Source organism: Rhinatrema bivittatum, chromosome 9 (assembly GCF_901001135.1).
Source record: "Rhinatrema bivittatum chromosome 9, aRhiBiv1.1, whole genome shotgun sequence".
In the NCBI taxonomy this organism is placed as follows: Eukaryota; Metazoa; Chordata; class Amphibia; order Gymnophiona; family Rhinatrematidae; genus Rhinatrema; species Rhinatrema bivittatum.
In genome coordinates, this window is record NC_042623.1 from 124,078,592 (window position 1) to 124,150,680 (window position 72,089).

The 72,089-nt window shown below is 43.8% G+C and overlaps 1 pseudogene; it reads left to right on the forward strand.

Moving 5' to 3' along the window:
* Positions 1–2,030: 2,030 nt before the first annotated feature.
* On the forward strand, positions 2,031–32,507 carry LOC115099423 (annotated as a pseudogene).
* The last annotated feature ends 39,582 nt before the right edge of the window (positions 32,508–72,089 follow it).

Below are 72,089 nucleotides of genomic sequence, written 5' to 3' on the forward strand. Positions count from 1 at the left end.
GGGGCTGAGCGTGGATGGGGCGCCCAACACAAATTAACTGGCACAATGAAAGAAATATTTAGATCATCTAATAATATGTAATGTGATGTAAGATATTTATTTATTTATTTATTTATTTAACATTTTTTTATATACCGCAGTTCTGGTAACAATGTTACTAATCACTTCGGTTTACAAGTAACTTTGGGATGACATAACATATGTGTGTCTTACAGAGAACAGGAAGTATGAACTGGGATATAGTTAAGATACATAACACATTATGCGATATAACATTTTAAATAATGAATCTAACATAACTAGTGATTTTGATCAATCAAGTAACAGTCTAACATAACTAGCGATTTTGATCAATCAAGTAACAGTCATGTAATAGGTGAACAGTCGTTGGCGGGAGGCGGGAGGCGAAGTGTATATGAATTCTGGATTAATTAGGCAGTGGGACATATGATGAGATGATCATGTAATGATAGTGATATTACAGTTCCACTCAAACGAAGGCTTGGGAGAAAAGCCAGGTCTTGAGTCTTTTTTTGAAGTTTATTGGGCATTGTTCGAGCCTAAGGTTTGCAGGGAGAGAGTTCCATTGGTTAGGGCCTGCTGAGGAGAATGCTCTTTTGTTTGAAGATGTCTTTAATGGAGGTGCTTTTAGAGAGCCTTTTTGTGCAGATCTTCGTGGACGAGAGGATGAATGCAGCTAAAATGGGATCTTGAGATCTAGGTGTGAGGTTTTGTAGATAGATTTGTGGATGGTTGAGAGGGATTGTAGAGGATTCTATGTTTTATAGGGAGCCAATGGAGATTCTTTAAGATTGGAGTAATGTGGTCCCTTTTTTTTGCTTTAGTTAGAATCCTGGCAGTGGCATTTTGTAGCATTTGTAGAAGTTTTAGGGAAATAGCTGGGAGATCAAGTAAAAGAGAATTGCAGTAATCAATTTTTGAGAATATGATTGCTTGCAAAACTGATCTGAAGTCATGGGGGTGGAGTAATGGTCTAAGTCTTTTTAAGACTTGGAGTTTTTAGAAACATTCTTTCACGGTGTTGCTAATAAAGCTTTTGAAGTTCAGTTGGTTGTCCATGATAACTCCTAGGTTTTTGACCAGGGGAGATAGAGCAGGTGTTGCCACAGGATGAGAGTTAGAGAGTTGGTAGTTGCCATCTTGGGTGATGAGGAGGAATTCAGTTTTGTTGGCATTGAGAATTAGGCAGAGATCCGCAAGGAGATTGGATATGGAAGTGAAGCATGAATTCCAATAATGAAGGGTTTCTTGCAGTGACTTGGTTATTGGGATGAAAATTACCCAATATTCATGGAATTATCCATGTATGACTATGAACTGTGAAATAAAGCAAAACTGTTGGAAATGCCCCCATTTGCGGCTGACACAAGTAGGGATGATGCATAGGTTATTACCCTGTATAAATGTCAATAGAAAGGGAACCCATCCTAAACAGTATAATGAAACTAATGATACATTTGGAATCCAGAAGAAAATATCTTTGTTACTAATATCTCAATGGAATGTTCTTTTTAAGTCATTTAAAAAATATGTTATTTATATGTTTTTTTTATTTAAATTGTTATTTCAAATATTTGGCATCTAGCAATGAATTATTGTTCCATTAAAGCAAAATGCAGATGATTGTACTGTCAAAGATTTGTATGGGTGTTTTCTATTCTCAGAAGCTTTCATCCTAGCCTTTCTTCTTCAGCTGTATCCCTAAAGGATCAGGCAACTTTATGAGCACATTTATGAGATCAGATACAGAGCTACTACTTTAATTTATATTCTGCATAAAATATTTCTATATGACACAAACAACACATATCTGCTCTGTAAAGTTATCGCAAGGTGAAATCTTTTCCAGCTCATCCTTTATGAGAAATTACCTTGAAGGAGGTAATACTCTTCTTTCTCATAATAGTCTATATCAATTAATGACAGCTTTTTTTCAAAGGCAAATGTGAATACAGCAGGTTTTTAATTGGTATTTTTATTACTTGAACAGGTTCTACAATACTCACTCCAAGAAGCAATCATGAAAAAATGGATACAATTTTCACTTTTTCTCATTTTCATGTTCACTTGTTCTACTGTCTACTGGATGAAGAAGAAGTATTCATTGCCATTCTACAAATACATATACCACCAGTCACCAGTGGAAGTTGTTAATATTGAACCTAATCTTGGTATCTTTTTTGCTGAGACCACCGAGAAGTTGGAACCCTCCACCTTAGCAGTATGTGCTATAGAATCAGCATCTCATAACTATCCTGATCGATCTGTTTATTTGTTTATGAAAGGATTAACCAAAGACATGACAATCTCCAACAATCCCTCCTACAAGGGTATTTCACTGCTGTCATCTTTAAAAAATGTCCACATCCTTCCCTTAAATTTTGAAGAACTTTTTAAAGACACTCCTCTCCTTCCATGGTACCAAAAGGTAACTGAATTTTTTGTCATATTTAATTTAAAATAATAGAATAATGAAAATCTGAAGCATGTTTTTCTTATTTATTTGATGTTTATTTTATTTTAAATTCCTCTAAGGTTTTGTTTACTTTCTTTCCAGCCTTTTTATTTTTGTCTATTTATAATTTGCTTTAAAAATAAAGATGGTCACCTGTAATATCTCATAATTGTAATGCCATCTTTCCGTCAGTACATAATCCCTCACAGCTCTTAATTTATATTTAACTCCTAATTCATAGCACTTTTTGACTGGTCATTTAGCAAATTCTGGTATTTCTAGTGTGCAAATTTCCCATCCCAGCTGATACACAACTCAGATATTTAGTTTGAATCAGGCCTAATAAGTTTAGACAGATAAATACTAGTGTTTATTGAAAGATGTATACAATTCCTGTCCTAGATATGAGGATATTTCAGATGTTTTGGTATTTGGCATTATGTGCAATGAGAAGATTAACATATTATTAGAACAAATAGATGGAAAATGCATCATATAGGTTATTTTGTATCTTTGTCTATTCAATAACCAATGGCAATATTGTTAATGATGGCAGATAAAGACAAAAATGGTCCATCCAGTCTGACAGCAAATTTCTTAGGGTAATAACTGCTACTCTGCGCAGGTTAAGGGTAGTAACCGCTGTTCTGTGTAGATACACCGATGCTGAAACGTTAACTGTAGGTGTAACCGAGGTTACCCTATTTCTTCCATTCTTTAGCCACTACAGAACCTCAGTGATTGTTCCACACCCTTTTGAATTCCATTACTGTTCTTTTCCTTACCACCTCTTCCAGGAGGGCTTTTCATGCATCCACCACCCTTTCCATGAGCAAATATTTCCCAACATTTTTCCTTGGAGTTTCATATCATGACCCCTAGTTTTACAACTTACTTTCCATCATAAGAACATAAGAAATTGCCAAGCTGGGTCAGACCAAGGGTCCATCCAACAGAGGCCAAACCAGGCCACAAGAACCTGGCAATTACCAAATACTAAGAATATCCCATGCTACTGATGCAATTAATAGCAGTGGCTATTCCCTAAGTAAACTTGATTAATAGCCATTAATGGACTTCTCCTCCAAGAACTTATCCAAACCTTATTTGAACCCAGCTACACTAACTGCACTAACAACATCCTCTGGCAACAAATTCCAGAGCTTTATTGTGCGTTGAGTGAAAAAGAATTTTCTCCGATCAATCTGATTATCGAGAACTATTAATTCCTTCTCAGGTATTTGAAAATCTGTATCATAACACCCCTGTCCTTCCTTCATTCCAGGGTATATATATCATTTTCTTGTTCACTTCGATCTCTTGTTCCTCCGATCTCTTTTCATAAGTCTTCCAGTGCAGACCCCACACCATTTTGGTTGCATTTCTCTGGACTGCTTCCATTCTGTCCTTATCTTTTTTGAGATATGGCCTCCAGAACTGAACACAATACTCCAGGCAAGACCTCGCACCTCTTTTTTCCTATTGGTTATGCCTTTCTCTATGCAGCCTTTTAACCTTCTGGCCTTAGCCATCACCTGGTCACATTGCTTTGCTACCTTCAGATCCCTGGACACTATCAGCCTGAGCTGTCTTTCCCAGTCAGTACACATCAGTCTTTCATTCCTCATCACATACACTTCTTGGCATTGAATCCCAGCTACCTAATTTTCAAACACTCCTTAAGCTTTCTTAGATTACTTCTCATTTTCTCACCTCTTTCAGGTGTGTCTGCCTTGTTACAGATCATAGTGTCTTCAAGAAAAACAAATTTTACTTTTGAATCCTTTTGCAGTATCACTCACTTACAAAGATATTGAACAGAAGCAGGCCCAGAACCAATTCTTGAGGAACTTCACTTATCACTCTTCTCTCTTCAGTATAGGTTCCATTTATCACTAATGATTGGCAGTCAGCCAATTTGTAATCCATTCCACCACCTTGGAATCCACTCTACATTTTCTCATTTTATTCATGAGCCTCCTATATGGGACCATATCAAAATCCTTGATGAAATGCAAGTAAAACATATTGAGTGCTCTTCCTTGATCTAATTCTCTAGTCACCCAAAAAAAATCAATCAGATTTGTTTAACAGGATCTTCCTCTGGTATAACCATGTTGCCTCAGATCCAGCAACCCATTGGATTGTAGATTGTTCATTAAATTTCCTTCAGCAGAACCTCCATTAATTTTCATACCATCAAGGTAAGGCTAACTGGCCTTTAATTTCCAGCCTCCTCCCTGCTACCACTTTTGTGAAGTGAGACTACACCTGCCTTTCTCAAACTTGCAGTACCACTCCAGACTCCAAGGATCTATTAAACAGGTTCTTCAGTGGACTCACTAGAACTTCTCTGAGCTCCATTAGAATCTTGGGATGTATCTCATCTGGAACCACTGCCTTGTCAACTTTCAGTTTTGCAAGTTTCACTCAAACTCTCTCTTCTATAAATGGGGCCATATCTACCCCATTCCCATCTCTACTCTTGCCAACCAGCAGTGGTCCTTCTCCAAGGTCTTCTTTAGTGAACACAGAACTGTAGTATTTGTTTAATATTTCTGCTGTTTCCTCATCTTTCTGTACACCTTGCTCTTGTCTTCTTTCAGTTGTACAATGCCACCTCTGGCCTTCCTTTTTTCTCTAACAAATCTGAAAATGCTTTGTCATGTCACCTTTCCTCCTTGGTGATCTTTGCTTCCATTCAAATTTTCGCTAGTCTGATTTGTTTAATCTCCTTCAGCTTCACCAGAGGGAGTGCTGAAAGCTGATCCTTCTAGTGATGGGCATTCATTTGAAATGAATGGGTAAAATGCATCAAATGAGTCCATTTAGTTTCTTTTATGAACCATTTAAATACAAAAATGTTTGCTCATTCTTTTCTTTTTGCCATTCAAATCTATGGTCCGTTCAAGTCTAGAGCTCCTGCTGAGCAAACAGCAGGTACAGGAAGGGTCTAATTAGTAACTATAGCTGCTATTCTTCCTAGCTGCCATGCCTCAGATATACCACCTTGGGGGTCTGGCTGCCATTCTGCATACCTGCCATGCTTCAGATGTACCACCTTGGGGATCTTCCTTTACCCTCTCTAACTCTCAGGCATCTAGATGCCTGGACCTTTCCCAGCAACCCTTTTTAAACCTCCTGAGGACTAAACTGGATCTTTGGGGGCATGACCGTGTTCTATGCTAAAATATGGCCTCATCAGTAGGACACAAGCCCTTGAGAGATCTGATACTCAAGCAGACAATATACATATGCAGACTATAGCAAAACCCACAGTTAGAAGGAAGAAATGAAAGGGCAACAGAAAACTTGCACAGGAGAAAACTTTTGCATGTTCTGGATATGGGAAAGGTTTCAGTAGAGAGAGAGAATAAATGTAACACTCGAAAATCAACAAAAAGGAAGAAAATGTGTTCAGCTTCAGAACATGGGAAAAGCTTTTTAATTAAAGCAAACACTACAAATTACCAGGAAAGCCATGCTAATAAGACCATTGTCATGTTCTGACTGTGACAAAAGTTTCAATTGGAAACAAATTTCAATAGTAACCCAAATGTCAGCCTATAACAAGATCAATTTCAAGTAGGGAATGTTATTGATGACAGATCATACATAAAGTAATACATGATGAAAAAGCGGATTGGCTAAACACTGCACTACGGGTACACATACCACACAGGAACCTTTGTTCAGCAAACAAAGCTCTCTTAACCATTCCCTCAGTCAAGACAGCGAGACTAACCCAGGTAAGAGAAAGGGCATTGTCTTTAGCAGGACCCACACTCTGGAACACAATGCCTTTGGAGATCAGATTACAGAGAGACCCCAAAACATTCAAGAGAAGTCTAAAGACATGGCTTTTTAAACAAGCCTTTTATATAGAGACCAGAGAATAGAAAATACACTTGAATAAACAGAAGAGCACCGGCACACAGCACTATTCTCATAAATGTGCATTACAATATTCAATAAATGTAATAATATAACATAGTAAATGTGATTTTTTTAACCTGTAAAAGTACCTTCTAGGTACACCTAGCCAGAACCCACTTCACTAAACATTTGTATGTATTTTTATGATTTAATGTAACCGAAACTTAATGGCACCTGTTACAATGTACTTTAGTACGCTTACTCCAAACTTACTTATGTGCTTACATGTAAAACGTTGCAATGGTATATAAGTTAGCGATGGTATAGAAAAGGCTTTAAATAAATAAATAAATAAATACATAAATAAATAAATGTTTTGTTCTTAATCTGTCGATTGGCAAGTGCTTCAACAGGAAGACAGACAACTCCCGTGCCACTCTGCCTTGCTGCTATGCCTCTTATCCTACAACTTAGGGGGTATTTTTCCACTTAGCATTGCTGTCACCAGACTTTGCACCTTGAATGTCTTGCTGTCATTCTGATTTGCTGTCATATTCCAGACTCTACACCTTGCATTGTTCTTGCCACTGTGGGGGCTGATTGCACTTCTCATTTTGCCTTAATGTGTTGATTCCACTCTTCTTTCTGCTTTGCCCTTTATTGTTGCCTTCAGGTTTTTCCTGCCACCTTTACTGCTTCATTCCCCCTTTTTAGTGCCTTAGGATATTGATGACATTTTTGGTGGCATTTTGCCTCTCAGTCTGCCTTCCAGAGTTCATGCCAATGTTGTTGGTGCTCTCTTTGAAGCCAAAAGGCCTGATTTTCAAAAGCCTTCAAATACATAAACTGTATAAATACATTTTACTGGTGGTAAGTGGGCTTTTGAAAATTACTATTTTATTTATTTTATTTTATAAATAAAATAAAATAAATAAAATAGTAATTTTCAAAAGCCCACTTACCACCAGTAAAATGTATTTTTAAGTGGAAAACATTCATGCCAATGTTGTTGGTGCTCTCTTTTGAAGCCAAAAGGCCTGATTTTCAAAAGCCTTCAAATACATAAACTGTATAAATACATTTTACTGGTGGTAAGTGGGCTTTTGAAAATTACTACAATATATGCCATTGAATTGCCAATAGGTTTTACCCATAATAAGTACATTTAATGTGGGTAAATAGCTTTTGAAAAACGCTACACTATGTTACATTTACATGCAAAACTCCTTTGAAAATTCACCAGCAAGTGTGTTTTTTTATTCTTGCTCCTTATTTGCTCCTCTTATGGTGCTTTGGAGAACTCCTGCCACTAGAGATGTGAATCGGAACCGGAATCTGATCGGTTCCGGTTCCGATCCAAATCTTAAAATTTTTATCGCCCGGCCCAATTTGGGTTCTGATTATCGGCTGCGCCCGATCCGATAATCAAACCCCCAAACCCCCAAATAAACCAAACCCCCTCCCAAACCCCCAAAAAAGGTTTTAAAATTACCTGGTGGTCCAGCGGGAGCGCGGAGAGCGATCTCCCGCTCTCAGGCCATTGGCTGCGTTAATAAAAATGGCGCCGATGGCCCTTTGCCCTTACCATCTGACAGGGCAAAGGTAGTGCCAGTGCCATTTTGAATATTGGCAATACGGCCTGAGTGCAGGAGATCGTTCCCGGACCCCCGCTGGACCTCCAGGGACTTTTGGCCAGCTTGGGGGGGCCTCCTGACCCCCACAAGACTTGCCAAAAGTCCAGCGGGAATCCAGGAGCGACCACCTGCACTCAGGCTGTATTGCCAGTATTCAAAATGGCGCCGGCGCTACCTTTGCCCTCACTATGTCATAGGGGCTGACGGTCGGCCGACGGTCAGCCCTTGTGACATAGTGAGGGCAAAGGTAGCGCCGGCTGGTGGCTAGCCTGCATTGAGTGGAAGCTGCTGCTACCCTTAACAGAAGTCAGGGTAGTTTGCATGGAGTGGCAGTTACTTTTACCCTTAACAGAAGACATGGGATAGTCTGCATAGAATGGCAGTTGCTACTATACTTAACAGATGGTTTACAGGTAGCTTGCAGGTTGCGGCAGTTGCAACTACCCTTAACGGAGGCTTTGAGGGAAGACTGCATGGAGTAGCAGTTGCTATTACCCTTATCAGAGGACTTAAGGGTAGATAGCATGGAGTGACAGTTGCTACTATACTTAACAGAGGGCTTGGAGGTAGTCTGCATGGAGTAGCAATTGCAACTACCCTTAATAGAGGGCTTGGGAGTAGTCTGCATGGAGCAACAGATTATATTACCTTTAACAGAAAGCTTGGGGTTAGTCTACGTGGAACAGCAGTTGCAACTATCCTTAACAGAGGACTTGAAGGTAGAGTGCATAGAGTGGCCATTGACAGAAGGCTTGGGAGTAGCCTGCACAGAGTGGCAGTTGCTACTACCCTAATAAAAACTTGCTGGGCAGACTAGATATCAATTTTGGTCTTTTTTTAAAAACACTTTATCAAATGAAGAAACAATAATAGTTCAATTCCCATCCTCTAACACCACTTTCCCCTTCCCAACTATCGAACAAAAACCATTGACTGTGGTGACCAGGTAGTCCATGGTTTATTAATTCAATTGTCTCTACTTTATATCAATCATCCAATCTTAAAAAATCAGAAATGTAAAAGCAATAAAGAACCTATTTTCACTCTTTAAGCATTAAATAATAAACTTCTAACTTTAGGGGTCAAAACTAAGATTTACTGATGCCAAATTGTGTTCGGGGGTGGACCCTTGACCTGAGGCAGTGAGAACTGCCTCCTGGTAGGGACCAGGAAGCAACTGCCCCCAGGGAGTGGAGCCCTGGAGGAGACAGAAGCTAGGAAAAGCTTTACCACTGGAAGCCCGAGGTCCTCCCGGGAGGAGTCCGTAGGGACCCGGGCCGCTTGGACTTAGGTGGGCCTCGCAGGGTCTCCTGAGTCCGGCGTGCCCACAGACAGAAGGGGAGCATGGACAGGTTCAAGACTGGAGGTCAGATGTAACAAGGAGGACCAGAAGAGCGTAGGTGATGACAAGGCTAGGAACAGAGCCAGAATCTAGAGACGTGGTCAAACAGGCAGAGGTCAAAGTCCGGGAATCAGTCCGAGGAGTAGTCAGCAAAGTAGAGGTCAGGTTCCGGAGGTCAGACTAGGTTACAGGCAGGCCGAGGTCAGAAGGCAGGCAGCAGGCAAGCAGGTCGAGGAGCAGACTGGAGTCAGAAGGCAGGCAGCAGGCAGGCAGGTCAAGGAACAAGCCAAGGTCAGTACCAGTAAGACAGTCCGGAGGTACTACCTGGGTAGACGAACAGATGAACAGGAACAGAAGGACGCTGGAGTACTAGGAAGCAGGAACAGAACTGGAACAGAAGGAGGCCCCCCAAGCTGGCCAAAAGTTCCTTTTGGGTCCAACGAGGGTCCCGGAGCGAACGCGCGGGGAATCACGTGACGTCGGCGTCACTCTGACGTGACGCCGACGTCACATGCTCCTCGCAAAGGAGTACAGAAATGGCGTCCTGACTCCCCGCTGGATCACCAGGGAGTTTTGGTAAGTCTTGGGGGGGGGGGATTAAGGAGGGTGAGGGGTTTAAATTTCTATTTAGGATCAACAATCACAATTTCCAACGTATTCAACATAGCTATGTTGAATAAGTTGGAAATCCGATCGTTTTCGCCTCATCACTCTTTTAAGTTAAAAAAAAAAAAAAAGTTGCATTTTACATATAAGTTCAAAACGAATGCACACCCCTAATAGGGATGTGCAGACAAAAAGTTTTCGTTGATAAGTTGATAAGTTGAAATTGAGGGTCGATTTCGTTCAATATGGACATATGGAGAATTCCATAAGTTGAAGGTCTGTCCATAAGTTGACCGGTTCCCATTAAAGTCAATGGGGGAAGGATTTCCAGCCTATTTTTGGCTGCCGAATTGGGGTTTTCTTATCAATTGTCATGAAACTTCTGGGGAGCAATCATCACAACAACAAAAGAGCTCCAAGGTACTTAGACTGTGGCAAAGTGGCACCTAAGTGGCATGAATAGCCTAAGGCACTGGAAAGGTGCAAAGGGGTACCAGAAGTGGGCAAGAGTGCTTTAACAGAGGCACAAAGCAGCAGTGAGAATGTAAAAAACACACCACAGCTTCAAAACAGAGCACCGATAGCAGATGCATGAACCATCAAAGGCAGCACCACAGGCAAAGCGGCAAGACAAGTGGCATTGACATCCAACAGCACAAAGAAGGGGGAACATAGCAAGAAGATAGACTAGCACCAACACACTGAGGAACCATGAGAGTGGCAAGAACACCACAAGGAGTTAAGTGAGTCATCTGGTGTATGGCAGCAAAGCAGAGTGGCAGAAAGCTGATAGGGGCAAGACAGGCTGGCAGAGTGGAGGTAGTCTGGTCTGGTCCCTGTGGTTTTGATAGGGGAAAGACAGGCTGGCCCAGGAGAGAGTTCCCTTTCCTTTGTGCAGGGAAGGACTCCCTGGAACGGGTCCACCCCTAGAGTTGGGTGTACCTGGTGTTTATATTGTCTTCCAGTGAATATCGTTGGCGTCTAGTGAATTCCGTTGGCTTCTAGTGAATTCCGACTGTACTTACACACTTCAGCTGATGACAAAGGAAATTGAAGAAGATCTCTCAGAAATAAGAATACTGCTACTCCAGTCATCCAGGCCTGGATGAACAGCCACATCATTCGAGGACAGAGGTCAATCCCAGCTAGGGACACAAGGCCTGGATGAACAGGCACAGCAATTGAGTTAAAACACCAGTAGGAACACAAGGCCTGGATGAACAGGCACATCATTCGAGGACAGAGGTCAATCCCAGCTAGGGACACAAGGCCTGGATGAACAGGCACAGCAATTGAGTTAAAACACTTGTGGGAACACAAGGCCTGGATGAACAGGCACAGCAATTGAGTTAAAACACTTGTGGAACACAAGGCCTGGATGGAACAGGCACATCATTCGAGGACAGAGGTCAATCCCAGCTAGGGACACAAGGCCTGGATGAACAGGCACAGCAATTGAGTTAAAACACTTGTGGGAACACAAGGCCTGGATAAACACGGATACTCGGATAGTAATTTTTTTTTTTAATGTATTTATATTCTTATTTTAAAACGTTTCTAGCGGGGGTCACGTGATGCGGTGCAGCTAAGCAGACGTGTCTGCAGAGGCTCTGTGCTCTGATCTCCCGAGTCGGCAACAAAAGTGGGTACCCGAGGATCACAAAACCTTCCAAACCTTCAGGTATCATTCGTCTCATGTCCATAGACAAATTCATGCTGAGATCGCCCGGTGCAATGCCCGTCAAGGGAACAAAAAAAGACAAAGAAAAAAACGGGCGGTACGAGCTCTAAAATGGTGGACGCGGCCGCTCACACGAGTCCCCAGGCGGCGAACGCGACTATAAATTCAAAGGAGGACTTAACTATCAGTGTTACCAACGCTGTCGTCTTGGCGTTAGACTCCCGGTTCACAGAATTAGCGTCCCAATTTCAAGAAGTTAAGGCGGCGCTCACCGAATTACATCCGAGGCTGGACCACGTGGAAAACCGGGTCTCCACACTAGAAGATGAGCGTGCCGAGCTTACCACTAAAATATTGCACCTGGAGAAACTGACAGGAACTCAAGCAGAGAAATTAGACGATCTGGAAAACAGAGCGAGACGGAATAATATCAGACTAGCGGGTTTCCCCGAAACTGTGAGTGAACAAGATCTTGAACCGTTTTTGACAAAATGGCTCCTCGATACGCTGGAATTGCAAGATTTGCCTGAGCCTTTGCACATTGAGCGGGCCCATCGTTTAGGGCGGAAAAGAAATGGGGACCCCAGACCCCGCTTAATAATTGCTAAAATCATGAGCTGGGCGCATAAACAAAAAATAATGCAGGCTTACAGGAAGAAGCAAAAAGTTCTGTACCAAAACACTGAGATAAAAATATTTCAAGACTTCTCAGCTCAGCTAGTACAGAAACGGAAACTCTTCAGCCCACTATGCACTGAACTCTATAAAACTAACGTGAGATTTCAATTACTATACCCGGCTATACTGAAAATCCGATATGAGGGGAAAGATCACCAATTTACGGAAGTGGAACTGGCCAAACAATTTATGGTGGGCCTATCTAAAGATTGATCTGTTTTGCTTTCTTTTTGTCCTGGTTGATCCTCGGAAGGGACATTATGCAGGATGGTCTCTATGTGCCCCAACATTGGACTAGTGGCGTGAAAATTGGATCGTAGGTTAACGGGTCATATCCCAGTTTATGATGGGCAACTTATTCCTGAAACGGGTTCTAAAGTATTGCCAACACTGGATTTGAGAGGAATGGCTGGACTTCAGTTTCTTTTAGCCTTTGCGGAGCCTCACGTGGTTTTACTGCCCTCCAACTGCGCACGGTCTCAGCAAAGAATATTTTTGTTGTCATGCCTGGACATTTTCTTTCTGTTCTTCTTCGTTCTCAAGCACAAGTCCTGTCGTGGGTTTTTTGCTCCTAGGGTCTTTTCCTTTTCTTTGTTTTTTAACAGTCAGACTGGCTGGATTGTAAGCATTTTATTTATCTTCCAGATGTTGCAAGGGATATGTCTTTTATGTGTTACTGACCATAATCTTTATTTGGTAATTTATGAACCTACCTTTGGTTACAGACATATTTAATTTTTCTCTAAAAGGAACCTCTCGGGGCTATAAGGTTTGCCTTACCATGTTTGCCTGAATGATCTGTCTGGGATCGCTGACCTACGCAGGAGATGGATAGCCACGCCAAGCTTTAAAATCTTTCCATGTTTGAGAGGTTTGGGGAAAGCACGGGACTGTTTTGTCTATACAGTTGTTATTGTTGAAATTTGTTGCTGATTTGGGAGGGGGGAGCACATCGCATCATTAGCGTGCTCTCATATCTTCCTCGAGTAGAGGGAAATGTTGTTAACTTTAATGGGGAGGGGGGGTTGGGGACTCAAGGGATAATCTGTGGGGTATTTCTCTTATTCTCTCTTGCAGGGTACAGTGGAGTGAAGCGTGCTACCACTTGTCAGTCTGATAGCACATATCGGGTGGGACGTTCTTTTCTACAGGTACTAGTTATACTACACGTCACGAATCTGCAGACTTAGGCTGGGGAGCCTGCAGGTCTTCATTTCCAATGATTGGGCACAGCTAAGTAAAACTTGGCCAAATCTCATAATTCTTTGAGATTAGCAAGTTTAAATGTCAATGGCCTGGGCAGTCCCATAAAGCGATCGAAGGTGCTCCTTTCTAAAAAGAGCTAAAGTACATATTGTCTGTTTACAGGAAACTCATCTCACAGCCTCCGAAAGTAGGAAATTACAAAAAGATTGGGTGGGAGCTACCTTCTACTCACCTGCTGTAGGGAAAAAAGCGGGTGTAGCGGTGCTTGTGCATAGGAATGTTTCGTTTCAAATACTCTCTGAGATATCGGATCCTGAGGGCAGATACATTATTCTTATAGGTAAAATAAATGGAAAGGAGATCACCATTTGTAACGTTTATGGACCAAATACACCTGACAAAAAGTTTTTTCCCTCCCTTACAAATATGCTCATTACTCATGGAAAAGGAGGTGTATTCATAATGGGAGATTTTAATAGTGTCCATGATCCGGTATTGGACCGTTCTGTCCCTCCAATCAAAATAGCTCAGAAACTCCAAAAACGAGAGCATTAGTCAGCTTTGTCAAGATTTACGGCTCTTAGATTATTGGAGAACTCTTAATAGTGATGCGCGTGATTACACACATGTTTCCAAAGCACATGGCACTCTTTCAAGGATAGATTACATTTTGGGTTCTGCACATATCTTTCATCGGATTTCAGCTGCAGAGATAGGTTCTATGGGAGTCTCTGACCATGCGCTCATTTGGGTAGATTTCCAATTGGACAATCAGTTACCGCCACATTCTTGGTGGAGGTTTCCAGCCTACCTGAAAGAAGATATACCTTTTCAACAATTCTTGCGCACTAAATGGGAACAATTCCAAATCACTAATGCACAACATACGTCAGATATGAATTTATTTTGGGAAACTGGGAAGATGGTCATGAGGGGCGAAATAATATCGTATGTGCGCAGCAGGAATAAACTCATTCATGAGAAAATTATCTCTCTGGAAGGGGAACTCAAAAGGGCCAAAACTGAAATAATACGTAATCCTACCCCGGCCAATTTTGCCCAATATTCTGCTACATTGAGTTCTTTACAATCCTATTTACATCAGAAATCCTTAAAAGCATTTCATTATAAGGAACATACATATTTCCGGTTTGGGAACAAATCGGTTAGGCTGTTGGCCAAATTGGTGAAACTCAGACAAAGTAAAACTTACATAGATAAGTTAAAGACGTCTCAGGGGACTTGGGCGGTTAAAGGGAATGACATATGTGAGGTTTTAAAGGGTTTTTACGAGAATTTGTATACGGAAGATCGGCAGGGAGGGAGTGTAGAGGAAAACTTTTTTTTTCAGTCTCTCCATCTCCCCCAAATAACCTCAATACAATTGGATTCCCTTAACTCTCCTATTTCGGAACTGGAAATTCAGAGGCTATTAAAGCTTGTAAACCCGGAAAAGCGCCAGGGCCGGATGGCTTTACATATGACTATTACAAAATCCTGGGGGAAAAAATTACTGAGAATCTTAGCTTATTCTATCGAGGAGCTTTAGATAAAAAACAATTTCCTTCCCGGTTCAATCAAGCATATATTACCATCTTACCTAAACTGGGAAAAGATCTTACCCAACCAGCGTCATATAGACCAATTTCATTGTTGAATTGTGATCTCAAAATACTCGCAAATGTGCTGGCAAAGAGACTGAATGCGATACTTCCCTCCCTGATTTCACCGCATCAGGTGGGCTTTGTGAAGGGAAGATCGGCTAGTTCATACATTGCAAAATTGGTTACTGCTATTTCTTATAGTCAAAAACACAAGATACCATCTATGGCAGTGAGCTTTGACTCTGAGAAAGCTTTTGACCGCGTTTCCTGGGATTATATGTTTTCAGTATTAGGGAGATATGGGTTGAACGGAAGTTTTTATTCATATATTACCCTTTTATATCAATCCCCATCATCTCACATTCTGGCAAATGGACATGCCTCTTTGGCCTTTGAACCTAAACGAGGTGTGCGACAGGGTGCCCGCTGTCCCCTCTATTATATATCATGGCTATAGACCCTTTGTTACGTCATATTTATGATGATAGCTCCATTAGTGGGCTTACACATAGTGGTTTGACATTTAAGGTGGCAGCGTTTGCGGACGATATTCTCATATATCTGACAGATCCGCAACGGTCCTTAACGAGAGTTCTTGAATTACAAAAATGGTATGGGATGTTCTCTGGCCTAAAAGTTAATGTGGACAAATCGGAGGCTTTGGAAATCTATGGCGATTTGAGAACTACATGGGGTCCGTCGTTCCCCCTTAAATGGGCTCATAAACAGATTAAGTATTTGGGAGTCTTCATACCCAGTTTAATTACAACAGTTTATGACGTTAACGTGCAGCCCTTATTACAAAAAATGGAAAAACGAATGGCTAATTGGACCTCATTACCTTTGTCTCTAACGGGACGGATTCATTTATTTAAGATGATGGAACTACCCAAATGGTTATACCTCTTTCAAATGCTTCCAATCTGGTTAAAACATAAGGATTTGTGTTCCATATATAAATTTTTGAGACAATTTTTGTGGCGGGGAAAGAGGTCCAGATTGGCCCTGAGCTATTTACAAATCAGAGCAGGAAATGGGGGAATGTCATGTCCAAATTTTAGAGATTATAATTTAGTCAGTATGATGAGACATATTCGGGATTGGATACTAGGTACTTTTTTTTTCGCCGTCTACCTTTATTCGTAGTTGGCTCAATAATTATTCTTTAGCATCCCTTTTACAGCTAAAGTGGAGCCAACTTCCATACGCTTGTAGGGGTTACCTGATACTTCAATCCAGTAGACAAGCCTGGATCTACTATTGTAAAAAATTGGGGATCTCACTGAGCCTCTTTCTCTCCTTATGGAAATATGTGATAACCCCCAGTTTCCACCAGGTATAGGACAAACGGTATTTCATAATTGGGCACAGAAAGGGTTGGTACGGATAGCACAACTGTTTTCGCCTACAAATGACACGATGTATAGTTTTTCTGAACTCCAAGATCAATTCTATATTCCCAAAGAAGACTTTTATGCGTATCTTCAGGTGCGACACTATGTCTCTCAAGTACAATGGCCTAACATTCTATAGGTCAGAGGAGTTGCTTAGTAGCCATGTTTTGTATTAGGCCACAGATTAAATTCCTGTTCAATGTTTTCTACAATGTTACATGCACATTTGAACATCAATGCGTATGACAGGATATTGAGTAAATGGGCTAAATACCCAACTATTCATTAACACTTAGTACAATCAAGCACTATTTTTTACAATGTGGTAAGGTCACGGAAAATGCAAATTTGAGAGAGTTACACTTTAAATTTATATGGCAATTATATTGTACAAGTTCCGTAGCTTTTCAATTAGGGATAGCATCTTCTCCTCTCTGTCTGAAGTGTAAGGATGGGGAGGGGCACTACCTGCATAGCTTCTGGGAATGCTCCAAAATTAAGCAGTTGTGGCTAGAGGTTCAAAAATATTGTTCTCAGATATGTGACTGTTTATTACTCTTGACCCACTGTTATGGATGTTCGGCTTGTTTACTGATACTCAATCTCAGCTGACTTTAACACAGAAACTCTTCATTCGTAAGGCTGGTCTTATTGCTAAACATGTGATTGTTCACCATTGGATATCCTCAGATCCACCTACTATTGTCCATTGGCATAGGAAACTTTTACAAATTGCTACGTTTGAACATATGACGGCCAAAACCTCGAGCATCTTGAAACAACGGCCACTGTTGCTGTGTGGCAAACTTACCTGCAAAATCAACCTGTACAATTGGTCCAACATATTCCCAGAGTGGATCCGGACTCAGGTTTAGAAGGGCATGGTTTTTAACGGCTTTATACCCACTGCCTGGAGTTATCCTTCTTCACTTCCAATGTGGACACTGAAAGATTACTTGTTCCCCCATGTGCAACTGCATTAATAGATTATCATACCACTGCTCCATTGCTATTGCTTTACTGGTTTCATGTGCTACTGCCTCAAAGCTTTAATGTTGTACTCTATTGTTCCATTTATCATTATTAAGGTATCATTCTTACGGTATTAAACTAGTTACCACCAAAGACACGTTTGAGAGAATAAGAAGAAGTCGATGTTAGTTAGTTAGTTCGAAAGAGGGTGGGGGGGGGGGAGGGAGGGGTTAGTTAGGGAAGAAATTGGGAGAAAAAAGTATATTTGACATATACGGACAATGTGACAATTAAGTTCTTCTGTTGTTTTTTCTTTATTCAAAGGACGACATCATCTGTTGCATGTTCATATCATCTTCCCGTAATGTTCCGCCTGTATTTTCTCTATTTACTGTCAGAAATATTGTATTGGATTTATGTCATGTTGTGTATTGGCTGGCTTTCTAAAAACCCAATAAAAACATATAATACAAAAAAAAAACGTTTCTAGCACTTCATACTTGATTACACTCAGGTACTGTAGGTATTTCCCTATCCCCAGAGGAACACAAGGCCTGGATGAACAGGCACAGCAATTGAGTTAAAACACTTGTGGGAACACAAGGCCTGGATGAAGAGGCACATCATTCGAGGACAGAGGTCAATCCCAGCTAGGGACACAAGGCCTGGATGAACAGGCACAGCAATGGAGTTAAAACACCAGTTGGAGGAACACAAGGCCTGGAAGAACAGGCACATCATTCGAGGACAGAGGTAAATCCCAGCTAGGGACACAAGGCCTGGATGAACAGGCACAGCAATTGAGTTAAAACACTTGTGGGAACACAAGGCCTGGATGAACAGGCACAGCAATTGAGTTAAAACACTTGTGGGAACAGAAGGCCTGGAAGAACAGGCACATCATTCGAGGACAGAGGTAAATCCCAGCTAGGGACACAAGGCCTGGATGAACAGGCACAGCAATTGAGTTAAACCATTTGTGGGAACACAAGGCCTGGATAAACACGGATACTCGGATAGTAATTTTTTTTTTAATGTATTTATATTCTTATTTTAAAACGTTTCTAGCACTTCATACTTGATTACACTCAGGTACTGTAGGTATTTCCCTATCCCCAGAGGAACACAAGGCCTGGATGAACAGGCACAGCAACTGAGTTAAAACACTTGTGGGAACACAAGGCCTGGATGAACAGGCACATCATTCGAGGACAGAGGTCAATCCCAGCTAGGGACACAAGGCCTGGATGAACAGGCACAGCAATGGAGTTAAAACACCAGTCGGAGGAACACAAGGCCTGGATGAACAGGCACATGATTCGAGGACAGAGGTAAATCTCAGCTAGGGACACAAGGCCTGGATGAACAGGCACAGCAATTGAGTTAAACCACTTGTGGGAACACAAGGCCTGGATAAACACGGATACTCGGATAGTAATTTTTTTTTTTAATGTATTTATATTCTTATTTTAAAACGTTTCTAGCACTTCATACTTGATTACACTCAGGTACTGTAGGTATTTCCCTATCCCCAGAGGAACACAAGGCCTGGATGAACAGGCACAGCAACTGAGTTAAAACACTTGTGGGAACACAAGGCCTGGATGAACAGGCACAGCAGTCAAGGACAGAGGTCAATCCCAGCTAGGGACACAAGGCCTGGATGAACAGGCACAGCAATTGAGTTAAAACACTTGTGGGAACACAAGGCCTGGATGAACAGGCACAGCAGTCGAGAACAGAGGTCAATCCCACCTAGGGACACAAGGCCTGGATGAACAGGCACAGCAATTGAGTTAAAACACTTGTGGGAACACAAGGCCTGGATGAACAGGCACATCATTCGAGGACAGAGGTCAATCCCAGCTAGGGACACAAGGCCTGGATGAACAGGCACAGCAATGGAGTTAAAACACCAGTCGGAGGAACACAAGGCCTGGATGAACAGGCACATGATTCGAGGACAGAGGTAAATCCCAGCTAGGGACACAAGGCCTGGATGAACAGGCACAGCAATTGAGTTAAAACACTTGTGGGAACACAAGGCCTGGATGGAACAGGCACATCATTCGAGGACAGAGGTCAATCCCAGCTAGGGACACAAGGCCTGGATGAACAGGCACAGCAATTGAGTTAAAACACTTGTGGGAACACAAGGCCTGGATGAACAGGCACAGCAGTCGAGGACAGAGGTCAATCCCAGCTAGGGACACAAGGCCTGGATGAACAGGCACAGCAGTCGAGGACAGAGGTCAATCCCACCTAGGGACACAAGGCCTGGATGAACAGGCACAGCAATTGAGTTAAAACACTTGTGGGAACACAAGGCCTGGATGAACAGGCACATCATTCGAGGACAGAGGTCAATCCCAGCTAGGGACACAAGGCCTGGATGAACAGGCACAGCAATTGAGTTAAAACACTTGTGGGAACACAAGGCCTGGATGAACACGGATAGTCGGATAGTAATTTTTTTTTTTAATGTATTTATATTCTTATTTTAAAACGTTTCTAGCACTTCATACTTGATTACACTCAGGTACTGTAGGTATTTCCCTATCCCCAGAGGAACACAAGGCCTGGATGAACAGGCACAGCAATTGAGTTAAAACACTTGTGGGAACACAAGGCCTGGATGAACAGGCACATCATTCGAGGACAGAGGTCAATCCCAGCTAGGGACACAAGGCCTGGATGAACAGGCACAGCAATTGAGTTAAAACACTTGTGGGAACACAAGGCCTGGATGAACAGGCACATCATTCGAGGACAGAGGTCAATCCCAGCTAGGGACACAAGGCCTGGATGAACAGGCACAGCAATTGAGTTAAAACACTTGTGGGAACACAAGGCCTGGATGAACAGGCGCAGCAATGGAGGTCAAACACCGGTAGGAACACAAGGCCTGCACAGTAGATGGTCAGGCACAGCGATTCATGTCAGGAACATGTGCTGCAGTTTATTATCTGGAGCATAGGAGGCAATTAGAGCTGCTGCAAGGCTTTGAATAGCTTTCATTCGTCTTGCCATTCACAGGGAAAATTTGGAAAGCCAAGCAAAGGCAGGTTTACTTTCAAAAACACTAGCATTTCCATCAACTCTGGTGCCAGCCTTGAGCGGTGAGGGCTCATGATATCCCCTGTCATTGAAAAGACACGTTCACTGGGCACACTGGTTGGTGGACATGACAGATATCGTTCAGCCACTTTGGCTAGGTGTGGCCAGACAGTGGACTTGTGTGCCCAATATGCCAGCGGATCTGTCTGCATGTTCTCTATCGGCTCTGAGAGATACCGTGTCACTGACAGCTGTGCTGCTGTCTCCTCCTGTGCTTGGGAGGCCTCAGAGTCACTCAATCCAGCTACTTTCTCTCTCGCCCGTTGCACAACTGATGAATCTTTATGGGCAACATGCCTTGGGCATTCTGACGTGGAGGAGGAGGTACTACCTGTCACTGACACAGGGCTACTCCTGCCTGGGCTAGCAGCACAACTCTGTGACATGCCGGCTGTTTCCACCTCTGCTTCAAGCCTAATCTGACTCTGTTTCTGCCTATAGCACTCCTGTTCACGGACCTTACCTAACAGCAGATCCTTCACATATGACAGACAATTGGTCTGTAGAGCGAGTTTACCTTTCACACGGGGATCACAGACAGAGGCGAGGATGTATGTGCTGTCCTCTGTTAAAGGCCTTAATCTGTCTTTCACCTGCTGCTGCAAAAAATCCAGACACTGCAGCACCTCAGCAGTCATTCCCTCTTGCTGTTTAAAGGCCTCCAAATGGTCATCCAGGAATTTAACTATAGGGATGATGTCAGCCAAGGTGGCACTTCTGGAACTCAGCTCCTCCGTGACATCCTTGAAGGGCTGCAGGATTTTTACCAGCTGACTCATGACTAACCAATCGCGATGCCCTAGGGGATTCTGCACACCTATGTCCATTCTACCAGAAAGTTCATGAAGGGGTGTCTGCAGCTCCAGTAACCTCTCTAGCATCATAAAGGTGGAATTCCACCGGGTGGCAATGTCTTGAATGAGACGCTTCTGAGGCATATTCAAATCAGTCTGCTTTTGTCGGAGAACCTGCCCCGCCTTGACACTTCTGTGGAAGTATGCTGCTATGTTCCTGCACTTCTGTATTAACCTACGCAGGTATTCATTCTCCTTGTCATTGGACTCCAAGCCCAGAGCTCACTTCACTACCAGATGCAGAGTGTGTGCAAAACATCGGATGTTCTTAAACCGCCCATCGCTTATTGCCTTAACCATGTTTGCACCGTTGTCTGTGACAAAAAACCCTGCCCGCGTTTTCCTGTCTTGCTGGTGCAGTTGCCAGCCCTCCAGCATCTTTCTGATGCATGCTAGAATATTGGCAGCGGTATGGGCCTGGTCCACCAGGTGGGTGTGCAGTAAAGCCCACCTCCACCCTGACGCTTCTTCAGTAATAGAGCTGCTGGCTGCCCCTGCCTCTGCCATGTCCCACCAGTGTGCTATCAGAGAGAGGTAAGAGTGTGCAGCATTCATGGCGGTCCAGATATCGCAGGTGAAATGCACTCTTCCGTCTGCCTTAGCTAGCAGTGCTTGCAAGCGACTGCGACACTGCTTGTACAGGCTGGGGATGACCTTTCTACTAAATGTGGTTCTGGAGGGGACTTTGTAATTTGGAAGTACAACCTTCAAAAAACGCTTGAAACCCACATTCTCCACTAACTGCAAGGGCTGTTCATCAAGGGCAATCATTTCCCCAATGCTCCTGGTTACAACTTTTGAGGCTGCCTGCCTCCTACCCCGGGATAGTGTTACCGCACTCCACCCCATTTCCTCCATGGTGGATTGTCGCTTCTGCCACATGTCACTGGATTGCTGGCCTGCCGCCTGACTGCTAGAAGGGTATGAGGGAGTGGGCTGACTCTGCTTTCCTACCACTGCACACTGCTTGAAAGGGGTCCCCCGACTGAAACTGCCACCATCCCCAGATGGCAGTAATCTTGTTGGGTGTTGCCTCTTAATATGATGGTTCATGCCAAAATTTGATAGATGTCCCATTTGCTTGCCTCTGCTAATATCCCTGGCACAGTAATTATACCAAGCATAACGCGGGTCTTCTGTCGCTTTAAAATGTTTCCAGATCGGAGATTTCTTTTCTGATCCTCCTCTCTTTACCACCTTGGGGGTGGATGCTGGCACTGGAGTTGAGGTACTAGTGGGTGGTGCACCCTGAGAAGCAATGCCAGCGGGGGCACCAGTCGTCACCCTCTGTCTCCCTTCTGACACCTCTTCCTCCTCCTTGAAATCACTGTAATCTCTCACCTGCTGCACAGTTCTGGAGGTGGAGGCTAAGACAGGACTAACTGATTCTACAGAAGATTCGTCAGCTACTACTTCTTCAGTTTCTAATGAGAATCCCACCCAAGAAGATTCTTCTTCTGAATCAGAAGCTAACAGTGCCAGCGCTCCCTTGTGACCGCTAAGTCTTATTTGAGACTTCTGTCCCCCGGCTGCTCTTGGGTGTCTAAATTTTGTCGGGCTTGACTCTGCCTCCCTTCCCTCTCCTCCAAAACTACAGGGCCAGAAACACGTGGTGGCGATGGCAAAGTATCATGGGCCGATTTCGGTTTTTTTTGCCATGTGAACTGCCATCCCCTACAAAGAGTTTAGATTGCGGACAGTTGCCTTTTTAGCTGTACTGGTGGTGTTGCACTTGTGTCTTTGCGGTGCCTCCGCTGCCAGTCCCAATAAGTCGATTGCATCTCTCTTTCCCTGACATTATGGATGATTTATGTGGTAACACTGCCACTGTCCCACAATAATAATGTTCAGTCTGTTTAAAATTCCCAAATGAACCAGACCCACTCAAGAACAATGTTCAATCTGTTTAAATACCAAAATGAACAGACTCACTCAATAACAATGTTCTTAAGTCTGTGTTAAAAATACCAAAAATGAACAGACTCACTCAAGAACAATGTTCAGTCTGTTTAAAATTCCCAAATGAACAGACTCACTCAATAACAATGTTCTTAAGTCTGTTTAAAATACCCTAAATGAACAGGACTCACTCAATAACAATGTTCTTAGTCTGTTTTAAAAATACTTAAAATGAACAGACTCACTCAAGAACAATGTTCAGTCTGTTTAAAATCCCAAATGAACAGGACCCACTCAAGAACAATGTTAGGTCTGTTTAAAATACCAAAATGAACAGACCCACTCAAGAACAATGTTCACTGTCTGTTTAAAATACCAAAATAACAGACCCACTCAAGAACAATGTTCACTGTCTGTTTAAAATACCAAAATGAACAGACTCACTCAAGAGACAATGTTCAGTCTGATTAAAATACCAAAATGAACAGACCCACTCAATAACAATGTCTTAAGTCTGTTTAAAAATACCAAAATGAACAGACTCACTCAAGAACAATGTTCAGTCTGTTTAAAAATACCAAAATGAACAGACTCACTCAAGAACAATGTTCAGTCTGTTAAAATACCAAAATGAACAGACCCACTCAAGAACAATGTTCACTATCTGTTTAAAATACCAACATGAACAGACCCACTCAAGAACAATGTTCAGTCTGTTTAAAATACCAAAATGAACAGACTCACTCAATAACAATGTTCAGTCTGTTTAAAAATACCAAAATGAACAGACCCACTGAAGGACAATGTTCAGTCTGTTTTAAAATGCCCACTGCCTCACTGGCAGTGCACTCAATGTGTGTGTGTGTGTGTGTGTGTGTGTGTGCAGTGCACACAGAAATAGCTTCCTTTTAAGCAGATAAGAGGCAGAGTACTGCGGCCCAGGCACTTCCCAGCACAGACCCACTCAAGGACAATGCGTTGAGTTTGTTTGAAAATACCAAGATGAACAGACTCACTCTCAATAACAATGTTGTTAAGTCTGTTTAAAATTCCCAAATGAACATACCCACTCAAGGACAATGTTCAGTCTGTTTAAAATGCCCACTGCATGACAGGACTAAGTAATTGGAATTTAATAAAGCAGGATTTTTTTTTCACTCCAGAAACATGGATGACATTGAAAATATTAATAGCTCTCTCCAAGCCAGCCCAACACCCTCAATGGTAAATAGAATACTTGGTCACTGCTAGCTGACTAGACCACTACACTGCTTGAAAGAAAGAGGAATAGGAATACTAGTGACTGTAGCTGACCCTGCCACTAATGCAAGACCAGGAATATTTTTCTTTCCTTTCCTAGCCTAACACAGAATCTGTTCTGTGTTGTCTATCAAATCTGGTTCTGGTTCTGCTTCTGGTTCTATTTCTGCTTGCCTGCCTGCCTGAGCCTGCCACCCAGCCCACCACCTCCCACAGAATCGCTGGAAAATGTGCGTGAGTCCTCGTGCCGCTGCTTATATAGTGCTGGCTCGTGAGTAAAATCCTCAGAGAGCACTGAATGACAGCGCGATTCACTGCATTCAGTGCCACTCTGAAACGTGAACGCAGATTTGCTGCATTACGGTATCCATGCCGACCTGTCCGACCCTTTCCTGTGAGTCACTGCGACTCACAGGAAAGGGTCAGACAGGTTGGCATGGTTAGCGCAGGGGCGCCACCATTTTGTGCTAATCCGGGGCTCCGAGCTCGCAGCTAATGGCGGCGAGAAAAGCGCGCCTCGCGGTTCAACGTATTCAACGTAGCTATGTTGAATATGTTGGAAGTCGCGATGCGTTGCACATCATCACTTTTTTAAGTTAAAAAAAAAAAGTTGCGTTTTACATATGCGTTCAAAACGAATGCACACCCCTACTTAGCAAGACCCCCAAGGTATAACTTGGCACTCATTTTAGCTTCCATATCCCTGACTCTACACCTTGGGAGGTTTGTTGCCATTTAGTCTAACTACCATACCCCAAGATGCTATACCTGGGGGATCTTGCTGATGCTTTGCCTAGCTGATATGATCTTGACACACTTTGGTGGTCTTGGTGTCAATCTGCCTTGCTGCTATACCCTTATGCTACACCTTTGGAGTCTAGATGCCACACTTCATTGCTGCTATACACCTTATGCTACTCCTGAAGGTCTTGTTGCTGCATGACTAACTGCCAAGCTCCTGATGCAACACATTGGGGTTTTGCTGTCACTCTGCCTATCTGCTTCACACTTTGACTGGTGCTTTTCAATATATTTATAAATGAACTGGAAAGGAATATGATGAGTGAGGTAATCAGATTGTCAGATGATACAAAATTATTTCAAATATTTAAATTATAAGCGGAATGTGATAAATTGCAGAAGGACCTTGCAAGTCTGGAAGATTGGGCATCTAAATGGCAGATGAAATTTAATGTGGACAAGTGCAAGGTGATGCATATAGGGAAAATAACCCATGCTGTAGTTACACGATGTTAGGTTCCATTTTAGGAGCTACCACCCAGGAAAAAGATTTTGGCATCATAGTGGATAATACATTGAAGTCCTCGGCTCAGTGTGCTGTGGCAGTCAAAAAAGCAAACAAAGTTAGGAATTATTAGGAAGGGAATGGTGAATAAATGGAAAATGTCATAATGCCTATGTATTGCTCCATGGTGAGATCGCACCTTGAGAGCTGATTTCAATTCTGGTCACCGTATCTCAATAAAGTTATAGTTGCGCTGAAGAAGGTACAGAGAAGGGTGACAAAAATGATAAATGGGATAGAATAGCTCCCTTATGAGGAAAGGCTAAAGGCATTAGGGCTGTTCAGCCTGGAGAAGAGACGGCTAAGTAGGGATATGATAGAGGTCTATAAAATCGTGAGAGGTCTAGAACGGGTAAACGTGAATCGGTTATTTATTCTTTCAGATAATAGAAAGACTGGGAGCACTCCAGGAAGTTAGCAAATAACACATTTAAAACAAATCGGAGAAAATTCTTTTTCACTCAGTGTACATTTAAGCTCTGGAATTTGTTGCTAGAATGTGGTTTGTACATTTAGTGTAGCTGGGTTTAAAAAAGGTTTGGATAAGTTCTTGGAGGAGAAATCTATTAACTGCCATTAATCAAGGTGACTTAAGGAAAAGCCACTACTATTACTGGCATTAGTAGCATGGGATCTACTTAATGTTTGGGTACTTGCCAGGTGCTTGTAACCTGGATTGGTCACTGTGGAAACAGGAAGCTGGGCTTGATGACCCTTGGTCTTACCCAGTAAGGCAACTTCTTATGTTCTTATGTTACTCCTTTTGGATCTTGCTGACATGCTACCTTGCTGTTATGAACATTCTGCTATGCCTTGGGGGTCTTGCTGTCACTCTGTCTAGCTGACATGACTCTGATTTTACACCTATGAGGTCTTGCTGCTTCTCTGCCTTGCTGCTATACCTCTTAGGCTTCATCTTGTAAGTTTTACTGTCACTCTGCTTTGCTGCATCCATGGCCATGATTCTACATCGTAGGGGGACTGCTGCCAACCTGCCTAGCAGTTATGTCCCTGACTCTACACCTTGGAAGACTGTATGCATCCCTGTTTGATGTTTGGATTCCAGCCTAGTTATTCTACCCTACTTCTCTCTTGATTATGTTGGCGTATTTTATCCACAAAATAAAATAGAAAAAAAAGTAGAAATTTCTCCTTCCATCCCCTTCTTATCTGGCTCAATGTCTTGCTGTTTATGTCTGCTACTATTGCTTTATGGCCTGTTCCTGGCTTTCTCATGGTGACTTGGAGAATAGATGCTATTATGAGTTAAATTATACTGTTTTGTGGTGCCTTGGGGAATTCATACAACTGTTGATGTTGCCTTAACTGCTCTCTTGGTATATTCACTGCTTTTGGCTGTTCAGCCATCTACCATGATGCCCTGAGATTTTGATGCTTCTGTACTGTTTGTGATACCCAGCTCACATGCTACACCTTTATGGGTTTGCTGTTTCTGAACACACATTCTATGCGTTAAGAGTTTTGATTCCTCTGCGCTGTTTGTGATAGCAACATAGGGACATAATAAATGCCATGCTGAGTCAGACCAAGGTCCACTGAGCCCAGCAATCTCTCTCTAACAGTGGTTCTATTATATTCCCAGATGTAAGCGCTGGCTTTCCCAAGACTACATGGCTAATAACTGTTTATGCACTTTTTCTTCAGGAACCTGTCCAATCCCCCTTATAACCCCAATATATTAGTTGTTTTGACCATGTCCTCTGGCAACACATTCCATATCATGATTGTACACTGAGTGAAAAAATATTTTCTATGATTTTGTTTTAAATCTGAGGGTTGCTTCTTTCATGGGGTGTTCACTAGTCCTAGTGTTGTTTGAAAGAGAAAATAACTCTTCCCTATTTACCCATTCCACCCCATTCATGGTAATATAAATTTCAATCATATTCCCTTTCAGTCATCTCTTTTCCAATCTAAAGAGCACTAATCTGTTTAGCCTTTCTTCTTAAGAGAGCTTTTCCATTCCCTTTATCATTTTGACACCCTTCTTTGTTTCTTTTCTATGTCCGCTATGTCTTTTTTGAGATGGGCAACCAGAACTGCATACAATACTCAAGGGGCAGTTGCACCATGGATCCAAAGCCATTATGACAGTCTCAGTTTTGCTTTTTATTCCTTTACAAATAATTGCTAACATTCTATTTACCTTTTTGACCAGATTCAAGGTATTGAGAACAAGTACTCCGAGGTCCTTTTTCCTGGGTTGTGAATCCTAGCACAGAACCCAGCATCATATATTTATATTTGGGATTATTATTCTCTTTCTGCATTACTTTGCACTTGCCCATATTAAATTGCATCTGCCATTTAGAACTCCTAGTCTCACAAGGTCTTTCTGCAGTTAATCACAATCTACTGCCATTGTAATGACTCAAAACAATTTTGTGTCATCTGCAAATTCGGTCACATCAATCATTGTTCCCTTCTCCAGATCATTTATTAATATGCTAAATAACTACAGATCCCAATACGGACCTCTGGGGCACTCCACTAATGACCTTTCTCCATTTGGAAAAACTGACCATTTAATCTTACCTCTGTTTCCTGTCATATCCTGTTACCAATCCACAATAGGACACTGTCTCTGATCTCATGACCTCCCAATTTCCTGAGGAGTGTCACATGAGAGACTTTGTCACATGCCTTCTGAAAATCTAAATACACTCCAGCTCACTTTTGCCTGCATCTTTTTTTATACCCCCAAAAAAATCTAGTAAATTGGTAAGTAGGGATGTGAATCGGGCTTAGGACGATTGAAAATATCGGACGATATTTTCAAAATCGTCAGAAATCGGGGGCTCCCGATAAGAGAACCCCATGATTTTGTTCCTGGGGTTCTCTTATCATTTTGGGGGAGGGCGGGAAAAACGGCACACTAAAACAATCCCTAAACCCACCCCGACCCTTTAAAACTGTTCCCTTAGTTTCCCCCACCCTCCTGAACCCCCCAAAAACTATTTACAAGTACCTGGTGGTCCAGTGGAGGTCCCGGGAGCCATCTCCCGCTGTCGGGCCGTCGGCTGCCACTAATCAAAATGGTGCCGATGGCCCTTTGCCCTTACCATGTGACAGGGTATCCATGCCATTGGCTGGCCCCTGTCACATGGTAGGAGCACTGGATGGCACGCGCCATTTTTAAAGATGGCGCCAGCCGTCCAATACTCCTACCATGTGACAGGGCCTGGCTAATGGCATGGATACCCTGTCACATGGTAAGGGCAAAGGGCCATCGGCGCCATTTTTATTAGTGGCAGCCGACGGCCCCGAGAGCAGGAGATTGCTCCCGGGACTTCCACTGGACCACCAGGTACTTGTAAAAAGTTTTTGGGGGGTTCGGGAGGGTGGGGAAAGCTAAGGGAACAGTTTTAAAGGGTCGGGTAGGTTTTTTTGTTTATCGGCTCAGGGCACAGCCGATAAACAAAACCACGATCGGGCCGCCCAAAAAAAAATTAACGATGTGAATCGGAACCGGAATTGGAACTGATTCCGGTTCCGATTCACATCTCTATTGGTAAGGCATGACTTTCCTTTGCAAAACCCATTTTGACTCTCACCCAAACTATGTCTATATGGTAAGTAATTTTGTTTTTAAGAATAGCTTTGAATATTTTGCATGGCACCAATGTCAGACTCACTGGTCTCACATTCGCCACCCCTCCAGTTTTCTGGTATTGTGGCTATTTTAAATGAAAAATTGTATATCACCAGAAAAAGGTCTGCAATTTCATATTTGAGTTCCTTCAGAACTCTGGGGTGAATACCATCCAGTCCTAATGATTTGTTATTCTTTAGCCTGTCAATCTGAGTTATTACATCCTCCAGTTTCAGAGTGATTCCATCCAGTCACATAGAGACATCACCATCAAGAAATGTTTCCAGTGTGGATAGGATCTTGCCAGCCTCCCAGTATCTGAATTCAAGAAAACATAGAACAAGCAAAGGAAATCTCTGAGGGAGTGGTATAGATAACAGTGCTGAGCAGTGTGTGGATGGGCAATCTAGATAGGTCATATCGGTCTTTGCCTGCCATTATGTTTCTGTGTTTCTAAATATGACAGACTATGAATCTGAAAACACAAATCGCTGCTTGCAATTAACATGAAATGTTGTCTTTCCTTTTCTAACACAGCAGTCACACATTTAATGTGATTTTCTGTAATACGTAAATCTTATAAGAAGAAAACTAAAGTGTAGTCTACAGTCAACACTAATTTCTAATTCAGCGCACATCATTTGTAACTTAAATTTCAAAATTAGGATACATTGATAGAAATAGCACCATATAAGTACTCTTCAAAATATAGTGCAAAGATGGAGCACATTGCACCAATAAAAATTGCAAATGCATAGGTATACATCTGCATTTGATAATTGGTATACTTTGGAGTAGTCACTGGAGTATATGTTTACCTGACCCCAATTATGTGTAGATAATGAAACAAAACTCATGAAAGAATAATAACTCTGGATCTTAAATTTACAGATAAATTCAGACAAGGAACAATTCTGGACACACGTCATTTCCGATGGCTTCAGGATAGCAGTAGTTTGGAAGTATGGTGGGATTTACATGGACACAGATATCATATCCATAAAGCCTCTCCAAGAAGTAGATTTCCTGGCATTTGAGGAACTACGAACTTGCAGCAGTTCGGCATTTGGTTTTCAAAGGCACCATGAATATCTATGGGAATGTATGGAGGACTTTGTGAAGAACTATAGAGGAGCCATATGGGGACAACAAGGTCCCCTGCTGCATACCAGAGTTATAGCAAGGCGATGCGAGTTTCCAGATTTCAAATATATAAAAGATGGCACATGTAAGAATATTTCTATTTTGCACCCTGCAGCGATTAAGTCCAATTCACTATTCTAATTGGGGAAAATATTTTGAGGTCTGGGACCACAAGAACACCTTTAATAATTCATATGGCTTTCACATGTGGAATTTCATGAACAAGAGTAAGAAAAAGGTGATGGCAGGAAGCAATTCATTGGCTGAGAACCTCTTTATCAAAAACTGTCCACTTACTTATGAATTCATTTTGAAATCTACACCAGGAAAGTAAACATGGGATGGTAACTTTATTAAAGTCAATAGTTTAGTACTCATTATTCTCCACAAAATCAGAGATTTCCAATGAGCTATCTGTAAAAGTATTTGGACCTTGTAGGAAGAACTCCATAGATGTTGCATGGATAATTTCAATTCTATTTTCTTGTTCAAATCCTCAGTTTATTTTATCCCAGCTCACTCCAGGTCAACAGAACATACTGATCCAATCCTGGTTTTGGTCTGTTGCATGCATGGATTTGTAGTCTGATTGTCACATGGATTTTTCTTAGACAGAGCTACAACCCTATGCCTGCACGGGACAAAACCAGGATTGTGTGAGCTGCATGTTTCTCCCATGCATTCTATTTAAGAGTGTAACTGCCACTCCATGTCCATTCACATTATCCACTTTCTTTCTATTTACAGTTGTAACTGCTGTTCCATGTAGGTTACTCCCATGTTTTAGATTTATGGTTGCAACTGCTGATCTGTGTAGGTTACCGGATGCCTTCTATTTAGGGACCAAAAATGAAGAACATATTGGTAGGTGTATCTTGTACTTGACCACTGGATCAAATATGAAAATCAGAAACTTCTGCCTTTGAAAACCTCTGCATTGTCCTGGGGCAAATGGCCTTCTCCTTCCCTGGGCTAGGAAGACAATAACATAATACAAAGCTTGTTCACATTCTCACAAGGAATTGTACAAGTCTCTTGAAGGTCATGCTTAACACACACCTGTCAGTGCTACGTTGAGCTTGATTTTGTAGAGCTGGTACCATGGTACGATCTAAATTGGATGTTTCTGAAGTTGTTCTTCATTTTTTATTTCCAGCTCATCAACATTCTAAAGTTTGTGATACAAAGAAGACTTACCTATTGGCTCTTCTCTTAGCCTCCCCCTTTCCCTGTGGACTTGCTCTAGAGATGGTAGTATCTGTCGCACCGTACCAGTTACCCCCGTGCTTATCAATTTCCCAAACTCAAGGAAAGAAGCAGACTTTAGCAGGACTGGCCTTTCATTTCTACTACACTAGGCAGAGTTCCAAGTGTGGTAAGCAATAGAGCCAGCACTAGCATACAGACAGAACAGGTAACCATCGAGGGTGGCAGATTGCCTAGCGCAGTAAAATATATCTGCCTAGATCTTTTACATTTACATTTATTGGATTTCTAAATTGTTCAACATAAAATAGGCCTGAGCAATGAACATAGGAAACATATATAATCATAAAATGTCTCTAGCTCCTTTTCCCTGTGCCTCTATTCTTCCCCCAGTGCCTTCATTTCCTTTCTAAATGTGCTCCCTTCCCCCTCCCCCCTCTACTCACCACTGCCCTATATGCATTCTGTCTGCATGTGGGTCTATTCTCTTTCCCACAACATCTTTTCTCTGTGCCCATTCAACCACTCCCTTTCTCTGTAGCCCTGCTCCTTCTGTGTGCCTCTGCATCCTTCTGTACCCTTCCACTTCATGCACATTCCATACTTTCCCCCTTACTCCTGCTCCCTTCCGTACTCTGTACCACTGCTATCCTCCCCTGATGCACCTGTGCCCACTCTCCCTTCCTCTTTCCCTCTCTTTTGTCTCTTCTATTTGACTTCATTCCCTTTCTCCTTCCCTCTGTATTCTCATTTCCTCCTTACTTAGCTAGTCTTTTTTAAAGTGAGGCAGTCCTAGACCTAGTTGGTATTAGAAACAGCAGTAGTACTCTGTCTCTGTACATGCTCACAGTCCCAAAAGTGGTCCCCCTTCCTCTTCCAGACGGGAAAGTCGTACAGGAGGAGGTGAAATGATGAATATGGGGGCTGTGAGCACATGCTGATTTATAGTACTTGTACCAGGTCCAATGTTCCCTGCACAACTTTGCTGCTTCGAATGGTATGGGGATGGGACTGGATTTTGAGAGAATAGGTACAGGAGAAAGGATTATAGTGAGGAATGATGGAGAATAAGTATGGTTTAGAGAGAGGTGGAGATCATATGTGGAGACTGGGGAGTAGGGGATGGAGAAAGGAAACTTGCAATAAATATTGGTCTGCCTAGTATAGCTAGAAATGACAGGCCAATCTTATTAAAGACTGCTTCTTTCCTTGAGTTTGTGTTATTGATAAGCATGGGGGTAACTGGCATGGTGCAACAGATACTACCATAAGCTTGCTGCGCAGACTGGATGGACCATTTGGTCCTTCTCTGCAGTTATTTCTATATTTCGGGAGGGGGGGAGGCGTGGCCTTTGAGCAAGATGGCCGCATGATCTGGAGCTCTGGCTATCCAGATCCCATCAAAAGCGAACCTAAAACAATCAAAGCTTAAAAGGTTACCAAAGAGAGTACTTTTACATCGCAACACAAGATCGATGGCTGTGTGATGTCATGCAAGGCAAAGCAAGTCACAGACAAACAAAAGTCAGAGAGACATGGAAAAATTTAAAATGGATTAGAAATTACTGCCCAGAAAATAATCACAACAGGATTTTTACAAGAGACGTGTAAGGGTGAAAGAGGCTGATGACTGAATAGTTTGGAGGCAAGGTGAGATTGTAGGGGTCAGGTAGGAACCCCTCTTCATGTAAATCCCTGGGAAGGAAGCAAAATTTCATGCAATAACATCAGAAGCCCCATGGAGTCACAGTGACATTAGACAACCTATGGGAGGGACAGGGAGTAGTGTAGCTTGCCCTCAGCAGGTTCACATTATTCTCTCACACATCCTTTCCCATCCCACCAAAAGTAGCAGAACTGTAAAGGGAAACCTGAACCTGGCTGTAACTGGGAACAGCAGCAGCACTTTGTCTCAGTACACAAGGACTGTGGGTCAGAAGATGCTCACAGGCCCATATCAGCTCTTCATCTCCTCCTGTATGAGTTTCCTGATTGGAAGAACAGGATAGACCACACCGGGGAGAAAAACACGGGAATGGAATTAAAAAAAAAGTGTGGGATATATCCAGAAGATCCCTGGTGGCAAGAAAATTGTAATGGAACACTGGGCAATCTGTACAGTATGGCAGGTACAATCCACAACAGCAATGTGCTTCCAAGAAACCATTCTAGTAATCTGCATGGAATGATGATTATAGTCCAGTAACAGCATGGCACTGCATTGTGCTTTCAAGAAGGCATTGGGGTATTCTGCACAGAGCTGCAGTTGTAATCCTAAACAGAAATGGTACAAACGCATTAAGACTCCAAGAAGACTGAGGGCATGCATGGAGGGACCATGGGTAAACCCAAACTTCAATGAGCTTGGTGTTAGCTGGTAAGCAAAGATGAAGATGGCTATGCCTGGAATTTGCTACTAGCAGAGTTGGTGTAGGCCATCACTGTGACAAATTTTGCTATGTTGGGGAGGAGAAAGAGTTAAGTTGAGAAATGAGTTGAGAAAGGAGGTAAAAGATGTGGGGAGAGGGAGTTGTTATATTATGTGTGGGAATTCATATGTGCATCTACTCAAATTGCACAAATCTCAATGGTCTCCATGTGCCAACATTCACTATCTGCCATGTTATAAGTTGAATTAATATATGTATTTGGTAGAGATGTGAATCGTGTCCTCGATCGTCTTAACGATCGATTTCGGCTGGGAGGGGGAGGGAATCGTATTGTTGCCGTTTGGGGGGGTAAAATATCTTGATATATCATTAAAATCGTTAAAACCCCCTAAAACCCACCCCCGACCCTTTAAATTAAATCCCCCACCCTCCCGAACCCCCCCCCAAATAACTTAAATTACCTGGTGGTCCAGCGGCGGTCCGGAACGGCAGCGATCCGGAACAGGCTCCTGCTACTGAATCTTGTTGTCTTCGGCCGGCGCCATTTTCCAAAATGGCACCGAAAAATGGCGGCGGCCATAGACCAACAGGATTCGACGGCAGGAGGTCCTTCCGGACCCCCGCTGGACTTTTGGCAAGTCTTGTGGGGGTCAGGAGGCCCCCCCCAAGCTGGCCAAAAGTTCCTGGAGGTCCAGCGGGGGTCAGGGAGCGATTTCCCGCCGCGAATCGTTTTCCGTACGGAAAATGGCACCGGCAGGAGATCGACTGCAGGAGGTCGTTCAGCGAGGGTTCCGGCGCCTCCAGCGGGGGTCCGGAAGGACCTCCTGCCGTAGAATCCTGTTGGTCTATGGCCGCCGCCATTTTTTGGCGCCATTTTGGAAAATGGCGCCGGCCGAAGACAACAAGATTCAGTAGCAGGAGCCCGTTCCAGACCGCTGCCGTTCCGGACCCCCAGGTAATTTAAGTCATTTGGGGGGGGGGGGTTCGGGAGGGTGGGGGATTGAAGGAGGTAGGATTTGGCAAGGAAATGTTTAAGTTATTTGGGGGGGGTTCGGGAGGGTGGGGGATTTAATTTAAAGGGTCGGGGATGGGTTTTAGCGGGTTTTAGTGTGCCAGCTCACGATTCTAACGATTTATAACGATAAATCGTTAGAATCTCTATTGTATTGTGTTCCATAACGGTTTAAGACGATATTAAAATTATCGGACGATAATTTTAATCGTCCTAAAACGATTCACATCCCTAGTATTTGGTGAATTTTTATTACTAAATTGATTATGGGAACATATTGTACTTTCTGTCATATGGATTTCATTACAGTTCATTAACTGTGCACATCCTCTAAACATATCTTATATTTGAGTTAAAAGACAAGGTGTAAGCAATGACAATCTATCGTTGCCTCTCACAAGAATATTACATTAATTATATTTGAGTATGGTGTCTCCTTTTATTCATTTGTTGCTTATTGTGACCATTGTTTTGACAAAGATATAATGAGTGGGGATCCTACTCTGTTGGGAAAAGGTAATGTTCTTACGAGGTGGGTTGTATATGGAATTAGGGAAAGATATTCCCAAGAATTATAATTTTATCAGTGCCTGCCCGAAAAATAAATTATATAACTGGTAACATTATGATCTAATTGCCATTTATTGAGAGTATGTAGGAAAATGAATCAACTCTACAATGTATGTGTGAATGTGTGTGTTGCGCGCCTCTTCCACGTCCGGCCTGCGCATGGGCCTGCTCACCTTGCTAGCTCCTCTGCAGGTCCCGGGTCGGTCTCCCCAGCAGCAGCCGCGAGCTCCGCTAGGCCTCGGCGTCCCGTGGCGGTGGTCGCCGGGTCTTCCACTGTGCACCAGGCCTCACGCCGGAGAACGGTGTCTCCAATGGCGTTGGCCACGTCCCTACGCGCGTGCATGCGTGGACCGCCTGGCCTCTTGTAGGGCCAGGGGCGGGTCCTAGCTCCGTGGCGCGCCCTGATTGATGGAACAATATAAGGAAGTCCCTGCCTGCATTTCCTTGCCTTGGCATTGTATTGTGTGCTAGGTTGCCTCCACGTTCACAGTCTTGTTCCAGGATCCTACTGTTCCAGCCTTGTTCTAGTGTCCTACTGTTCCAGCATCCTCCTGTTCCTGCATCTGTCTGTTCGTCTTCCCAGGTAGTACCCTCGGACTGTCTCTCTGGTACTGACATTGGCCTGTTCCTTCTCCTTCCTGTCTGCTGCCTGCATCCTGACCCCTGCCTGCCTTGTGACCTCATCTGACCTCTGGAACCTGACCTCTGCCTCGTTGACTACTCCTTGGATTGATCCTCAGATTCTGACCTCGGCTACCATTGACTACGTCTCCTGATTCTGGCTCTGTCCCTTGCCTTGTCAACGCCTATGCTGTTTGGGCCTTCCTTGCCTCTCCAGGCCAACAGCATGAAGTTTGACTGTGCTCCCTTGCTGATCGTGGGCATGCCGCTCTACTACCTCTCTGGGAGATCCTGAGAGGCCCACCTAAGTCCAAGCTGCCAGGGACCCTATGGGCTCCACCCGGGGGAACCTCGGGCTTCCAGTGGTGAAGCTCATCTCATCCTCTGTCTCTTCCTGTGCTCCGCCCCCTGGGGGCAGGTGCTCCCTGGTCCCTACCAGGGAGCCGTTCTCCACTGCTCCAGGACAAGGGTCCACCTCCAAGTGCAACAGTGTGTGTTTGTAGATTTGTGATGTGTAATTTGCAGAAAGTTTTATAAAAATAATGGTCAACAAATAAGTTGAATTTGACTAACTTAATATATTTCTAACTAGCTTTCAAAGATTAGATCCCCTTCACTGAGTCAATGCATTGGGTATCGTTCAAAAGCCAGTTGCAAATATATTAATACCTGCTTTAAAAGCATCTAAGGCCCAAATGGAAAGCACAATATTTGTATACACATTAGTGATACTGTTAGTTCCCTGACTGTAATGCTAAAGCAAATGCAAAAACTTAAAAATAATAGAGATGTGAATGGCCGGCGCCATTTTTAAAGATGGCGCCTGCCATCCAGTGCTCCCTCCAAGTGACAGGGGCCTGCCAATGGCACGGATACCCTGTCACATGGTAAGGGCAAAGGGTCATCGGCGCCATTTTGATTAGTGGCAGCCGCCGGCCCGAGAGCGGGAGATCGCTCCCGGGACCCTCACTGGACCACCAGGTACCTGTAAAAGGTTTACAGGGGGGTCAGGAGGGTGGGGGAAGCTAAGGGATTAGTTTTAAAGGGTCGGGTTGGGTTTAGGGGTTATTTTTGTGTGCCGTTTTTCCCGCCCTCCCCCAAAATGATAAGAGAACCCCACGAACAATTTCATGGGGTTTTCCTATCGGTTTCGGGGAGCCCCCGATTTCTGACGACTTTGAAAATATCGTACGATATTTTCAATCGTCAGAAATACGATTCACATCCCTGAAAAATAAATTTTTAAAAATGCAATTGACCTTTGGCACCATGAGCAGTCTTAGGGTAACCAGAGTACAGATTCAGGCTGGACTTGGGCAGACATTTTGTATAAATTTCTTTATTAGTGACAAAAAAGCAAACAAAAGCAGCTCGTAACAGTTAAACATAAATGTAGTATTTCAACTTACAGTTCAGCAGTATTTCCTTTCTCTAGACTTTCTTCTGTTCTCTGGGACTCCTGTTCCCTTCTGGGCCTGGCTAGTTATACACCTTCCCAGGGTCCTCCACCTGGACTAGGTCTCCGTGCTGTCTTAGGTTAAGGTGGACCAGGATATATCTCTAGATAGTCTTTTAAGGTGTTTTGGGGTTTTCTCCTGTATACTTCTTCATATGACCTCACAGGGATACATTTCTAAAGCATAGATAGGAGAGACATATGTAGATTGTCTGCTGCTACATCACGCTTCTGCCCCTCAGGGTCTGGGTCAGAGCATCTACGTCACAAGACGCTGACTCTATACTTCTGCTCTGGACCTGTCTCAGCGCTTCAACATTACTGAACTGTGTCTCTACATCCCCACTCCTCGGGGCATCTCTCAGCGCTTCTACATTACAGGATCCTGTTACTGTACTGCTGTCACTCAGGCAGTCCCTCTGCGCTTCTTCTCTACTCGAACCTGCTACAGCGGATCACCCGCTCTAGCCCTGCTTCAGCATACCACTATACAAGCCTCTGCTCCTGCACGTCCTCTCCTCAGGGCCAGTTCCACGTGGTCCTGCTCTACTGTCTTCGGAACTGCGGTAGCATCTCACACCTTGAGGCTTTCTCTCTCTCTCCATCCGAGAGTACCTCGGTCTTGGACTAAACCTAACCTCTCTGACACTCTCTTCTTCCAGCCTCCTACTCTCTCCGGGATCAGCCACACAGGTGCGCACCTAAGACCAGCCGGCCCCGGCACCCAAGGGCTCAACCTGCGGGGAATGAGGGCCGGTACTGGCGAAGTTCCTGTTTGCCTCTGTTCTTGGCCAGACTCGCCTCCCAACGGTGGGATCTGCGGGGCCCAACCCCGCAGGTAGCGCCAATCCAACCTTGGGCCAAGGGTCCACAAATCCTAACAGCAGCAAAGTATGAATGTTCTCGGCCGCCCCTCTTAATAATGACCCTAGTTCTAAAAACCAACAAAATAGAACCGGAGTCGTATTCCATTATTCCTAGTTAAAATATTGAGGTGACTGATGTGCTTTGAATACCCTAAATTTTTTCATATTAAACACTTCAAACCCTCCGGATACTTTGTCAAGAGCATCAAGGAGGCACAGAGAAGCAGGGGTTGGGACAGGTTATAGCTTGTCTTATGCTGGACCTCCAGCTTGATCCCAAGATCCAACTATGAGCTTTTTAACTGCAACACTTTAATATATACTATTGGAGCTGGAATTACCACTGCTGTTCGCACCAGACTTGCTCTTTAATAAATCCTTGCTAAAGTCATTCCAATTACAGGGCCCCACTTTTTCCGAGTCAGGAGTGGATAATTTGTATGGCAGTTGCCTTCTTTGGCTGTGGTAGCTATTTTTTAGGCTTCCTTTTTGGAATCAAAACCTGATACCCAGTTACCAGTGGTCACCATAGTAGGTCCAGAAAGTACCATTGAAAGTTGATAGGGCAGACATCCAAATGTATAATCGCCATCACTGAGACATGTGAGCAGCCCAAGGTTATCTAGAGTCACCAAAGCAATTGGGCAAGCCTGTATTGGTTTTGGTCTGATAAATGCATGCATGCCAGAAGGTCAGTGTTCATCAGCATGTATTGCTCTAGAATTAGCACAGTTATCCAAGCAAAGATGGCGTGATCCAAGGAACTGTAACTGATTTACAAACCATCCACAGTTTCACTGTATTGGCAGTGTATACTTATACATGAATGGCTTAATCTTTTAGAGAAGCATATGCTACTGCAAGATCAACCAGGTAGCTGTGGCTCTGACTGGACTAGGCATGCCCTCCCCACTCTCTACTGCCAAATGGGGGGCATGGAGTGGGGAGTAGTTTAGTGTGTGGGGTATGCCTCATGTTCCAAACAAGGTTCCAATCCTCTGCCCTGCAGCAGAAGGGAGGACCTCAGCACAGCTGAAAACAAAAAAGGCAGCCACCCCAATCTCCAGTGAGGCAGCAAAAATGGTAGCCACATGCACTAAAATGATGAGTTGCAAGAGCCAGAGGAAGATGCGCATGTCAGGCAACTGACGTTCTCCTTGACTTGGCTGCCAGGAGAAGGGTATAGTCTTGGATACATGCAGAAAACAGTGGATGAGCTGCTGGACACCTTGGTCTCTCTGCAGAGATGACAGATCCAGGAGGGGATATGTAACATCCACCATGAAGTGAAAGTACATTTATTTACATACAGGGTTATTAGGGGTCAATATTCCAAAGCCATCTAGACATATCTCAAAAGTTATCTATCTAAATGGCACAAATGTCTGGATATAAAGGTGGCATTACTGGGGATTTCCGGAAAGTAGTTCAATGATCCAGCTAACTTAGCTGAATATCGCATATATCCAACTAGGTTATCCAGATAACTTTAGACCTGCTTGGAAGATATCCATAAAGTAGCACTATGCCTCCAAAACCCCTAAATAATTAAAGGGGTGTTGCGTGTGCCGGCCACGGCAGGCCCTCGGCAGGCCCGCTTACCCTTTGCTGCCGAATCCATGTCCCTCGTGGCAGTAGGCCACCGGCTCCATACTCGAGCCAACCCCGGTGCTCCAGATACTGTGACTAGCTCCTCTGTTCCATGGCAGGCCTCTCCGCGTGGTCTGCGGAGACACACCACTGTTCAGCTCTGCGCCCCTCCCTAGGCACGTGCAAATCTCTCTCTCTTTTAAAGTGCCCACTGCAAGAACTTGGCCGTGGCCTCGAAAGATGACATTGCTGAAGCTCCAGTATAAAAGGCTGGGCTCAGCTCCTGTTAGTCGCCTTTACAACAGGTCTCCACGCTGGTCGTGTACTTCGTTGCCTCCTGGTAATTCCTCTACGTTCCTGGTTCCTGTTCCTGGTTGTCTTCCTCATTCTTGCATTCCTGCTACCCAGCTTTCCTTATGGACTGATCTTCTCCTAGACCTAACTTATGCTTTGCCTGACCACCCCATTGATCTTCTCCTGGACCCGACCTCTGCTTTGCTTGGCCATACCATTGACCTTCTCCTGGATCCAACCTTTGCTTCGCCCGACCGCGCTACTGATCATCTCCTAGTCCAGACCTTCACTTTGCCTGACTATGCTACTGATCATCTCCTAGCCCAGACCTACGCTTTGTCTGACTACGCTACTGATCATCTCCTAGCCCAGACCTCTGCTTTGCTTGACTATGCTACTGATCATCTCCTAGTCCTGACCTCAGCCTTGCCTTGTCACCACTCCTTGATTGCCACAAGCCCTGACTCCTGCTTGCTCTATAATGCCTCCCCTGTCTACATCCTGGACTTGGCCTTTCAGGCTTCGACCTGTTCTTTCTCAGGTGGTCCTGCCTTACTTTGGTTCCTATTGGCGCCCGGGTCTCTGGGACTCCGCCTCGTCCAGTACAGACTCTCCAGTCCTGCTGTTTCTGCCTCTGGGCTGACCTCTCCATCTCCTCTTCAATGATGACATACAGAGTCCACCTAACTCCAGCTGGCCCCGGTACCCAAAAACTCAACCCACAGTGAATGAGGGCTGATATTGACATAGAAAAGAATAGATGGAATCCCAAGAAGTTAAACTCAAAAGAATTGAGTTAGCATCAGTCCATCCTTGGGAACCAATTATAACACAAAGAGCCAAGAGGGACCGACAGTGAAAAACAAAGACAGAAAAAGAAGCCTAACTGAAACACAATATCTGATGCAATACACTGTACATGTGCACACAAACAAGCAAGAAATATATTAGAGATGTGCTTTCGTTTATGACGAATTAGGCAATTTCAACGGAATTGCCTAATTCGTCGTGGTTCAGGGGCCTCTCCCCCCCGAAACAGATTTTCCCCGAACTACGAGAAAAATTAGTTTTTCGGGTTTGTACTGGGGGAGAAGCACATTTTTTTTAAAAATAAAAAACCATCCCAAGCATTAAGATTTAGTATAATACAACGCGCCCCCCCCCCCCCCCCCCACCATCCTGATCCTTCCCCAAGACTTACTAACATCCCCGGTGGCCCAGCGGGGTCCTGAGAGCAATTTGTCCCTCCCTGCCTCACTCAAAAAGGCGCCGATAGCCTCTGACCAACTATGTCACAGGGGCTACCGGTGCCATTGGTCAGTCCCTGTCACATGGCCATCGGCGCCATCTTGTGCTCCTACCATATGACAGGGGCTGACCAATGGCACCGGTAGCCCCTGTGACATAGTATGGGCAAAGGCTATCAGTGCCATTTTGATTACTGGCAGCTGATTGTGAGATTGCTCCTGGACCCCCGCTGGACCCCCAGGGACATTTGGCCAGCTTGGGAGGGCCTCTTGTCCCCCACAAGACTTGCCAAAAGTCCAGTGGGGGTCTGGAAGTGACCTCCTGCACGCGGACTGTTGGCTGCCAGTAATCAAAATGGCACCGATAGCCTTTGCCCATACTATGACATAGCCCCTTTGCCCATACTATGACATAGCCCCTTTGACATAGTATGGGCAAAGGCTATCGGTGCTATTTTGATAAAGACAGCACGGAGAGAGAAATTCCTCACGGGACCCCGCTGGACCACCAGGGATGTTAGTAAGTCTTGGGGAGGGATCGGGATGGTGTGGGGAGGGGTTGTATTTAATTTATTAAAGTGAATTTTAATGCGTGGGGTGGGTTTCATTGAGCTTCGTTTTCCCGCATCGTTTTTTGGGCCTGTTTCGTTTTTCCCCATTTAGTTTTTGGTCGTTTTTCCAAAAAACTAACTGAGGAAAAATGAACTTTACCCCGAAGCGTCCAACTCAAAAAACGACCCGTATAAAAAAAACAAAGCTCATCTCTAAAATATATATATATAGATATATATATATCTATATAGATATAGATATATACTCACAGATTAGTGATGTAAAGTTATATACATACCCACAAATCAGACCTGGCACACGCTTACCACAAGGGTCAGGTGTGAAAACTTCTTTAAGCCTCTTCTCTTTGGCTCTGTGTCCTCCGGGTGCATGGATTCGTGAGTTACACTAAAGACTGGGTAACCTCCTTTGAACTAGAAGCCAATTTTATGTCCGAGAACGAGTGTTGTATTTGAAACTGTCCACCAGATTCAAAGGCAAAACTATTCCAAGTAGAGTAGCTGCAGCTACTGATATGTCCCTTCGTGCGGTCACCAAATGTTGAGTATTAATTTACTCTTAAAGACTATTCTCCACACAGGAAACAAGGATATCACACAATTTAGTAGGAACAAATATAAATTTATTATTGCATCTCCTTGGGAGATACAGGCAGCCAGACCTCGTCTCAGGTACAGCACTCCTGTCTCTCCTAGTATGTCAGTGAGTGTTGCGTTTTATACGTTTAAACATACAGTGATGCGTATGAGCCTATGATCGATTATCACTTATGGAGGTTGGCATATTAAAATAAGATGAACTAAACCTACATTAAAATGATACCTTTTCCACCCAAGCAAGGCCCTCCTTAAGGACCCCCCCCCCCCCCTTGCTTAAGCAATATGTTAGCAGCAATCGTCTGATAGTCCTTTGTCCTGTCAATCTTTCAATCTTTTCCATCCTTAGGGGGAATTGGAAAACTCTGATTTCAGTTGGGCCCCTCAAGTGGAGACGATAGTCTGTGAGAATGTGACCTCAGCCATTTGCCCTTTGTAACCTTATGACCTTCCATCATAAGTTTTGAACAGCTCCAATGCAGTCCAGATGTCTCCCAGAGTCTTTACTCTAGGGTCAGTTTGAGGTTTTTTATGGCCAGAGTTTGCAAATAGGCCAGAGAGAGCAAAGGGTTCTGGGTAAGCTGAGTGAAACAAAGTCTGAGCCATAGTCTTCACCACTATGATGCCTAGATCTCTTTCTTGGGAGGTAGCTCCCAATATGGAACCTAACATTGTGTAACTATAACATGGGTTATTTTTCCCTATATGCATCACTTTGCACTTATCCACATTTAATTTCATCAGCCATTTGGATGCCCAATTTTCCAGTCTCAGAAGGTCTTCCTTCAATTTATCACAATCTGCTTGTGATTTAACTACTCTGAACAATTTTGTGTCATCTGCAAATTTGATTACCTCACTCGTCGTATTTCTTTCCAGATCATTTATAAATATATTGAAAAGTACGGGTCCCAATACAGATCCCTGAGGCACTCCACTGCCCACTCCCTTCCACTGAGAAAATTGTCCATTTAATCCTACTCTCTGTTTCCTGTCTTTTAACCAGTTTGTAATCCATGAAAGGACATCGCCACCTATCCCATGACTTTACTTTTCCTAGAAGCCTCTCATGAGGAACTTTGTCAAACGCCTCCTGAAAATCTAAGTACACTACATTTACTGGTTCACCTTTATCCACATTTATTAACTCCTTCAAAAAAGTGAAGCAGATTTGTAAGGAAAGACTTGCCTTGGGTAAAGCCATGCTGACTTTGTTCCATTAAAACATGTCTTTCTATTTGTTCTGTGATTTTGATATTTAGAACACTTTCCACTATTTTTCCTGGCACTGAAGTCAGGCTAACTAGTTTGTAGTTTCCCGGATCATCCCTGGAGCCCTTTTTAAATATTGGGGTTACATTAGCCACTCTCCAGTCTTCAGGTACAATGGATGATTTTAATGATAGGTTATAAATTTTTACTAATAGGTCTGAAATTTCATTTTTTAGTTCCTTCAGAACCCTGGGGTGTATACCATCTGGTCCAGTTGATTTACTACTCTTCAGTTTGTCAATCAGGCCTACCACATCTTCTAGGTTCACCGTGATTTGGTTCAATCCATCTGAATTATCATCCATGAAAACCTTCTCTGATACGGGAATCTTCCCATCATCTTCTTCAGTAAACACTGAAACAAAAAAATAATTTAATCTTTCCGCGATGGCCTTATGTTTTCTAATTGCCCCTTTAACCCCTTGATCATCTAATGGTCCAACTGACTCCCTCACAGGCTTTCTGCTTCGGATATATTTTAAAATGTTTTTACTGTGAGTTTTTGCCTCTATGGCCAACTTCTTTTCAAATTCTCTCTTAGCCTGTCTTACCAATGTCTTACATTTAACTTGCCAACGTTGCATTATTCTATTTTCTTCTGTTGGATCCTTCTTCCAATTTTTGAATGAAGATCTTTTGGCAAAAATAGCTTCTTTCACCTGCCCTTTTAACCATGCCGGTGATTGTTTTGCCTTCTTTCCACCTTTCTGAATGTATGGAATACATCTGGACTGTGCTTCTAGGATGATATTTTTTTTAATAATGACCACACCTCTTACACACGTTTTACTTTTGTAGTTGCTCCTTTCAGTTTTTTCCTAACTATTTTTCTCATTTTATCAAAGTTTCGCTTTTGAAAGTTTAACACGAGCACCGTGGATTTGCTTACTGTCCCCCTTACAGTCATTAATTGAAATATGATCATATTATGATCACTATTGCTAACCAGTCCCACCACAGTTACCTCTCTCACCAAATCCTGTGCTCCACTGAGAATTAGATCTAAAATTGCTCCCTCTCTTGTCTGTTCCTGAACCAATTGCTCCATAAAGATATCATTTATTCCATTCAGGAACTTTATCTCTCTAGCATGACCTGATGATATATTTACCCAGTCAACAGTGGGGTAATTAAAATCTTCCATTATTACCACACTACCAATTTGGTTAGCTTCCCTAACTTCTCTTAGCATTTCATTGTCCGTCTCAACATCTTGACCAGTGGACGGTAATATACTCCAGTCACTATAGTCTTCCCCAACACACAAGGGATTTCTATCCATAAAGATTTGATTATGCATTTAGTCTCATGCAGGATGTTTATGCCATCCCTGGTCATAAAGTGCCATACCGCCTCCCAGGTGCTCCTCTCTATCAACGTGATATAATTTGTACCCCGGTATAGCACTATCCCATAAGTTATTCTCCTTCCACCATGGCTCTGAGATGCCAATTAAGTCTATGTCATCATTCATTGCTATACATTCTAATTCTCCCACCTTACTTCTGAGACTTCTGGCATTAGCATACAAACATTTCAAAGTTTGCTTTTTGTTTGTATTTTCATTCTGCTTTTTAATTGATAGAGATAAGTTAGAATTTTTTTTAGCTCAGGTGAGTTTTTAGTTACAGGCACCTGGACTACTTTTCTTATTATTGGAACCTCACTGTCAGGATGCCCTAATTCTAATACATAATTAGTATCCTTTGAAGATACCTCCCTCCAAACCATGTGCTGCTGAGCGATGGTCGGCGTTCCCCTTTGTTCTAGTTTAAAAGCTGCTCTAACTCCTCTAATGCTGTGCCTCGAATGCTGTGCCTGTCCATCCAGGCTTTATGTCCCTATGTGGGCTTGAACTCTATCCTTGATTGTTGTGCCTCTCCATCCAGTCTTTACGTCTCTACAAGGGTTTGACCTCGAATGCTGTTCCTGTCCATCCAGGCTTTATGTCCCTACGTGGGCTTGACATCTGTGCTCGATTTCTGTGCCTGTCCATCCAGGATTTATGTCCCTACATAGGCTTGACCTCTATCCTCGATTGGTGTTCCTGTCCATCCAGGCCTAATGTCCCTACAAGAGCTTGACCTCTATCCTCAAATGCTATGCCTGGCCATCCAGGCCTTATGTCCCAACAAGGGCTTGACCTCTAATGCTGTGCCTGTCCATCCAGACTTTATGTCCCTATGCGGGCTTGACCTCCATTCCCAATTGCTATGCCTGTCCGTCCAGACTTTATATCCCTAGGTGGGCTTGACCTCCATCCTCGATTGCTGTGCCTGTCCATCCAGGCTTTATATCCCTACATGGGCTTGACCTCTAGCCTTGATTGCTGTACCTGTCCATCTAGGTGTTACGTGTCTACAAGGGTTTGACCTCGAATGCTGTTCCTGTCCATCCAGGCTTTATGTCTCTACAAGGGTTTGACCTCTAATGCTGTGCCTATCCATCCAGGCATTATATCCCTACAAGGGCTTGACCTCTAATGCTGTACCTGTCCATCTACATTTGGAATGTAGGAACATAAAAAGCTAACTTCAGTTCTTGCTTCACAAATGGCAGTCTCTATTGCTCTAAAAGAATCCTCTGTTGAATTATCTTTCAGAATTGAAAATGTTGTTATTTTCTTCTGGCAGTGAACCAGTTCAGGAAGAAGTGACATACCTGCACCAAGGAAATCCTCGAATGCTGTGCATGTCATGTAGGCCTTATGTCCTACGAGGGCTTAGCCTCTATCCTCGAATGCTGAGCATGTCCAGCCAAGCCGTATGTCCCTACAAGGGCTTGACCATTAATGCTGTGCCTGTCCATCCAGGCTTTACATCTCTACAAGGGTTTGACCTTGAATGCTGTGCCTCTCCGTCCAGGCCTTATGTCCCTACGTGGGCTTGACCTCTATCCTCAATTGCAGTGCCTGTCCGTCCATGTCTTATGTCCCTATAAGAGCTTGACCTCTATCCTCGAATGCTGTGCTTGTCCATCCAGGCTTTATGTCCCTATATGGGCTTGACTTCTATCCTCGAATGCTGTGCCTCTCCCTCCAGGCCTTATGTCCCTTCAAGGGCTTGACCTCTAATGCTGTGCCTGGCTGTACAAGCTTTAAGTCTCTACAAGGGTTTGAACTTGAATGCTGTGCTTGCCCGTCCAGGCTTTATGTCCCTATGTGGGCTTGACCTCTATCCTCGATTGCTGTGCCTGTCCATCCAGGCTTTATGTCTCTATGTGAGATTGACCTCTATCCTCTATTATTGTGCCTGTCCATCCACGCCTTATGTCCCTAAAAGGTCTTGACCTCTATCCTCAAATGCTATGTCTGTCCATCCAGGCTTTACGTCTCTACAAGGGTTTGACCTCGAATGCTGTGACTGTCCATTCAGGAATGTCCCTAAAAGGTCTTGACCTCGATCCTTAAATGCTGTGCCTGCCATCAGGCTTTATGCCCCTACATGGGCTTGACCTCTATCCTCGAATGCTGTGCCTGTCCATTCAGGCATGTCCCTAAAAGGGCTTGACCTCTATCCTAGAATGCTATGCCTGCCTGTCCATTGAGACTTTGTCCCTACAAGGGCTTGACCTCTATCCTCGAATGCTGTGCTTTCCATGGAGGACTTATGTCCCTACGAGGGCTTAACCTCTATCCTCGATTGCTGTGCCTGTCCATCCAGGTTTTATGTCCCAACGTGGGCTTGACATATATCCTCGAATGCTGTGCCTGCCCATCCAGACTTTATGTCCTTAAAGGGCTTGACCTCTATCCTCAATTGCTGTGCCTGTCTGTCAAGGCCTTATGTCCCTGCAAGGGCTTGACCTTGAATGCTCTTCCTGTCCATCCAGGCTTTACGTCTCTACAAGTGTTGGACCTCCAATGCTGTGCCTGTCTGTCCAGGCCTTATGCCTAAAAGGGCTTGACCTCTAGTGCTGTGTCTGTCCATATACATTTGGAATGTAAGAACATAAAAATCTGACTTCAGTTCTTGCTTCACAAATGGCAGTCTCTATTGCTCTAAAAGCATCCTCTCTTGAATTATCTTTAAGAAATGAAAAAGATTATATTTTCTTCTGGCAATGAACCAGTTAAGGAAGAAGTGACAGATCAAACCACAACATACCTGCATAAAGGAAATCCTCGAATGCTGTGCCTGTCCATGTAGCCCTATGTCCCTACGAGGGCTTAACCTCTATCCTCGAATGCTGTGCCTGTCCAACCAGACTTTATGTCCCAACAAGGGTTTGACCTCTAATGCTGTGCCTGTCCATCCAGGCTTTATGTCCCTACGTGGGCTTGACCTCTATCCTCGATTGCTGTGCCTGTCCGTCCAGGCCTTATGTCCCTACTTGGGCTTGACCTGTTTCCTCGATTGCTGTGCCTGTCCATCCAGGCCTTATGTCCCTACAAGAGTGCGACCTCTATCCTCAAATGCTGTGCCTGTCCATCCTGGCTTTACGTCCCTATGTGGGCTTGACCTCTAATGCTGTGCCTGTCTGTCCAGGCCTTATGTCCCTACAAGTGCTTGACCTCTAATACTGTACCTGTCCTTCCAGGAGCTAGATCTCTACAAGGGTTTGACCTCAAATGCTGTGCCTGTCTGTCCCGGCTTTATGTCACTACATGGGCCTGACTTCTATCCTCGATTGCTGTGCCTCTCCCTCCAGGCCTTATGTCCCTACGTGGGCTTGACCATTATCCTCTAATACTGTGCCTGCCCTTCTAGGCTTTCTGTCCCTAAAAGGGCTTGACCTCTATCCTCGATTGCTGTGCCTTTCCGTCCAGGCTTTATGTCCCTATAAGAGCTTGACCTCTATCCTCGATAGAGCCTGTCCATCCAAGCTTTACGTCTTTACAAGGGTTTGACCTCAAATGTTGTGCCTGTCTGTTCAGGCCTTAAATCCCTAAAATGGCTTGACCTCTATCCTCAAATGCTGGGCCTGTCCATCTAGGCTTTATGTCCCTACTTCGGCTTGACCTCTAACCTCGAATGTTGTGTTTGTCTATTCAGGCCTTATGTCCCTAAAAGGGCTTGATCTCGAATGCTGTGCCTGCCTGTCTGTCCTGGCTTTACGTCCCTACGTGGGCTTGAACTCTATCCTCGATTGCTGGGCCTGTCCGTCCCGGCTCTATGTCCCTAAGTGGGCTTGACCTCTATCCTCGATTGATGAGTCTGTCCATCCAGGCCTTATCTCCCTGTATGGGCTTGACCTCTATCCTCGATTGCTGTGCCTATCCATCTAGGCTTTATGTCCCTAAAAGGGCTTGACCTCTATCCTCAATTTTTGAGCCTGTCCACCCAGGCCTTAGGTCCCTACATGGGCTTGACCTCTATCCTTGATTGCTGTGCCTCTCCATCCAGGCTTTAACTCTCTACAAGGGTTTGACCTCAAATGCTGTGCCTGTCCATCCAGGCTTAATGTTCCTACATGGGCTTGACCTCTGTCCTCAGTTGCTGTGCCTGTCCATCCAGGATTTATGTCCCTACTTGGGCTTGACCTCTATCATCAATTGCTGTGCCTGTCCGTCCAGGATTTATGCACCTATGTGGGTTTGACCTCTATCCTGGATTGCTGTGCCCGTCCGTCAAGATCTTGTGTCCCTATGTGGACTTGACCTCTATCCTCAATTGCTGTGACTGTCCATCCAGGCCTTATGTCCCTACATGGGCTTGATCTCTATCCTCGATTACTGTGCCTGTCCGTCCTGGTTTTATGTCCGTATGTGGGCTTGTCCTCTATCCTCGAATGCTGTGCCTGGCCATCCAGGCTTTATGTCATTAAAGGGCTTGACCTCTATCCTCGAATGCTATGCCTGTCTATCCAGGATTTACGTCTCTATAAGGGTTTGACCTCGAACGCTGTGCCTGTCCATCCAGGATTTATGTCCCTACATGGGCTTGACCTCTATCCTCGATTGCTGTGCCTGTCCATTCAGGCCTTATGTCTCTCTACATAGCTTCATCTCTATCCTCGATTGCTGTGCCTGTCCTTCCTGCATTATGTCCCTACAAGAGCTTGACCTCTATCCTCGAATGCTATGCCTGTCCATTCAGACTTTACATCTCTACAAGCGTTTTACATCGAATGCTGTGCCTGTCCATCCAGGCTTTATGTCCCTACATGGGCTTGACCTCTATCCTCGATTGCTGTGCCTGTCCATTCAGGCCTTATGTCTCTCTACATGGCTTCATCACTATCCTCGATTGCTGTGCCTGTCCATCCGGCATTGTCCCTACAAGAGCTTGACATCTATCCTCGAATGCTATGCCTGTCCATCAAGCCTTTATGTCACTACAAGGGTTTGACCTCAAGTGCTGTGCCTGTCCTTCCAGGCCTTATGTCCCTACAAGGCTTCACCTTGAATGCTGTGCCTGTCCATCCACATTTGTAATGTAAGAACATTCCAGTTCTTGCTTCACAAATGGCAGTCTCTATTGCTCTAAAAGCATCCTCTGTTGAATTATCTTTCAGAAATGAAAAAGATTATATTTTCTTCTGGCAGTGAACCAGTTCAGGAAGAAGTGACAGATCAAACCACAACATACCTGCACAAAGGAAATCCTCGAATGCTGTGCCTGTCCATGTAGCCATATGTCCCTACGAGGGCTTAACCTTTATCGTCGAATGCTGTGCCTGTCCAACCAGGCTTTATGTCCCTACGTGGGCTTGACCTCTAATGTTGTGCCTGTCTGTCCAGGCCTTATGTCCCAACAAGGGTTTGACCTCGAATGCTGTGCCTGTCTGTCCCGGCTTTATGTCATTACCTGGGCCTGACTTCTATCCTCGATTGCTGTGCCTCTCCCTCCAGGCCTTATGTCCCTATGTGGGCTTGACCTCTATCCTCGAATGTTGTGCCTGCCCGTCCAGGCTTTATGTCCCTAAAAGGGCTTGACCTCTATTCTCAATTGCTGTGCCTGTCCGTCCGGGCCTTAGATCCCTACAAGAGCTTGACCTCTATCTTTGAATGCTATGCTTGTCCATCCAGGCTTTACATCTATACAAGGGTTTGACCATTGAATGCTGTGCCTGTCCATCCAGGCTTTATGTCCCTACGTGGGCTTGACCTCTATCCTCGATTGCTGTGCCTGCCCGTCCATCCATCCTGGCTTTACATCCCTACGTGGGCTTGACCTCTAATGCTGTGCCTGTCTGTCCAGGCCTTATGTCCCTACAAGTGCTTGACCTCTAGTGCTGTGCCTGTCCGTCCAGGAGCTAGATCTCTACAAAGGTTTGACCTCAAATGCTTTGCCTGTCTGTCCCGGCTTTATGTCACTACGTGGGCCTGACTTCTATCCTCGATTGCTGTGCCTCTCCCTCCAGGCCTTATGTCCCTATGTGGGCTTGACCTCTATACTCGAATGCTGTGCCTGCCCGTCCAGGCTTTATGTATCTAAAAGGGCTTGACCTCTATCCCTCAATTGCTGTGCCTGTCCATCCAGGCCTTATGTCCCAACAAGAGCTTAACCTCTATCCTCGAATGCTATTCCTGTCTATCCAGGCTTTACGTCTCAACAAGGGTTTGACCTCAATACAATAGGCGCTGTGCCTGTCCATCTAGGCTTTGTGTCCCTACTTCGGCTTGACCTCTATCCTCGAATGTTGTGTTTGTCCGTTCAGGCCTTATGTCCCTAAAAGGGCTTGATCTCTATCCTCGAAAGCTGTGCCTGCCTGTCTGTCCTGGCTTTACATCCCTACGTGGGCTTGAACTCTATCCTCGAATGCTGGGCCTGTCTGTCCCGGCTCTATGTCCCTAAGTGGGCTTGACCTCTATCCTCGATTGATGAGTCTGTCCATCCAGGCCTTATCTCCCTGTATGGGCTTGACCTCTATCCTCGAATGCTGTGCCTGTCCATCCAGGCTTTATGTCCCTAAAAGGGCTTGACCTCTATCCTCGATTTTTGAGCCTATCCATGCAGGCCTTAGGTCCCTACATGGGCTTGACCTCTATTCTCGATTGTTGTGTCTCTCCATCCAGGCTTTAACTCTCTACAAGGGTTTGACCTCAAACGCTGTGGCTGTCTGTCCAGGATTAATGTCCCTACATGGGCTTGACCTCTGTCCTCAATTGCTGTGCCTGTCCGTCCAAGATTTATGTCCCTACTTGGGCTTGACCTTCGGATTCAGAAAATCCCTAAATACTGAAGCATTACTAACCTCACTATCGGATACCATCCTTCTTAATCTGGAAAGAAAAGAACCTTACCTCCATGCACTTCTCGACTTATCGGCCGCTTTCGATACGGTAAATCACTCCATCCTACTAGAACGCTTATCAGACATCGGCATTCAAGGAGAGGCACATAGTTGGTTCAAATCGTTCCTTGAGAATAGATTCTACAAGGTCAGGATCAATAACAAGGAATCTCACCCAATCAAATCGACCCTGGGAGTCCCACAAGGATCATCCCTCTCCCCCACACTCTTTAACATTTATATGCTGCCACTTTGCCAATTACTTTCCAACCTCAAACTTTCGTATTATATATTCACTGATGACGTACAGATCCTTTTACCAATCACAGATTCCCTACAAAAAACTTGGGCACACTGGAACAGCTGCCTACAATCCATAAATAATCTGCTCACCAGCCTTAACCTTATCCTCAATCCAAGCAAGATGGAGATCCTCTTCATTTCGCCAGACGATAACCACGTTCTCCTCAGCTCTCATAGCGCCTCTCAATTCACCAAAACATTCATCAACCATTCCCCATCCATCAGAGACTTAGGGGTTCGGCTCGATAACAACTTTAACCTAAAATCATTCGTCCACAACACAACTAAAAATGTTTCTTCAAACTACAAGTACTCAAAAATCTGAAACCTCTCCTGCATTTCAGGGACTTCCGTTTAGTAGTTCAATCAATTATTCTCACAAAGTTCATATTGCAATTCTCTCCTGCTAGGGCTCCCAGCGATAACAATCAAACCACTACAGATGGTCCAGATTGCCACGGCTAGGATTCTTACCAACTCAAACAAGAGAGAGCCCACATTATGCCCATCCTTCATTTCCTTCACTGGCTTCCCATTAAATCTAGGATCACCTTCAAAGCATTAATGATGATACACAAGGACATTCATGGCATCGCCCATCTTAAACTAAGCACTCAACTCCGTCTTCATTCATCAGACAGACCAATTAGAAACGCATATAAAGGATCATTATACGCCCCACCGGTCAAATCCACACTAAGAAAGCGTGCTATCTCGACAGCAGGGCCCACCCTCTGGAACTCTCTGCCACCCAAGCTTCAACAAGAACCTTGCCATCAAACCTTTAAGAAACACCTCAAAACATGACTTTTCAGACAAGCCTTCCCGGAAGCTCAAGACCATTCTGACACCGGTTAAAGGACAGAACAGGACTTAATTGGGTTCTAGGATCTCCACTTCCTCAACTATTTTAGTCTGTTCTTCTCTATTCTTCCTGACTTACAGCCCTTACTTCTTGTCCCCCTTCCTTCTTATCTCTTGTCCCCTCCTCACCTTATCTCTCCCCATTGCCCTGTCCCTCTCTCCACACCCTGGGCCATCTGTTACTCTAAGGTAACCCGAACTATTCTATGTAAGTGCCAAAGTTAAGGTTTACTATAAATAATTTAAATGTTCTAATGTGCCAATGTTCCTCAAAGTCCCCTATTCGTTCTATTTGAAGCATTCTTATGTATTCATATTTATATATTCTACTAGACATTATGTTCTAATGTTACGCCCTAGCCGCGATTGCTCTGTTATTTTATCTTATTCTTTTGATGCTATGTTTTAATGTAACGCCTTTGATGTGATTGTTCTGTTGTATTGTAAACCGATATGATTTGTAAATCCTACAAGAATGTCGGTATATAAGAATTCAAAATAAATAAATAAATAAATTGCTGTGCCTGTCCGTCCAGGCTTTATGCACCTATGTGGGCTTGACCTCCATCCTCGATTGCTGTGCCTGTCCATCAAGACCTTATGTCCCTACGTGGGCTTGACCTCTATCCTCAATTGCTGTGCTTGTCCATCCAGGCCTTATGTGCCTACATGGGCTTGACCTCTATCCTCGATTGCTGTGCCTGTCCGTCCAGGTTTTATGTCCTTATGTGGGCTTGATCTCTATCCTCAAATGCTGTGCCTGTCCATCCAGGCTTTATGTCATTAAAGGGCTTGACCTCTATCCTCGATTGCTGTGCCTGTCTGTCCAGGCCTTATGTCCCTACAACAGCTTGACCTCTATCCTCGAATGCTATGCCTGTCTATCCAGGATTTACATCTCTATAAGGGTTTTACCTCGAACACTGTGCCAGTCCATCCAGGATTTATGTCCCTATATGGGCTTGACCTCTATCCTCAATTGCTGTGCCTGTCCATTCAGGCCTTATGTCTCTCTACATGGCTTCATCTCTATCCTCGATTGCTGTGCCGGTCCATCCGGCCTTATCTCCCTACAAGAGCTTGACCTCTATCCTCGAATGCTATGCCTGTCCATTCAGACTTTACATCTCTACAAGCATTTGACATTGAATGCTGTGCCTGTCCATCCAGGCCTTATGTCCCAAAAAGGGCTTGACCTCTATCCTCGAATGCTATGCCTGTTCATTAAGGGGTAGATTTTAAAAAGCATTTACTCGAGCAAAACTGGTTTTTGCTCGAGTAAATACACTTTACTCAAGTAAGTGGGCTTTTCAAAATTGCTACAATATATGCCATTGAATTGTCCATAGGATTTACTCAAGTAAGTGCACTTTACTCGAGTAAATAGCTTTTGAAAATTGCTACGATAGTATGTCACATTTACATGCGTAACTCCTTTGAAAATGACCCCCTAAGGCTTTACATCACTACAAGGGTTTGACCTCGAGTGCTGTCCCTGTCCTTCCAGGCCTTATGTCCCTACAAGGGCTTCACCGCGAATGCAGTGCCTGTCCATCCACATTTGTAATGTAAGAACATTCCAGTTCTTGCTTCACAAATGGCAGTCTCTATTGCTCTAAAAGCATCTTCTGTTGAATTATCATTCAGAAATGAAAAAGATGACATGTTCTTCGGACATTGAACCAGTTCAGAAAGAATTGACAGATCAAACCACAACATACCTGTACAAAGGATATCCTCAAATGCTGTGCCTGTCCTTGTAGGTCTTATGTCCCTACAAGGGCTTGACCTCGAATGCTGTGCCTGTCTGTCCAGGATTTATGTCTCTACAAAGGTTTGACCTCGAATGCTGTGCCTGTCCGTCCAGGCTTTATGTCCCTAAGTGGGCTTGACCTCTATCCTCAATTGCTGAGGCTGTCCATCCATGCCTTATGTCCCTTCGTGGGCTTGATCTCTATCCTCAATTGCTGTGCCTGTCCGTCCAGGCCTTATGTCCCTATCTAGGCTTGATCTCTAGCCTCGATTGCTGTGCCTGTCCATCCAGGCCTTATATCTCTACAAGAGCTTGTACTCTAGCCTCGAATGCTATGCCTTACCATCCAGGCTTTACGTCTCTACAAGGGTTTGACCTCAAATGCTGTGCCTGTCCGTCAAGGCTTTATGTCCCTACGTGGGCTTGATCTCTATCCTCGATTGCTGTGCCTGTCCATCCAGTCTTTATGTCCCTATGTGGGCTTGACCTCTATCCTCAATTGCTGAGGCTGTCCATCCAGGCCTTATGTCCCTACGTGTGCTTGACCTCTATCCTCCATTGCTGTGCCTGTCCGTCCAGGATTTATGAACCTACATGGGCTTGACCTCTATCCTCTATTGCTGTGCCTGTCCATCCAGGCCTTATGTCCCTATAAGAGCTTGACCTCTATCCTCAAATGCTATGCCTGTCCATCCAGGCCTTATGACTCTACAAGGGTTTGACCTCAAATGCTGTGCCTGTCTGTCCAGGCTTTATGTCCCTATGTGGGCTTCAGCTCTAACCTTGATTGCTGTGCCTGTCTGTCCAGGCCTTATGTCCCTATGTGGGCTTGACCTCTATCCTTGATTGCTGTGCCTGTCCATCCAGGATTTATGTCCCTAAAGGGGCTTGACCTCTATCCTTGATTGCTGTGCCTGTCTGTCCAAGCCTTACATACCTGAAAGGGATTGACCTCTAAAGCTGTGCCTGACCATCCTGGAGCCCTTTCCTGCTCAAAGGAAAGGGAACTCTCGCTTGGGTAGCCGGCCAACCTATCTCTTAGTACCTATTGACCCATATTAAACCGCTGTTCACAGTGGGCCTCCTCTGCGTCACCATGCTTTGAAGGCTCATGCTCCACTCTAGGGGCCAACCCATTCTAGGTAGCCCTTTCCTGCTCAAAGCAAAGAGAACTCTCCCCGGGGCCAGCCTGTCTTGCTTCAATGAAAACCACAGGGAGTGACTACCTTTGCTGGGTAAACCTGTCTTGCCCCTGTCAAAACCACAGGGACCAGACTACCCCTGCTCTGCCAGCTTATCTTGCCCCTATCAGCTTTCTGCCACTCTGTCTTGCTGCCAAACACCATATGACTCACTCAACTCCTTGTGATGTTCTTGCCATTATGGTTCCTCAGTGTGTTGGTGATAGTCTTTCTGCTTGCTATGTTCCCCCTTCATTGTGCTGTAGGATGTTGATTGTCTTGCCACTTTGCCTGTCATGCTGCCTTCAGGGGTTCATGCATCTGTAATTGGTGCTCTCTTTTGAAGCTGTGGTGCGTTTTTGACACTGTTGCTGCTGCTTTGCACCTCTGTTAAAGCACTCTTGCCATTCCTGGTACCCCTTAGCCCCTTTAAATTGCCTCAGGCTATTCTTGCCACTTTGGTGCCACTTTGCCACAGTCTAAGTACCTTGGAGCTCTTTTCTCATTCTGATGATAGATCCCCAGAGCTTTCATCAGAATTGATAAGAAAACTAATTCTGCTGCCAAAAATAGGCTGCAAATACTTCCCCTATTGACTTTAATAGGAAATCGGAAAACGAATAAAACATATCAATGAATTGGTTTTCCCCCCATGAAATGAATGCAATGGATACGGTCCCAGTGAAATGAATACCGAATAGCAATGGATTTTTCCTTCTGCACATCCCTAGCATAAACATGTTGAGGTAGATATTTAAAAACCAATTAGATGGATAACTCACAAGTTATCCATTGGGGTAATCTTAATGAGCCAGTCTATTAATTTATATTGTAAATAAGTGTAAATGAGAGAAAATAATTTAAATTAATGAAATATAAAACTCTTAAAATAAAATAACTATTAAAATGTATTAACTTTTCAATGATAATACATTTTGAGGTCAATATTCAAAATGCGTTCAGTGCTCTTTAGCTGGATAAGTGGGACTTATGTGGCTAAGTAGCGGCTGCTTAATATGCGCGTATGTTCAGCAGCCTCCACTTACCCATAAAATTCCCTTGTACGGCTAACATGTATGTACAACAAAAGTGACCAGCGTAGGGCAGATTGGAGGCAGAGTCTAGAAGTCTAACTTATTCGCCCAACTACTGATATTCAGAGTTAGGCTTTTAAGTGTACAGCTTAAGTGCCTCATAGAGCAGGTCTAAGCTTAGCTGAGTAGACTCATTCGACGAAGTGTGCACATATACGTGTATATTCAGTGGCTTCGTTGTGCTGCTGAATATACATCGTAACTTAGTCGGATAAGTTACTTAAATGGCCATCTTTGAATATTGACCTCTTTAAATATAATATATATTATAAAGCACAGATGCTATGCATTTTAGATGGATTTTCCTTAATATAATGTATAACATCTTTTTCCAGTGGAACACCTTTCCTGTATGGTATATGGGAGGAGTTGAAAAACAGGTAGAACAGGTTACAACAGATCAAGGCTAAAGATGAATTTCAGTTTTTGAGAGGCAGTGAAAGGATAAAAACTGCTTTAGATGAGACAAAGTTTGCATCAAAAAAGGTAAGATTTTCTTTAATGAATTTCAAATTTATCATGCTTACATTAGTAGCTCAGTTCCAAAAGTTTCTTACCTGATTTTTCCTCTTTGTACCTCAAAATACGTAAGCTAAATAATGTTTGTTTATAACATAGCTAGACAGGAAGACATAGCTAGATTTGATTTGTCCTTATTATAGGCACATATTTATATATAGGTAAATTCTAGTCTTTAAGAGTTACATTTATATTTCTTAAGAAGCTGAATGTTTGCTTTTATACTATAAACTACAAAATACTATACAAGAATTCATGAAATTCTTTTAAAACTTGATAAAGACGTTTTAAAAAGAGGTCTATAAAATCATGAGAAGTCTAAAACAGATAAATGTGAATCAGTTATTTACTCTTTCAGATAACAGAAGGACTGGGGGAGTACTCCATGAGGTTAGCAAGTAGAACAATTAAAACAAATCAGAGAAAATTATTTTTCATACAATGCACAATTAAGCTCTGGAATGTGTTGCCAGAGGATGTGGTTAGGGCACCTAATTAATGTAGCTCATTTTAAAAAAGATTTGGATAAGTTCTTAGAGAAAAAGTCCATTAACTGCTATTAATCAAGTTGACAGAGAGTAGCCACTGCTATTACTGGCATTAGTAGCATGGGATCTACTTAGTGTCTGGGGACTTGCTAGGTACTTGTAGCCTTGATTGGCCACTGTTGGAAACAGGATGCTGGGTTTGATGGACTCTTGGTCTCACCCTATAAGGCAACTTCTTATGTTATGTTCTTATGAACAGGATACACCAGTGTTAAGCCAATGCATGGATTTTTAGGCTATGCTTCTATATAAATGAACACTAAAAGGTCCTTATTCAATACTGGGCAGACTGCAAAATTAACCAAATAGCAGAGTTAGGGCCTCATTTTCCATCCGGATCGCACGCGAAAAGTCCCTTATCGCGTGCAATACCAAAATGGGGGCGGAGTTGGTCCCGGAAGAGGAGGAGTCGGGGCGTCACCAGGGCCGACTCTGCGAAGACGCTGCGGACGACGAAAAGGTAAGGCTCTTTTCGCGTCCGAGTTCACACCCAATAGCTGCACCTTCTATGGTGGCGCTATTGGGTGCGAAACCGGCAGCGATCGCACCGCGACAGTGCGATCGCTGCCGGCTAGAACAGGCCCGCCCCCCGTTTCGGCCCCCCGCCCCTCATTCCCTAAAGTATCACAGGCCTGCGATACTTTAGAAAATGAGACCCTTAGCCAGTTAACTTATCAAGCTAATCTAATTCCTTCCAGTAATATCCCGGAAGATCCCTATATTATCTGGCTAAATGAGATGTCTGGCTAATGTTTATCCACATAAATGCCCAAAATATTCAAAAGTCAGCATTTATCCAAATAATTTGTGAGTTATCTGGCTAAATGTCTCTAAATATAGACCTCTAAGGAGTTACATGTGTAAAAGCAGCATATATCATAGCAATTTTCAAAAGCCTATTTACATATGTAAAGTCCATTTACATACATAACCTTTTGAAAATTACCTCCAGTATTAATTACTGAACTCCCTGTAAGCAAGATTTCCTAAAATTCACCAGCAAAAGAGAAAAGTCATTATTTTATAACATTGAAAACAAGCAGTTTTATGGCTTGTTAGATGTACAAAACAGTGGGTAAATATGTGGAAGTATCTCTAGTGTAGCTTTCTACATATTGAATTGGTAAGGCTTTTTTAAAACTGACAGATCAATTCAGTTCAATGAAGGTCTCTGGAACATTTGCTCTATAAATATATTAGGACCTTATTAGTCAGAAATGTTTCTTCTCTAACTGTGTCAATGGTAAACTCATTTGAAGAGCTGGGCCCTTGAATAGTTTAGAAAGTGAGCATTGGGGTATTTGAGGAATACAGAGCAGGTTGGAGCTAAGATAAGAACAGAGATATTGTTAAATACAGGTGAAGATGGTTTCAGAAAAAAAAAAACAGAATCTAGACAGAGCTTGGTGTGTAGCAATGCTGACAAGTTTGTGTTTATTTTGGCAAATATGTTTATAGTAATGATGTGGGTAGTATAACACAAGTCAATGTTTCTACTAAGATAAGGGAATTTTTTTATTAACTAATCCAGTTTTGAAATTCCATCTTGCATAGCTACCAAATCAGTCATTACTTTCCTGCTACAGAAAAAGTCCTCTTTTCTGCTAATTTACAGTGCTGTATTTCTGTGGGGAAGTCCATTAAATAACCCCCGATTATAACCAGAGCCCCCAGTTTCCTGCAGCAAGCGTTAAATTCTGTGACAATTATGTGGCAAATGTATATAATTTTTATCTCTTTGTAAAAAAGTCAATTATTTTATTGAAAACCATTCATATGCCTAGATGTCTTTCCTGGGTGGTAGCTCCTAATATAGAACCTAACATCGTGTAACTATAGCATGGGTTACTTTTCCCTATGTGCATCACCTTGCACTTATCCACATTAAATTTCATCTGCCATACGGATGCCCAATTTTCCAGTCTCACAAGGTCCTCCTGCAACTTATCACAATTTGCTTCTGATTTAACTACTCTGATAGTCAATTTAGTAAAAGCCCATTTCTGAAGATAATGCACTGTTTTACTCACAAAAATGGCTTTGAAAATTATCCTCATACAGCAGCAGTCCCAATTTACTTTGAAATTCAAAATAATGGAAGTTGCTAACTGATAACCTTTCAAAACTTTAAGGACTTATTTAGCAAAAACCTCAGATTTATGAGCATAAATGGCATTTTGAATATTGCCCCGGAGTTGGACCTGGAAATTGGGCATTTTGGGGGTGAGGAGACGAAGTTTGGATGGGTACAAAATTAACACTCGAACTTTGGATTTTTGAAAGTAGGCACACAAATATGTATGCCCAAAATTATACCTGTTCCCGAACTGGAATAACGTTGAACATATATTTTGGTATCAGTTACACACACATACCCCTATACGCTTTCAAGAAAAACGTCTAGCTAAAATTTGCTGATAAAAATTATCTGCTGTCTTTAGCTTTGCAAGCTGTGTGAAAATTTCCTTTGAAATGAGGGGGTGATCAACCTATGGTCTGGGAGCCACATGTGGTTCTTTCATGGGCAAAATCCTGCTCTTGTCCACCTGTTCTCATGTCAACTGGACAGCACAATGGAAAAAAAGAGAAGAAAGGCTGGAACAGGAAGCACACTCAGCATCGCAGAGCAGAGAAAAGCCTATCCATCACCTATGCTTATGTCCTCACTGTGCTGTTTGTTGCTGTGGAGATGGGGAGGAGGTGTTAGATCAGGGAGCAGAAGCTTCTCTCTATTCTTCCCTGCTCTGCCCCTCCCCTCTTGTCTGCAACCAGCCACAATGGATGAATGGATGGAAAGGAAGCAAAGCTCAGGAGTGGTTCTATAATGAGCCAGGGTGAGGCAGTGGCTTCAGGTGGCAAAAGTTTGGGGCAGCAACAGCTGTCTCCCCAAAACACCTCTGCAGCCCTTGCCTCATATTAAATTTTGTATTTTAACACTAGCAGGGTTCCCAAAACCTGCCAGCAGGAAGATCTACAGGGCGGCATTGCTCAATGACATGCTGGCAGGATTCCCAATCCCCTCCAGCAGTAGGAAGATCCTGTGGCGGCGGCACACTGGCATTGTGCTGGTGGGGTACCCATGTCTTGCCAGCAGTAGGACCCTGTGGTAGTAAGAAAACCCAGGGTGGATAGAGGGAGGGAAAGGAAGAGTGATAAGATTGACAGAGGGAAATCAGGGGATATAAAAAGATATGTGTATGTGTGTCTATGTGAGAGTCTATATGCATGTGTATGAGAGATGGTATTTGAGAGAGTCTATATACGTGTGTGAGAGATGGTTTATAAGAGAGTCTGTATATATGTGTAAGTGATTATATGTGAGAGAGAGCCAGTATGTGTGTTTGTGTGTGTGTGAAAGAGCATGTGAATGCCGACATGCATTTGTGGCCAGCTTGGGGGGGCCTCCTGACCCCCACAAGACTTGCCAAAAGTCCAGCGGGGGTCCGGAACAACCTCCTGCGTCGAATCGTTTTGGTCTATGGCCGCCGCCATTTTGCGGCGGTCATTTTGCAAAATGGCGCCGGCTGAAGACTACACTTAGTGTGCCGGTTTTCCTGCTCTCCCCCTTCCCCCGATTTAGCTACGGACCGCCGCTACGGAGGTAATTTAAGCTATGGACCGCCGCTACGGACCCCCAGGTAATTTAAGGCATTGGGGGGGGATTTAATTTAAAGGGTCGGGGTGGGTTTTAGGGGGTTTTAGTGTGCCGTGTTTTAGTGTGCCGCTGGACCCCCAGGTAAGTTAAGGCATTTGGGTGGGGGGGGGGGGGGGTTCGGGAGGGTGGGGGATTTAATTTAAAGGGTCGGGGTGGGTTTTAGGGTGTTTTAGTGTGCCGGCTCACGATTTTAACGATTTTCACGATATTTTACACACCCAAACGGCAACAATACGATTCCCTCCCCCTCCCAGCCGAAATCGATCGTTAAGACGATCGAGGACATGATTCACATCTCTACTACACACTTTGCAATATGTCTAATATAATATGGGTTCTGAGTTTTCTGGTTGGCTTTACCAGCAGTGCATGTAAAAATAATATACATGTTGTGATATTTTTACCTCAGAAGATTATGAATGTTATAAATGTAAAATTTTTAATTGTGTGTGGTGAGGGCTGGGAAGGAGGGGGTGCAAGGCTGTAAAGTGTGCCTAGAGCATCTAATATCCTTGCATTCAACCAAAGAGAGTCTGCTATTTACAGACCCCCCACCAATTCCACTTCTCCAGGTGGCAATGAGAACTGTGGGAAGCAGATCATAGGGTTCCTGGGAGTGTGGCAGAGTTGCCAACTTTCTAGAAATGTTATCACAGACATTCTAACTGCTAATCCTCTGGGAACTCTGCTTTCCCTTTTCTGCAGAATTTCAAATCATTGAAGGGACAAGATTCTAAGGGGACCCCTCCCATAGGCCCTCAGTGATTTGAGCTGTGCCATGCCTTCGGGGGGGGGGGGAGGAGTGCCATCTCATACCTTGCCTCAGGCAGCAGATTGCCTTGAGCCACCCCTGGCAAGGCTGGAGCTGACTGGACAGCAAATAAAAGCCAGTCAAGCACCCTCTTCCAGTCCTCAACATCCTAGTCCACCCGGCATCTCAACTGCTGCCTGGAATAGAGAGCTCTTCTCTGCTCTGCTGCCCAGAAATATGCTGGAGAATGCACTGTCTCAGTCCCAGAAGATCATTGCGCTTCCAGCTGACAGTTTTGGGGAGGAGGGAGTCACTTGGAGCTGCAGTCCAGCCTAAATGATTTGTGGCAAGAGAAAGATGGTGAATGCCGATGCAATATGTTTGAGGTGGAGCAGTGTGAGAAAAGGTGGATGTTGGGGGAGGTGAGCGTGTGATTGTGTGCAAAAAGGGATCAATGCTTAGAGCAGAAGACAGTACAAGAGGGAATGAATGCTTCTGAGGGGAGTGACTTAAAGGGGGATAAATACTTGAAGAGTGGAGGGAGAATATATGTTGCAACGGTATGAGGAGGGGGTGAATGTAATTTCCTTCTCCATCTGCCTGAAGTCAGCAATGGATACTGGGCTGTCTGACACCTTATTCCTCCAAGGTCTAGGCTGCCACGTGCGCTACAGCAGGGCTAGGATGGTGAGAATAGTGGGAGTGAAAGAGAGCCAGGATTGGGAGTTGCATGAAAGTCATGTGGGGGGCTCGGGTGTGAAATAGTATGAGGGAGAGGAGGGGGCATAAAAGAGCAAGGTATGGGGATAAAAAGGGTTAAAATGAACTGGAGGAAAGGAAGTAGAGAGGTTAAGAAAGCCAGAGAGGGAAGGTGTGAAAAAAAAGCCAAAGATGGGAATGGAGAGAGGGATTAAAGACCCAGAAACGGTGTCAGGGAGGAGGTGGGTCAGAAGTGGTGATGAGTGTATGTGTGAAAAACTCCAGAGCTGGTGAAAGTGGGATGATGGATGAGAGAGAGCCACAGATAGTGAAGGGGAAGAGAGGATGACAGCACTAGAAGTGGTTAAGAGAGAGAAGGAGGGTAACAGATATAGAAATGGTGATGGCAGGGAAGGAGAGGAAGAATGAGATTCAGAGATGGGATGGGGATGGAGGGGTGATCAAACCAGAGATATTGAATGGGAGGGGGAAGGGTTTGAGACATAGACACACAGAGGGGTAGATTTTAAAAGGACAGTGCGCGCACATGTACGCCCAATTTTATAACATGCGAGCGGGGTCCAAGCCATGCTGCCTTCCCCCATTCCCTACCCCCCACCCCACCTTCCCATCCTTTCCCCTACCTTCCCCGCCCTTTCCCCCTACCTTTTTTTTTCTTTTATCTCAAAACTTACTTCAGCCCTGGGGCTGAAGTAAGTTGCGCGCGCCGGCCGACTGCCAGCGCACGATCCCTAGCACAGCTGCAAATGGTCGCTGTGCCTGGGGCCTTTGACCCCGCCCCCACTCCACCCTGCCCTCACTCCTGGACCACCCTTTTAGTAAAGCTCCAGGACTTACACGCGTCCGGGGCTTTACATTCGTCGCCAGGCCTTTTTAAAATAGGCCCGGTGCGCAAAAGGCCATTTACTTGCGTAACCCTTTTAAAATCCAGCCCAGAGGGGTGAAGGGGTGTTGGATGAAAGAGCATAAGATATAATATCAGTGAATGTATGAGAGAGAGAGGTCCAGAAAGCTATTTAGAGGGGAAGTGAGAGAGAAAGAGGGACTGGAGGTACAGGGTGAGAAAGAGAGATAGGAAGATGTCTGCATCTTAGTTTTATTGAGTTGCTAAAGTTTTTGAACTGGTTAAGGAGTTTTGTTTCTGAATTTAACAATTTCTTAATTTGAACTTATTTATTTGGTGTCTTTTAAATCTAAGGTTTTTAAATTGACAACTAGAATGACCAGCAACAGCATTAAAATGAATCATTAAAATCAGGGTTAATTGTATACTATTCTAAATTACTAATTGCTCTTATTGTGAAGATTTTCCTCCTAACTAGGGGAGGGGATATGCTATATAACAAAAATAAGTGACAGGTGAGTGGGAATCAAACTAGTGACTAGTTGCCCAGGAACCAGTACCTCACCTTTTCAAATCTAGTAATCAAGTCCTTTGCAAACTTACAATTTTAATACTTACAAATACTAACCTTTACTAACTCAAAAAATTACTCCAAAGTCTATTTTCCCTATACCCAAACAATTCTTTACCCTTGCAAATACTAACTTATACTAGTTCACAAAATTAATTCAATAAACATACATAATTTGTAACACTTGCAAACAACACTAGCCTTAACAAAACCTTCACACAATATACACAGCCAGCAATAGTGAAACCCTTAAACAAAACATTTTTTTCAAGATGTAAGCATTATTTCCCAGCAAGTTCAACTTACTCCCAGCAGATTTGTCAACACAGTAATAAAGGGAGATTTCAATTAGTCCTGTTTTTCCTGTGTCAGTGTCTGCTTGAGATATGCTACAACAGGGATTCCCAAACGTGTCCTAGGGACCCCACAGCCAGTCAGGTTTTCAGGATATCCACAATGAATATGCATGAGATAAATTTGCATATCATGGAAACTCAGTATATGAAAACTTATCTCATGGATATTCATTGTGGATAACCCGAAAACCTGACTGACTGTGGGGTCTCCAGGACTGGTTTGGGAAGCCCTATTCTACAGAAGGTACATTTCTTAATGTCATAAATTACTGCTTCATGAAGCGGCTGGTCCTATAACTGATGATAGGGGCATCAACTTTAGATCTAGTCCTCAATGGAACGCATAAACTAGTATGAGGGATCAATGTGATGGGGCTGCTAAGCAATAGCAATCAAAATGCAGTCAAATTTGACATAATCACTGGAGAGAGGACATTAAATAAAACTACTACAGTAGCATATAACTTTAAAAAGGGAGACTATGATAGAAGGAAATTAGAAAAAACTAAAAGAGGCAGTTGCAAGGGCTAAAAATTTGCATGAGATGTGGACTTTTAAAAAAAACCAAAAAACCATTTTGGAAGCCCAGTAAAATGTATTCTATGTATTACAAAATAGAAGGAAGACCAAATGAATGCCAGCATGGTTTAATGGTGACGTAAAGGATTTATTTATTTATTTATTTATTTATTTATTTATTTATTTATTTATTTATTTAAAGAGTTCTATACCAATATTCGTAGAGATATCATATCGGTTTACAGAGAAACTATAGAATGGAAATCACAAAAAAACAGGGAGTGGGGAGGGGATAAATTAAACCAAAGGAAAAGCAAGGAAAGGAGCGAGAAACAATCGCAACGGGCAACTAGATGACAGGCAGAGCACGAGCAAGTGCAATAAAAATAATAATAATCATAATATAACTATGTACAGGCTAGGAGAATAACTGGTGTAACAGTAGGGGGCAATTAGGCAGGGGCTGATAAGGGTTTTGGGGGAAGGCTTGTTTGAAAAGCCTGCAGCTAGGGGAAGGCTTGTTTTAAACCCTGCAGCTAGGCCTATGCTTTGCCTTGCAACTCTGTAGAGAGTTACGAGTTGCTGCTTCCAACTACTGGCTTCTGACTTCAGCTCGTCCTCTGGCTTCTGATTCCAGTTTCTGTCCACTGGTTCCTGACTCCAGCTTTCACACAGGAGGCCCCTCCTAAGTCCAAGCGGCTCCGGTCTTCACGAGCTCCTCTCAGGGTGACCGCGGATGTCATGGCCGCCGGCTGTCATGGCAGCCGGCTGCGGCGGCCCAGGCCCGGGACCAGGTACTCACCCGCGACATCGGGTGGGCCCGGAGGTTCCTGCAGGAGCAGGGGCCTCCTCCGGTGTTCTTCCCGTGGCCTTGGCTGCTGCCCAGGCCGGCCGCGGAACCCAGCGGGGCCGAGATGACTCCTCCCTCTTCTTGGCTGCATAGAGCCATGTGCGCGCAGCTGAAGAATAGATTTAAAGGGGCCACGACAGGAAATGAATGTGTCTCCCTCCTGAGGCTCCTCCCTCTTTCCAGGTATTTAAGGCAAGGTTTGCTCCTCAGACCTTGCCTTGGTATTGAGGTTCTGATCCTGGATCCTGTGCGGGCGTTCCTGATCTCCGTTCCTGATCTTCATCCCGCTTCTGTTCTCCTTCCTCGTTGGACTGATTCTTGGCTCCTGAGCTTTGGACCGGCTTTTGTTCTTCTCTCGGATTGACCTTGGACTGACTGCGGACCCTTCTCCTGGTTTACTTCTGGACTGGCTGCGGACCCTTCTTCTGGCTTCGACCCTCGGAACAGCCTTCGACTACTCTTCAGCTCTTATTCCTGGACTGACTCGACCTGCTGGAGGCGCCAGCCATCTGGAACCTACGACCTGCAGGAGGCGCCTGCATCCAGACCAATCTTCAGTCTTGAGGGAGTCTCCTAAGTCCCAGCGGCCGGGTTCCTACGGGCTCCTCCTGGGGGAACCGCGAGCTTCCAGGGTGAAGTCTTTACTCGACGGGTGAACGTTCAAGCCTTGCCCTCCGACGGTAGGGACCAGAGAGGGTTTTCTCCCTCTTTGGCAACGCTAACCTTACCACGGAACAGGGGTCAACTTCCGGATCTGTAACAGCGGGCTTCCAATGGTGAAGCTCAAATTGGCCTCCTGGCTTCAGCCCTACTCTTCTCAATCCTCGGGAACTCCTCTTCAGATACTGGCCCACAGGAGACCGCACGTAAGTCCAAGCTGCTCAAGTCCTCACAGGCTCCTCCTGGGGGACCTCTGGCTTCCAGTGGTGAAGATCTCTCCGGTCTCCTGCTCAATGCCTCCTTCCGGTTTCGACATCCATGGTGGGCCCTCCCACAGTGAGTTTTCATCTGTCCCAGCTGGCTCAAGGGTCCACGAATCCAACACACCCTTACCACCATCCTCTCCAACAACACCCCTCCTTGCTCAGCCAACCATGATAGGACACCCCATCCCTATTTTCAAACATCTCACTCGCCAACATCTCAAACCCCACCTCCATAACCTACTCTCACACCACAAATCTCTGATTCCTATCCTGGTATCTCCATTCACACAATTCCTTGGCCTCACTGCTCTATCAATTATACTCTTTAACTCACAATCCCTAATGAAAAAGACTCCCATCCTCAATGACCTACTTCTAGACTCCAAACCTGACCTCTGTGCTATTACTGAAACCTGGCTGAGACACCCAAGCATCGTTCTCATAAACAAACTTCCCTCACAATCATACGACTTCTATTCCATCCCAAGACCCAAAAGAAAAGGCAGTGGTCTACTTGTGGCCAAAAAAGACTTGAAACTAAAATCTATAAGCATCAACACCCCACCCAAATTTGAAATTGTCCTCTTTAAATCGCAAGAACTCCAAATATGGCTGGTTTACACTCCCCCTGTTTTACTCAAACACAACCTCTCCTCCCTCATCGAATTTATAACTGACAAACGACATAGACCTCCCTGCCATCATACTTGGAGACTTTAACCTCCACGTGGACACCATCCCTCCAACTGCTTCCTGCGAAACACTGTTAAATGCCTTTAAAGCCCTGAGCTTCAAACAAATCATCACTTCCCTTACACATAAAGCCGGGCACACACTCGACCTAATATTCGTTAACTCGTGCATTCACTCCACCAACAATCCATTTTGTACACCCGTACCGTGGTCAGACCTCTCCCTCATCAAAGCCATCTTAGCCATAAAGCAATCCTACACCCCCATCACAACACTCATCAACACTATACAATTTAGGAAACCCTGTCACAAAGAAGATCTAATCACCACAATCGACAACTCCATTAACAAACTTGACCTCTCAAGCCCAGAATCTGCTCTGTCCTCCTGGAACCTGCTCACCAGCGAAATCGCTAATAAACTATGCCCCCTTATTACCAAAGAAATAAACCACTCACACACAAAAAAAAAACCCCTGATATTTTCCAGAACTTAAAAAACTGAAACATGACCTCAGAATAAAAGAAAGGAAATGGTGCAGAAACCCCACTCCCAACCACTTGGCCACATACAAAACCTCTCTACACACTTACAGAATCTCCATCCTCAACACTAAACATGACTACTATGCATCCAAGATCCACGGCTATCAATACAATGACAAAGCTCTATTCTCCTTTGTATCTGACCTCACCAATATTTCACTGCCCCTATTCCAGATGAGGACTCCAAACTCAAATGTGAAGAACTCGCACTCCATTTTAAAGATACAATTTCAAAACTCATGCTACGCTTCCCCTCTTCCCCAACCCTTACAACATCCCTTCCAAAAATACCAAATGCCATACTAGACTCCCTTGAGACTACCTTCTCCACCAAAATAGAAACCATCCTAAGGAAAATGAACCCCTCTTCTCACCCCTCTGATACCATCCCCTCCAAAGCACTCTTAATGATCCCGAACACAATAACCAAAGCCTTAGCCGAGATAATCAACTACTCTCTCTCCCATGCCTTAAAACAGGCCATAGTCAAACCCATCATAAAAAAAAAAACAACCTAGACCTTACTGACCCAGCTAATTACCGGCCCATTTAAAACCTGCCCTTCCTAGCAAAACGTTTGGAAAAAGTCATCAACAGACAACTCACAGAGCATCTAGAAAATCATAATTTCTTTTTCCCTACACAATTCGGCATCCGGAAATATTTCAGTACAGACACCCTCCTAATCTCCCTCACAGACTCCCTCCTCAAGAGTCTAGATCATGGCCAGTCTTACATTCTCGCCATACTCAACATCTCCTCGGCTTTTGACACTGTAAACCATAACATATTAATTAACCGCCTAGCTGAAATTGGCATCACAGGAACAGCTCTACTTTGGCTTAAATCTTACCTTGGGAACAGACACTACAGAATCAGAAAATCTTACCTTGGGAACAGACAGTCAGAATCAGAAAAAAAGAATACAAGCCCATCGAACTAACTCAAGGAGTCCCACAAAGTTCCTCCCTTTCATCTACCCTCTTCAACATCTATCTTTTGCCCCTCTGCCAACTCCTCCAGGATCTAGGTCTTATGCACTTTATCTACGCGAACGATTTCCAAATCCTCATTCCCGTCACTGAATCCCTCTCCAAATCCCTCCAAACGTGGGAAAACTGCCTTACCACAATTAACCGCCTATTAACACACCTTCACTTGGCCCTAAACACCTCTAAAACGGAACTCATCATTTCTACACACCACAATACAATACCCACTCATAGCAACCCCCCTCCTTCTCCTATTTCATTCACACATCTACGAGACCTAGGCATCACGATTGACAACCAACTAAACATGAAAAAATTCATTAACACAACTATAAAAGTGTTACTACAAAATGCAAGTCCTCAAAAAACTTAGACCACTCCTTCATTATAACGATTTCCATACTATCCTGCAGGCCACCATATTTTCGAAAATTGACTACTCTAATTCCCTACTCCTAGGTCTCCCTGCCACCACCATCAAACCTCTACAAATGCTGCAAAATGCCTCCGGGAGAATATTAACGAACACTCATAAAAATGAACATATCATCCCCATCCTCAAAGACCTCTACTGGCTCCCCATATCATATAGAATTCTCTACAAAACTCTCTCAGTCATTCACAAAACCCTTCACAACAGTAGCATGCAATGGCTAAATGACACCCTCAGTCACCAATCTTCTAATCAACCCATTAGAGCAGCATATAAAGGAACCCTACATACTCCCTCTCCTAAGACCACACACCTCAACTCTACTAAAGAACGAGTATTCTCAATTGCAGGACCCACTCTTTGGAACTCCATGCCCCCCGATCTGTGTCTTGAGCAATATATCCAAAAATTTAAAAAAAAACTAAAGACCTGGCTCTTTAAACAGGCATTCCCCGAATAGCGATCCTCTCTCTAACACTCTTCCCTTCAACGCCTCCTGATCCCTAAAAGCGCATTAAGTTATACTGCTATTGTACTGTCATTTATATTTTGTATCAGTTGGCTTTCACACCATACTGTCACATTACTTTTCAATTACATTTGTTTTTGTTGACTGTTATTCCCTTTTAATTATCCCAATTTAAGTCCCTCTCCTCCCATTCCCAATTCAAATTCCTCTCCTTATCCTGTTCCCCTTTGCAGAGTTAACAAGGGTAATAAAACAATGTTCTTCGTAATATGTTATGTTTCATGTAAACCGATATAATGTACCTAGGAATACCTATGAATAAAAACTTTTAAATAAATAAATAATAATAATAAATAATCTGTAACCTTTCATTTAAACAGCCACAATTCCTGAAGACTGAAAGGTGGCCAACATGATGCCAATTTTCAAAAAGTGCTCTGGGGTGTTCTGGGAAACTATATACCAGTGAGCCTGACATTGGTGCCAGACAAAATTGTAGAAGCCATTCTTAAATACAAATCATTGCCCATATAGATAGACATGGTTTAATGAGAAAGAGTCAACATGGTTTTAGAAAGGGGAAGTCTTGTCTTACCAATCTTTTAGCATTTTTTGAAAGTGTAAATAAACATGTACCTAAAGATGAGCTGGACAACATAGTGTATTTGGACTTTTAGAAGGCATTTCACAAAGTCTTCCATGAGAGACATCTCAGGAAATTACAAAGTCAAAGGATAGGAGGCAATGCTATATTGTAGATTGGTAACTGGTTATAAGGCCAGATACAGAAAGTAGGACTGAATGGTCAGTTTCCCAAATGGAGAAATGTTGTTAGTGGACTACCACAGGGTTCGGTATTGGGATCTGTGCTGTTTAATATATTCATAAATAATCTGGAAAAAGGAATGATGAGTGAGGTGATCAAATTAGCAGATGACAAATTATTCAAATTTGTGAAAACAGCAGCAGAT